Genomic DNA, 72,089 nt, shown 5'->3' on the forward strand with positions numbered 1-72,089 from the left:
ACTCCTGCAAAAATCCTCTTTCATGGGAAAAGAACAAGCGTTCCGGTGCAGAATAATTTTCTTAACTAAAAACTATAGAGATTTTTTTGCCGTATACTCTATATACTATAGAAATTATAGCAAAAAAACTATAGTATGCAATAAGAATGCCCAATGCTACTTTTTGAGTTGTGCTACCATCTTTAACAGATATAATTTGAATTTATTTTTAAATTACCCAAATTCGGTTTCAACAAAACGCAGCTTTACCGCAACAGGTATTTGGAATAAGGATGAGACAGGTTGTACAGCTGTACAAAAACCACAAAAGATTGTTGCCGGAAAGAGTGAAGCAAAATGGAACTTTCACCTGTTGAGAGAGGAAAATTAGTGGCAGTGTGTTGTGTGGTGAGCGCTTTTAGGAATACTATTCCATCAATGCTTATTTTTTCTAGAGTAAATTAGCGTGAGCATTTTGTTCGTGATGGTCAAATAGGATGCATCGAACTGCGAATTCATCTTAATGGATAAATGGACAGAGTTTTTTGCTGTTCATGATGCACTTTATGACTCACGTACGATGCACTTTACAGCAACCTGGTTTATTGCTGCGCGATAATCATGAACTGCACATTTAACCTAGAAAAATGAAGTTGTAATATTTTCCTTTCCACCTCACTGCTCACACTCTAGCCATTAGACAGATCTGTCTATTTTACTTTAAAAAACTCTTCAACGTTGCATGTAACTCATGGATGCCTGCAAATAAAGGCAAAACAAAGATTATTTATGACATATCAAACTGTGGACGCTATGCATTTTTTCTGGCAATTACAATGAAAAATATATCTGTAGGGACTAAAGTCTATCTGTCTATTCAATCATGAAATTGTTTCTGATGTTGCCTATATGCGTTCAAAAGGACCTGCCGTACTTTATACTTTCATTTTATGTTTTAACTTAACTCATTGTCTGTTCCAACTAGCCCCAATGGCGGAGTTTATTGGAACATGTTTTTGCAGGTCCTTAAGGTGGTACCCTACTAAAAAGCGCTTTTTTAGTGTAAAATTGAAATGAAACCAAATACTAACATTTTTCTGATAAGAAATTTATAAAAATTAATATTTGAAATGAATTTTTTTTTTAAAACTTTTTGACATCCATAATGGCAGATAAACTGCCTAAAAAATGCCTAAAATTGAATAACTTTGTGACGTAATATCTTTCGTTATATAAATTTTCTCTGGTTTAAACTTTGTAGAATGATGCATTATTATGTTTTATTCCGGTTGACAGATGGATTTTTAATTTAAGGACTTATTTTAAATTTTTTACAAATTATTGAAAACATGCTTGAAATTCTAAGTAGTTTCACTTAAAATGTGAACTAATTTTTTTATTTAAAGATATTGAACACGAATTTTAAAAATTCCATCTGTTAACCGAATTTATTAAGTATGCTGAGTATACCCAGAAAATTTCATGCAAAAATCATTAGCCAATACAAAGATATTACGTTTCAAAGTTACCATAGTGTTGCAAACATCAAAATCAAAAAACACATTTAAAGTTTTTTTCAAGTAAAATTTTGTTTAATGTCCACCAGAAATATATGACTGATTAGTTTCATTTGATTTTAGTTTATCACTGAACCCTTTGGCTACTGATCTTAACTTTTTTCTTTACTTTTTACACTCTTTTGTTGACTTTCGCTTCGTTTGGTTCAAACGAGAATTGTCAAACTGAATAGATGTCATCACTATTATATACCCAGTCAAATTGAACTCTTTTAAAACATCCAAAATACCTTTACTTCCATCATTAAAATGAATAACAGCAGAGTAAGTTCCTACTTCAATTGTTTCTCTACTGACAAAAGTGCTCTTTGGAACTCTGGACCATATAACGGCATTCAAGGACTCATTCAGATTTTGTGTCTTACCGTGAAGACATTTAGATAGCAGTTGATCGTCTTGTAAGCTTTTATAAATTGGTATTAGCAGGTTTTTAATCCATACTGGAATTGAATTTGATGGTATATACTGCTTTGTTTTACACCAATACCTGCACCAGTTTTCAGAATCACGAGGACAAAACTAATGTCGCTCATCTTGATTTGGAATATTGGTATAGTGGAAAAGAATGGCAAATATAGACTTCTTCATAGCATAAACATTATCAATGTTCCTTCTAATAGCAATGCCATAGTAGTTCAGCATCGAATTTATTATCTTATCTGTCAGTTTATTTCTACCAGACAAAGGTGTTTTAGTGCCACTGTACAATTTTACTAAACTTCGTTTTCAACAAAGTGCTTTAAAAATGTAGCTCAACTCTTTTATTTTTTATACAATTAATGTGCTTTTAAAGCACATTAACTGTATAAAAAATAAAAGAGTTGAGCTACGTTTTTTTGAGCTACAAACTTTACAACAAATGTGTTCTAAAGTATAGCTCAACAGTTTACGAATATAAAAAATAAGCCTAGCAAAGCTTAAGCATATATTTTAGGGCTTAAATAATGTTTTTTTTGTATTGCTAAGGCGTTGCTAAGGTCAATAATTTTTATGAACTCTGGTAAAATGCATTTTTAAATGTTTAATGTAACTAAAAAATACAAGATGGTTATATCAAATGAAAAAGGATAAAAATTGAAAAAAAATGAGTCCAAAAACTAAATTTTGACATTTTACTTCAAAATCAGTATTTTTTTAGTAGTCTACTACCTTAAGGGGTATGCCCCCTGTTAAACCTAAAATGACAATTTGGTGTTGCATGCAATGGAACGATATATTTTATAGTAGATCCTACAAAATTAGTGCAAAATTACTAAAAAAAAAATTTTTTAAATCATTGCAGTCGTCCATAATGGCTGCAATTCAAGAAAAAGTCAATTTTTTTAGCGATTGATAACTTAATAACTGTTTAATATATCTAAATGAAACTTAGACATAAGACTCTTTAAAGTAAGATGTACAACTTAAACTAGAAAAATATTATAATTTTTGCCTCGATTGCCCATAGTATTTGATCAAAATATTTTAAAATAGGGACAAAATAAAATATAAAATATTTTGATTTAAAAGGCCTAACTCAAATATTTTTAGTTTAAGTTGCAAGTACAAGTCATAAAAATATACCCTGAAAATTTCACCACTCTACCATATATAGCTTAGGTGATATGATTTGCTAAAGTTCGATTATCGAAAAAAACTCTTATTTTGCGAAAAAGAACTTTTAAGTTCAAAATTGTGTATAAACCACTTCAGCTTTAAATCTAACATAAAAAACACTAATATAAATATTTGTATTTAAAGAAACAATTACACAAAAGCTCCAGTTTCATAAGTAGTCATTTCTTTTTTTATATTCGCGGGAAGAAAAAGTCATCAGATGACTTTTTCTTCCCGCGAGTTATCTTTCTACGAAGTTTAACTTTTTCAGTATTTTTGTACTGCGCTTGACGTAGTCTGGAATTGTTAATAGTGATGCTTCCTTTTGTTGTATAATTGCCAGGGATCAAGTTCAGTACTCTATAATTTGCAAGGATGCTTTGCTACCAATATTAAAACTAGCCACAGCATCAAAAACTCCAAACTTTAGCTTTTCAAAACCAACAAAACGAATCTTAGGGACACGCTCCCAAATCATGGCATTGAAAGACTCATTGGCATTCTGTGTCAATCCATGGAGACACATCGATAATAGACTATCTTCACTTAAATCTTTGTAAATAGGTTTTACATGAGCAATTACAGACAAAGGCAATCTAACATCTGGTTTATACATTGTTGTTTTGTTTATTTTAACCCGCTGAAATAAGCACCAGCTATTTTTTACTTTAGGGCAATGATCGTGCCACTTGTTTTTTTTGGTCGATGCTACATGGAACAGGCTAGCAAAAATTGGTTTTTTTATGTCTACTAAGTCACCTATATTTTGCCTGATGGCAATGCCATAATAGTTTTGCAAACAATCTATCATATTCGAGGTTAATTTGCCTTTACCACTAATGCCTTTAACCATTTTGCGTAGTTTGCGAAGTTGGTTACCTACTCTTTTCTGAATGTGGCCAACACAGTGCAGACGCTCAACTTTCATATCCCCTCCATAAACGTTTTCAATTGATTCATGAGATTTGCTGTCTCCATCGCCATAAAATTTTGTGTATTTGAGACCATGCTTTGCTATTGATCTCTCAAATATATTCTTAGTACCTTCAGCCTCCATTGCTGGCGCTGAACCACAATAACTATTGATACAGACATGAGTGGCTTTCCAGGAATCATATTTAACATGATCAGTTCCTTTGATTTTCTCATAGAACTCACATGACCTGCATGTTTTAGAAATAACTTCAACATCTAATATTTTTTCAGTATCAACAGATATAGCAGTGATTACACCGTTGAGCGAAGAGTAGCCTCTACGTTGCCATGATCCATCATTTGATACCCAAATTTCCGTAACAACCTGTGACTTTACTTCTATAGCTGCAGCTGTCATTGACTTTTCAGCAACAGTTTCACATGCATGTCCACAAATTTTGGAAAGTTTACCATAATTATTTCTTTTCATTGGTTTAGGCATATTCATCCTTGTTGTAAATCGTTGCAGATTAGAATAGCCTGAACCAATAGTGCGCATTGCATATGTTAGGCGTAAGTTTACATCGTATCCATTCTTTCTACACACTGGGGATGTATAAAAAGATAAAATAGAACCACATTTACATAATACACTCATTGATGAAGCTAATCCTTTCTTTTTGGCAAAGTTTTCAATCAGCAACAATTTCCCATTTTGACATTCTGTACAAGGCAGTTTACTAAAAACTTCAGCTAAAATAGAGACATCAACAAGTCGGTATCCTTCAATTGTTTCACCTATAGTTTCTGTAAAGTCAATGTCTTCAACTTTTTTCCTTGAAACTTTTGATGCAGAGACAGAGCAAGAAGGAGCAGGATTTTCTTGATTAGTAGAACTAGAGTGAGAAGCTGCACTGGGGTTTTGTTGTTGGTCAGAGAGACTCTCAATGATTGTTTCATTTGAAATTGTAAAAACGTTTAGTATTTTGATAGTATTTTGCTTTGATTTCTTTCACATAATAATAACTTATTTATAATAGCCTTACAATAATTTTACAATAATCTTAAATCTTCTACAATCGACCAAACAATATGGTATTTTTTTGATAATAAACTCAAGTTTACCATTTTTATAAAGATTTTCAAGCAGTGAAGCAAATGAGGTTGATTATTATCGTAAAAATTCTTTAATTTAGGACTATATTGGAGTCTATAGAAAGATATTGGTTAGTAATTAATTTTTTTATATATATGGTTATTATTATGCAATGAACAAAATTCAATTTTTGAGACAATATTGCTAATATTTAAGTTTTAAATCATCTAAATTCGGATTCTACGTTAAATTTTGATTTAAAAACAATCCTATTATTTTTTTGAAATAATTTAAAAAAATGTCTTAAATTAATATATTTTTGATTAAGGGGTGGTTAACCCCTTAATCAAAAATATATTAAAAACTGCATAATTAAATTTAATCATCATTAGTGAGCATTGTGTGCTTTAGAAAGTAGTATTAAGACAGAAAAAAAATTTTCAAAAAATATTTGCGTTTTGACCACAAGTTCACAAATAAAAAAAAAAACGTTATAGCTAACACCGGTCTTCCCTATACGGAAATTGTGAAAAAGTTTTTTAACCAAGATTGGTGTATCCAAAGACAATGGCTTTGACAATTTTTGTCAAAGTAAAAAATCTTTTTTGTTTTGCTTACCGTTATGCAATACAAGCTTCTTACATCAAGAATGAACATGGATTTATTATTGATACGTGTAATGACCGAAAGAATTGCTCAACAACCAGTGGGCACGGGATGTAAAAAAAAACGTCTTTTGAAAGTTTTGAACGTTCAAAAGACAACTTTTTTTAGAGCCTGTACCCACTGGGCAGATCTTGATAAACAAGAGAAAACAATTTTAATAAAGAATGTTTTAAAAAAGTGCTTTATAAGTAAAAAACCAGTCATTTCTCTTCTTCTTCATGGAAAATTACAAGAGGAAAGCAGAATCTGCTTAATTACAGAAATAGGCTCTCAAAAATATCTAGCTGGACAGGGCTTAGCTATAAGAGATCATAATGAATTATAAGGCAATTTACAAAAGTTACTTGAACTTTTATCAAATAATGGCAGTAAAGATAGTGTACTCTGCAAAGAGATTCTTGATAAAAAGTATTTTTTCCATGACATAATCAATCAGCTCATTAAAAAAATCTTGAATGTCACAATGGTTTTGACCTCATTCGAAATGCTTCTGGACCAGAACAGTTAACTTTAACAGTTAGATGGATGTCAGATTAATATGAAATACATGAAGATTTTATAGGTATATATAAGTGTGAAAAGACTGATGCTAAGACCTTAACTAAAGTTATTTTAATAGAAAGATATTTTAATTAGGTGTAATTTTCCATTGAATAGTTTTTAGGGACAAACTTGTGATGGTGCTTCTGCACTGCAAGGTAAAATATCTGGTGTTGCTACTAAAATATTGCAAGAAAACCCGTAATTAACTGCTTAAACTATAATCTTAATCTAATACTTCAGGAAGTTGGTAGCAACTGTCAAATTAACTGTAAAATTAGTGCATTTCTAACAAGTTAGAAATGCACTAATTTTAGTACACGACATACATAATTTAGTTTATGTATCTCCAAAACGATTAGGCATTTTGAAAACATTCGATCTGCTTTTCTTGGAGAAAACATTAGCTCAAGACAGCGACTTATTCCCGTATGTCCCACAAGTTGGACAGCGCGTACAATAGAAATTGTCCTCGAGAAATACACTACAATCATTTATACACTAGAAGAGATAGTATTTGAAGAAAAATTAAATAAGGTTGTCAAAAAAGCTCCTGGTATACTTGCTCAAATGAAGCTGTTTCTGTGTCGAAAATGTCGGATATCCTGAACAGAAAGGTCGAACCCGACATACATATCTAGGTTAGCCGTTATTTAGAAATTCACTTCCGATTATTAAAAATCTGGTTAATAACTAATTTTTTTTATTTTTAAATATTGGTATTGTTAATTACTGGTAATTTTGCAATAAATTTTACTCTTAATTGCTTCATATTTCTAAATATTTTTTTAATAACAAAATATATCTTGCACCTATTACAAACAGCGCTTATTATGATATAAAAAATATATGAGTGGAATCAATACGATGAAATCAATACGTCTTCATTAAATATTACAGATTTCAAGCGTTAATATTTTGATAGTAGTTTATTTTGCTACAGTTTTTAAACTTTGAAATCTAATATTTTTTATATAATTTAATAGTATTAAATCTAATGTTGTTGTAAGAGAATAGCTTCCGTTAAGTTATTAGAATTGTGGCTCATGTACGGCGATGTTTTTAATACTTTTTGTCTTACGTTTTTTATACTCTGACTATATTATATATTTTGGGATGTGAAAACATTTTTGAATTATACAGTAGAGTATTTATAATTTAATGTATTAAATAAAATATCTTTAACCTTTTTGAAAAATAAAAAGTCGAAATTATTAAAAACTTAATCATATTTTTACTTTTCAAATAAAATTTTATCGCAATTTAATTTTCTTAATCATTATTAATAAAAGATTTTAAAATATTCCAATTTAATACTGCTATAGTGTACCTAAAATAACTCTGTTGTAAAAACTTTCCCATATCATAAAGTGAACAATTTTGTTGTAACTCTGTTCATTATTTTCTCAAAAAAATTGCAGTTTTTAGTAAAGTCAATTAGATTCAATTAGATTAGTGAAATCACAGGCAGGTTTTTAACTGTATCAAACTTTTTTTAATTGATTTTGTGGCTTTGACTTTTCCTCTAAAATAAAACTTCAATAAATCCTACCATTATATATATAAACCTACCATTATATTTTTACCAAAAATGCACTTATTATATATATATATATATATATATATATATATATATATATATATATATATATATATATATATATATATATATATATATATATATATATTTATATTGTTACACAAACTTGTAGATAATGTGAATTATATATATAATGCATACTATGTACAAGTTTTTTTAACAAATCATTTGAAAAAAGCATTCCAAATAAAATTAAGAGCTCGAAACCAGTTATCTTTATTTTTTTTTCTTTATGATCTTGCATCTTTTAGTTTAATATAATTGACCAAAGGTTTTCTATTGTGTAAAAATCAAGACATGCATAACTAATATCAACTTCTATATATTCTATATTAAATTGTCTTGTATGTTAAGGATCATTATTCTGTTGAAACATATAGTCACTATTGAAATGTTTTTTTATACATTGTCCAAGTTGATAAATAAAAATATTGTGATACAAATCTGGTCCATAGTGTCATTTACCCGGTATAGTTCAAAGTAAGTGTGCGCTAAAACTACCTCGCATATTAATCTTTAGTCAAATTTAATGGTTACATGTCCAGACATACAATGCAACCCTTGAATTTAGGTTGAACTTAAATTTAACATGAAAAGACTTATTGCTCCAGACTTTTGCCCATTGTTCACATCTTCAATACTTGTCCTTAATGCACCACTGTAATCTTTTTTTTGCAATTGATTTTACTAACAAAACAAGTTTTTTTAATTTTTTTTTTTAACAAAAAGTTTACTTTATGCTTATATTTGACTAGGTATTGACCACTTTCAAATATTTGTAAGGTTAAAATTTGCTTTGTAATTAAAATTTAAAAAAAAGTTCAAGGGTGTTTTTTTTTGCACCCTAGAGTACATTGATATATAATGAACTCTTTTTTTTATTTATTTTTTGTTTTGTTTAGTTAAATCATAAAGTATGAAACAAAGTTACAATTAAAAGTAATATTCTTCAATTATAAGTAATGAGAGTCAATATTCTTTATTTTTTCTTAAAAAAAAAAAAAGATTGTTTTCATTAAAACAAGTTAATAAAAATTAACAAAATCATACAATTCTAAAAAATTAACAACTTGAATTTAAGATGTTTTTAATGTATTTTTATTTTAAATAATGGTATTTTTTTCTCATTTTGTTTTTCTATTTGTTATATTAAATACTTATATTTTTTTATAAATATTTATTTTGCCCTATATTTTTTATTTCCATCAGGGTTAGGGTTATTGGTAACAGCACATTTTGCAAATTTTACAAATATTAGGTGAGTATGACATGCAAAAAAAAAACATAAAAAAATATCAAATACAAACAAATTTTTCTTAAATGTATTTTCACTTTTATTTATTTCATTCTTGTATCTTTTAATCTTTATAATAAGCTTGTGATTTTGAAAGAACATTAATACAGATTGTTATCTACTTTAAACAGAATGAATTCTTTATATGGTTAGATAATTTTAGAATAAAGAGTGCGAAAATAAAGTTTTCTTTATTCTAAAACTATATATATATATATATATATATATATATATATATATATATATATATATATATATATATATATATATATATATATATATATATATATATATATATATATATATATAAATTTATTGTTATTATTTTTATTTGGAAAATTTATATTATTTGATATTTTTATTACGCACACACACACGCACACACATATTCCTATAGTTTGTGGTAAAAGCCGACTCTTAATGACTCTTTGTGTTTATAAAAGACAAAATTAAGTACACTTTATACGAAAACCATTATCTTCAATTGAGGAAAGTACATTGATTTAAGTTAATTGTTTTTAAAAAAACCACAAAAATGCAACTCAATAGACAGGAATGTTTGTAATTTTTTAATAAAAAAAAGCATTCTGAATGTTTTTATTTATATTTTTTTACTGTTTACATACATCAACTGACAAATAGGTAAACACGCAGGAGTGCTGCTGTATTGACTGACAAATAAGTAGAACATGCAAGGAGTGCTGCTTCTTTAACTGAGGGTTTTAGTTTAGATGACTGGAAAAAGTTTTGTTTAAACTTTCCAGTCATCTATATTAATTTTTTTTTATATAAAGTTTACATATTATGGTAAAAATTAAAGATAACCAAGCAAGAGTGTATCTCTCTCTCTCTCTCTCTCTCTCTCTCTCTCTCTCTCTCTCTCTCTCTTCTCTCTCACTCTCTCTCTCTCTCTTCTCTCTCACTCTCTCTCTCTCTCTCTCTCTCTCTCTCTCTCTCTCTCTATATATATATATATATATATATATATATATATATATATATATATATATATATATATATATATATATATATATATATATATATATATATATATATATTAATATAATTTGTTTACAAAATAGTTCAGTATTAATATATATAGTGTTAGATTATTTGAAAATATTGTATTTTTTCAAATAATCTAACTTGTTTTAATTTCAATATTCTGTGATACCTACAACCCTTAATACCAGTGGATTACCTCCTATTGGTTGTATCATATAGTATTTGTTTTCTCATTACACCAGGACTTATTAGCATAGTTTTTTTTTTTTTTTTATATATATACATTATAAAAATATATATATGTATACATATATATTATTTTGTGTTTTTTTAAAAACCTAATAAGATAATACAAGTTCTTTTAAATAAATACTTTCTACACTGTTTAGCAAATATTAAAATGAATGTTGTTGAACAACAAGTAATACAAGCTGCTCATGTTGTTGAGAGCGTAGTAGATGCAGAACTGAATCGCTTGGAAAATCTAGATGATGATGATTTGAAAAGAATTCGACAGGATAGAGTAAATGCAATGAAAAAATTGGCTTTACGTAAAGAAGAATGGAAGCAAATAGGTCATGGAGAATACCAAGAATTAAAAGATGAAAAAGAATTCTTTGATGAACAAAAGAAAAGTGAGCGTTTCGTTTGTCATTTTTACAGAGAAAGTACATTTAGGTGTAAAATTATGGATAAGCACCTTGATATCATTGCAAGAAAGCATATCGAAACTCGTTTTGTTAAGATTGATGCTGAAAAATGTTTATGGTTGGCACAAAGACTTAAAATAAAAGTTCTTCCTACATTAGCATGTATAAAGGACAGCAAGACTAAAGATTATATTGTGGGTTTTGATGATTTAAGTGGAATAGATGATTTCCCTACTGAAATGCTTGAATGGAGATTGAGCTTATCAGAAATGATTGATTATAATGGCGACAAACCATCAGGAAAACCGAAGACTCAGTCTAGAATTTTAGGATACCCTGATGAAAAAAAAAATGTGCGAGGAAATAATGGTGAAAGCGATGATGATGATTATTAACTTTTGTTTTTAATCAATAGAATTGAAGTTGCTAGAGTAACAGAATTTGAAGTTTTTTCTTATTAATATTGATGTTTGTTTAAAGACAATGAAAGTTGCACGTCAGAGTTGCTCTATAATGAGACAATGAAAGTCAGAGTTGCTCTATAATTATAATAATTTTTTCATTTGCTGTATAATAGTTTTTTCTTATTTATTTTAAAAGAAGATGCTAATTGGAACTATTTATGTAATCTAAGTTTCCATACCCGAACAACGGATTAAATTGCTTTTACATTGATGTAATGAAGTGTTTTTATTATATGAGCCAGATAAGAAATTTTAATGTGGGTTATGTATGCCAGTTTTAAATTGACCATATATGCCAGTTTTAAATTGACCATATATGCATCATTCTTTTTTTAAATTTTTTTAAGAGGCAACAAAAACTAAATGTTTTTAGTTCAAATTTCCATTTCACTACTGAAATTATATTTTAATTTTTTTTAATTGTTTAATAGTTAATCTTTACTATAAAGTAGGAATTTCAGCTAATATTAAGTAAAAAGATAACTTTTGAAGCCCTATTGTTTCATATTTTTGTTAACGTTCAATTCAAACTTATTTGCTTCATCACTTCGAAAGGTATTTTCTATAAAACTTTTTATGAATAAGCATAAAGTGTTTTACATTTTTGAAATTCATATTTTTAATCATATGGTTTTGTTTACTAATAATTAATTGATTTATAAAATGAGCTAGAAAATTGAAAATCTTAAAGTTCACCGATATTTTTGGCAGTCACCCACGCTTCCCTACGCATCATTTTTATAATTGATTTGTAGCTTAGGTGTCTATAAAAGTGATCTATTAAAAATCAGGTGCGGATACGTGAGTTTTCCAAAATTATAGATAAAAAAAGTGATATAAGTAAGAAAACAGAAAACCGCTTTTTATCGTGGTTTCAGACTATATATGTTTTTAACAATGGTTTTGCGTCAGTTTTTTTGTCAATTTTTTATTGAAAATTAATTTTGATGGACATGCATTCTATTATTTTTGCATTTTGTGGTGAAAATGATATCTGCAATTTTTGAACACTGCATCATTTAAAAGATAATATATAAAGGGTTAAAAAATTTATATCACTACAACAAATTTACAGTGGAAATCAAATATTTCGGTTACCTTTTAAACTGACAACTTTTATGTGTTCGAAAAGTAAACTGTTCCTTTCTTATATTGATGGAGGAAGGTTAACTTGATAGTTTTCTTTTAAAATTATTATCAATAGTTTTAAAACAAAATTATCAAGTTTCTCAGGATAGCTTGTGTTTCATCGTTAGTGATATTCAAAAGCACATTACTCCGTTGTTTAATAAACAATGGACCAAGGCGTCATCGAAAGTGGAAGCATTTTTATCTAACAACAGTAATTGGTTAGATTCTGAATATAGTGCATTTTTACCGAAATCGAAAAACGCAATAACAGACCCCACGCCATCTACATCATTTGAAAAACGTGGAAGACCGTCCGTGCCTAATGAAGATTTGTCAGAGACCAGTATAAAAAGAAAAAATTCCTCATTAGTTAAGGAAATTCGATTCGAGCATATCTTTAAAGTATATCTTCAGCCATTACCTTTAGTAGGAGAAGAAACTGAAATGAACGATTTGACTACGGCCTGAAAATAGTGTTTACTAGTCCTGAAAATGAAAGTTCGTATCAATACGAACTGTCAACATTACATGCCTTGATTCGGTGTATGGAAATGATATTACATATTTCCTACAACCTGTCTTTCGAAACATGGTCAGCATATTTCGAAAGACAGATTGTGAAGAATAAAAACGACAAAAGAAAGAGAAAAAGACCTTGGTACAAAAGAAAGACCTTGGTACAAAAACATTTTCGTGAGCAGCTAGAGTTAATCGTCGAGAAACCAAAACAAGTAAGTGGTAATACCAATAGTAATACCAATGGTAATAATACTGCTAAGAGACTATTTTACAATGCGAGCTGCTCTTCTGAAATTGCTGGCAAAACCTTAATAGTAAGTAGTAAATAGCAATAGTAATAGTTGTAGAAAACCTTAGTAGTAGACGTGATATAATAGAATATTCTTGCAAATAGAATCACAATTTACTATTTTTATAATTTAAAATTTGAATAGAATTTTACAGTAAAGCAATAAGTTATTGAGTAAGTTATTACAGTAATGCAATGAGTTATTATGCAATGAGAATTTTGCAGTAATGCTATGCAGTAAGATCATGTGTTATTACCAGCATCCGTGGCACAGTGGTAGCACACTTACCTTAGAAGCAAAGGTCCCGGGTTCGAACACCACCTGGGCAAGTTTTGCGACATCGGTTAGGAAGGACGCGTGAACTTCCGATTAAATGCTCTTCTGCGGTACTCTGTGATAAGACCGTAAGGACTGGTGCACCTAAATAAAAAAATAAAATTTTTTTTTTATATATATATGGTCCATATGGTAGCCACGTCTAGTTTTAATTAAATATTATACCACATTAAAAAGCATAATTATATGTTCCGATTGTGTGCGGAATCTGATCATCAGGTAATATATCGGTCACAAACTAAATTAGAATTTCATTTTATAAATAAAAGTATATAAACTAATATATGATTCGTTAAAATAAACAGTTAAAAGTATAAAAGAAAGAATTAATAGCAAAACAAATACAAACTAGCATTATTTTGATATAATTATAATAAAAGCAGAAAAAAAGTTTAAACATGTTGTAGGTAAACTTTTTTGTTTGAAATCCTATTAACTCTATACTTCAAAAGTTGCACGACTACAAAAAGAAGTTGCGAAGTTCTTTTGTTTCTACTTTTTTTTTATAAGAATTTGTGAAACTTTGAAATACTCTAACTTCGGTCATTCACAGATAAACAACGAAGAAGACAATTAGCAGTAGTATTGTGAAATGTTGATAAGTGAATGTAAAATTTACCGGTGGAGCAGCTTAAAATAACTCCCTGTAAATAAATACTTCCAGAATACTTACTTCCTAGTCAAAAAATACTCCTCCAGTCATTTTAGGCTAGTAAATAAATACTCCCTTTAGTAAATAAGTACTCCCAATGAGAGTACTTTTTATCTTTTAAATTAAATTAGAAAAGCAATCTTTTAATGATAATTGATTTTACCTTTGAAAATTCTGTTTTATGGTAAACTGAGCAGTATTAAGTTACAGTTATGTTCTTAAACTTATTAAAAACCAAGTGAATTTAGTATATCAAATGCTGAAAAAACAGTTTAGGACATCGCGATGCATCGCTGTATCGTAAATTTGTTTTTTCAATATTGAAAGTAAATTTTCAACATTTTTAGAATAAAAAATGGCTCGACATATTGATTTTGTAGCAATTGAAAAATACCTTAAGGAAAAAGTTTATTCTCTAGAAATTAAGATGGTACATACCTCAAAAAATTATATCATAAAATGTTGGTTCTTAGTTATGTCATTTTGATTTATTTTGACAAAAATAAAATTACAAATAAAAAAAATTAAGAAAAAATAAAAATAAAAATTATTCTTCAAAATAATTATGCAAATACCCTAATTATGCAAATTTTTAGTTCCAATATATCTTTTTATTGCAAAAAGATATTTACATCAAACTTTGCTAACTAATTAATAATGCAATTCATGTTCTGAACTAAAAAAATGTTAATAAATCCAAAGTATAACTTTAACTTGCTCAATTACAATAATTTGGGTAAATTTCCCCAAAAAGAAGTACAAAAATGCATATAAAAATAAGTAAAAATAAAATGATATTTTTTTAGTTCAGAACATAGACTTCTATGTAAAGAATGAATCCTGAAAATTTAAATAAATTTGACAAAACAGAATATAAGTTATTTAGAATCAAAGTTAAAAAAATGTAAATCTGAGAAAAACTCATTAAAAGAATAAAAACTTATCTAAACAATTGCTATAAAGTCTAAAAAGTTCCATAAGCATACATTTCACCTTCTGTAGCAATATTTTAATCATCAAAACTCTTTTTTATTGCTCTGAGCTTTTTTCTTCGTTTTTTAACAATATCACTTGATTTTTTTTTAGAACTTTTTATGCACCCTATATCATATTTATGTAAACCGTATATACAAAAATGACAAGGTTGCAAACCAAAGCTATGATAAACACTTAACAAACCATAACCACCTTCAAAACATAGCACTGCAGATGTTACAGCTATATCAATTAATAAATTTCCTACAAAAACCTCTTTTGGGGCAGCATTTCTATATTAAACTCTGCAAAGCTTCATTAATGTTTTTTTAATGTTTTTTTGCAATATAAATTTATTAAAGTCGTAAAGCATAATATAAATACAAGTAGCAGGGACAAGAAGAAGACATAATTGGTCTTATCACAATGCCCCTTAGTCTATACCGTAAATATAAGACAACAAAAATTAAAAAACGTAGCACTATATAATATAAAACATTTTTCTTGTTATATTAGTTTTCGTGTTTCACCAGTAAGACAAGCTTCAAGTAAAGTATCATTGCCTAAATCTTTAAAAATATTTTTGATTTCATCTGCAATAGCAGCAGGAATATTGACTTTACTTTTATATTGATTATTTTTATTTTCAATGGCAGTCTTCTATTTACACCATGAATTGAATGGACAATACTTATGACGTTCTTAAGGCGAAGCATTTTCTGAACCGTGATAAATAATTACAGCTGTTGTCTTTTTCATGCTATATAAGTTTCCTTTATTATCTCTATTAGCACAACCATAGTAGTTTTCAAGTGTGTTTATGACTGGATTAGTAAGACAATTTTTTCCTGATATTATTTTTCTGTCAGAAAGTATTTTTCCTTTGATAGAAACTTTTATCGCACGTAAACATGTTCCCATTCTTTTCTGGACATGGCCAACACATTCTTGTTTTTTTATTGTTAATCCAGGATAAGGGTTATTTATAACAACTTCAAGAAATGATTTACTGTCGCCATCACCCAGATAAAATAAATATCTAAGTTCTCTTGTAGTAATGGATCTTTGAAAGATTTTAAGTATACCAGCAATTTCCATTGAACAAGAGCTTCCTTTATGATAAATAAAGCAGTTGTGTTCTGCTTTCCAACAGTAATATTCAGAAGTGCCTTTTTTGCATTTCCAATATTGGCACTGTTTACAAATTTTTGTTAATGTCTCAATACCTATTCATTTACCATTTGAAATAGCAGTAACGACTCCATTCATGGAGCTCAATCCACGATGCTACCATGATCCATCAAAACTTCCAGTAACATTTTTTATAAAGAACTATAATTTACTGAACATTCTTCTGCTGCCTTTTCATTGATTTTTCAGACTCTGAAACATAAGATCTGTGGATTTTTTCATTTGTAACGTTGTAACATTTTAAAGATATTGGTTGAGGCGTATTGGACATAAACCAACTTTATCGACAATGTCTTTAAAAATTTGAGTGTTAAAAAAAACATAGCATTTAATACCTTGACTGCAATTTGTATCTAGTTCATAATTGAATTCGTCATATTTTATTTTTTTAGCTGATGCAGATATACTTATTTCGGTTGTTTCTTTTGTTGTAGCATGGGACCTAAATTAATTTTGAGTGAATTTGTTACAATAAAATTTTATTATTCTTGCTTTTGATTTCAGTTTTCTGCTAGTTAAGCTCATTATAAGTAAAAAAAATTGGTTTTATTTAATAATGAGAACTAATTTTTTTTTTTTTCTTTATAATAAGTATTTACAATTTTATAAAGTTACATTATCTCAGGTAAGATTAATTTATGTTTTACAATATATAAGTTTTACAATTGTTTGAGTTTATATACATTTATAATTTTAAATATAATTTTTTGATAGTTTTCGGTTTTATTTTTTATCTTTTTTTTTTTTTTGATTTTATATTTTTTTGTGTTTTTCAGTTTTATAATTTTTTGTGTTTTTTCTTTTTTGTTTAGCCACTGTGCTGAAGGATGTCGTAAACTAAGGTTTTTTATTGAATTTTTATTTGAAAGAGAAAGATTTTGTTAAAAATATTAATTAAAGAAATTACAAGACACAAACACCACTTTACAAAAGCTGCATATAACACTTATATGTTGAAATCATATGCAATAAAATAATGGCTGGCAGTGATTGTCTAATCATAAATAATAATATTTTTGTTGCAAAAAAATAAAGCTTTGTAGGGAACAGGAGGTCTTTACTAAACATTTAAAACTGAATTTTGAGCCAGTGTTAAGATTTAGCTCATATATTTAGTTTTAGTTTCCCGTTCTCTACTCGGCAAAATCCATTAATAATACAAAAAAGTTGACAGAAAATGTCCATAGTGTTTCTATGGACATGGTAATTATATTTTAAACTAATAATATTTCTAATGCTCCTGATTACTACCCTGATCACAGCCATTGGATCAATTTTTATGTTACTAAACAAGTGGTGGCATTTACTGTTCCATATTGCACTCATTATTGTTTGAGTGAGTGTCAACAGCAGCTGCGAAGTGGTGATTTTTCTCTGATAAATTCGCAGTCTCGATTGAGAAAATCGAATTTATCGGAGAAAAATTGTTCTGGAATGAAAAGGAGTTATATGCATATTTAAAATACTCCTAAATTTTAACAGAGGGAGGACAGTAAGCAGAGATATGGATGTTGTCCTCGATTTTACCACAAGTTTTGCATTTGTTATTTTTGACTATCTATTGCCTTGTGCTTTTGGCTAGCAAGGCCGCAGAACGTAGACTGTTGTGTAAAAAACGAAAGTGGATATTTTGAGTCGGTTTGCATGCGTGGGAGGTGAAGTTTTTTTTTCCAAATTTGGGTCCACAGCATTGTTGTTTTTGTTGAACTGTTCCAGAAAAGTTCTATTGGCACGACTGTCTTTTTGTTTTTTTCCACTTCTACGTAAAAGTTTTTTTTTGTTTTTAGGGGAATGTTAAAAAGGACCCGTTTTTGCCTAATGTTTCTATTGTTGTTTTGTAGTACTGAGACGTTTTGTTGTCTCAGTGTTTTGGAAAATTGCTTTAAAATGTTCCAGCTTTGGTTTTGGTTCGTAAATTTTATAAGTGAACTAACCAACCAATACCTTGAAAAGTAGTAATAATTTTGTTCTCTTTGCATTCTTTCTGTTGAAAGTGTGTTTTGAGGCGAAGTGCAAGACTTTGCTCCTTTGGTGATAGAATTCCGAGACCCCCACTTTTGACAGGTAAAAAAAGTGTCTCTCTTTTGACCGGATTGAAATTGGTCTTTTGCCACAGATTTTCGAAAATAGCTCTGTGTAGAAGTTCTATCACCCATTCGGGAACGGACAGAACTTTTGCCAGAAACCACACTTTTGACATTGCTAACGAATTTATCAACATAGTCTTCCCCCTAAGTGACAAAGTACGTAGTCCCAGAAACTTGAGTTTTTTCTCTATTTTGTTTAGAGTTACAAGCCAGTTGAAATTGGTAGTATCGCTCAATCTGGTGTAAAAAGTAACACCTAATATTTTGAAACCGGTGTTATTGTTCCTTTCTATGTCGTCCAATTCTGGGTACATTTTAGGATCAAAACCCCCAAGAGCAAGACCCTTGGTTTTTGAGGCATTGATCACTGAACCACTTGCTTTTTCAAACAGTTTAGTTTTTTCGAAAAAAAAGTGGACTGATTTTACGTTCCTGGCAAAAAAGTTCGAATTGTCTGCGTACTGCCGTAATTTGAGGGGTTTCGGTTTACCTGGTAATGAGAAGCCCGATATTCTGCTGTTTTCTCTGACCACCAAAGCGAGAGCTTCGACAAAAACATACAGTAAGAGAGAGGGGGTTGCCCTGTCTAACTCCCTTTTCCGTAGGAAAGGAGACCGAAAGGAAACCACAATTCAGAACAGATGCTGAAACTTCTGAATAAAAGGTGTTAATAAAAGATACGAAATTTTCTCCGAGATTTAATTTTCGGAGAATCTGAAGCAGAAACGCACGATCGACTTTATTAAACGCCTTTTCTTGATCTATTGACAAAACAAAACTAGGTAGATTTTTAAATTCCGCGTAATCTATAAGATCACAGACTAAATGTAAATTTGAGAATATTGTTCTACCTGGGATTCCGCAAGTTTGATTTGGTTCTATAATTTTCCCCATCACTTTTGCAAGTCTTAGGGCCAACGCTTTTGTGATTATTTTGTAATCAGCGCCGATTAAGGATATGGGCCTCCAGTTTTTGCATTCGGTAAGATCTCCTTGTTTGGGAATCAGTGAAATAATTGATTTTTTTATGGAGTGGCTGGTATTTTTTTCTACGAAAGTATTTCGTAGACAAGTTCTTCAAAATCTTTTTCTAGAGTGTGCCAAAAAGTTTTAGAAAAACTCAGCTGGAAGTCCGTCATAGCTCGGAGGTTTTCCGTTTTCAAATTTAAAAAGGGCTTATTTCAGTTCCGCGTTGGTTAGGCGGGTATTTAAAATTTGATTTTCATCATCACTTAAACGTTTAATGATGTGTGACAAGACATAATTTTGGCTGTCTTTGCATAAACTAATTTTGGTGTAAATGTTTTTATAATATGAAACTAGGGAGCTTAGTACTTCACCAAGTTCACTCGTCAATGTGCCTCATTCTTGCGAATTTCGGTAATTAACTTGTTCCGCTGTTGAACTTTTTCCAAATTATACAAAAATTTTGAAGGTTTTTCTCCTTCGATTAGTTTTTGTTTTGTGCAATTAAACGCTCTGGGAAACTGGAGAAAGAAAAGAGCATCGCGTTATACTTCGATTATCTAAATTCGGGTTAGCGTTTTGTCGCTCCCGTTGGGTTTCGTTTTCAATCCTTTTGATGTTTTTTTGTTTTTTTTTGCATTTTCCTGTATCGATATATGTTGTAATTCAGCCCTAATAAAAAGTTTCCAGTAGACCCACCATTTTAAAATTGACTTATACGACCGTTTTTTAAATTGTTGACCGTTTTTTATTTTAATTACCGTTTTTTATTTTAATTACCGTTTTAAATTGTTGACCGTTTTTTAAATTGACTTATAGGACCGTTTTTTAAATTGCCAATCCTGAATTAAGAGCTTAATTTTCTGCCTATGCACCTCTATTTCCAAAAGGGAACAATTTAATTTCCAGTATCCTGGTCCTCTCCTAGCTTTACTAAAATTGACGGTTGTTGTTAGAAACTCGTGGTCGGAAAAAGGGTTGGTGAGAATTTAGGTGTATGTTGCTTTTTGACGATTTTATCAGGGCAGTAGGTTCTATCGAGTCTACATTTTACTTTCTGATTTCGCCATTATAGGTGTTTACTTGAGATTATAGGTGTTTACTTGAGATTATAGGTGTTTACTTGAGATTATAAGTGTTTACTTGAGATTATAGGTGTTTACTTGAGATTAGTATCATTACTATTTGTAAATATCCTTGATGTAAGATCTTTATTCAGAATAAATTTGATTTGATTTGATTTGATCGTCGTCAATACTGTCTTTTGTTATCTTATTGCTTTTTCGAGAGATTCCTCTTTGTTATCTTTATTTATTTCAGTTTCTCCTTCGCATGATACTTCATTTTTGGATTAAACGTATTATTTTTTCTCTTTTTTGGGTTAAACGTATTATTTGTCTTATTCTTGGCTCTTCGATATTTTTGTCTCCTTACTACATACTTTTGGCTGTTCGATTTCTATGGGATCTTTATTTTTCTTAATTTCAATGGTAGTATTCAGCATTTCTGTTTTTGGGCTTGACAGTGGTTATACCTCAGGTGTTGACTCGTTTGGTTCTAAAGACATTTTTTCTGAAGCATCATGGTTTATCGGTGCGGCTGGATTTTCAGGTTTTGAAAAGGATTGAGGTTGCCTGTTGTGTTTATACCTCAATGTATAGCCATCTACATTTTGATAACGAGGCAATGGGTTTATATGAGGATTTTTCCAATTATTTATTATAATTATTACATTGCCAGTAAATATAAACTCGCCGTGGACCTTACTTTTTGACAACTGTAAGACTCGAAAATTCCTCTTCCATTTGCTACGTGTTTTCCTAAAGCTGTGATCGCTGTGGATTCACCACTGACTAAGAGACCTATAGGTATATTTTGGACCAGAATGTGAACATAACGGATGAAATTTTGTGTTATTGATAGAGACACATTTTTGATTGTTAATTCGGTTTCAAGAAATTCGGAAACTTTGTTTGGAGTGTTGACTACAAACTCGAAGTATCGATTGCTCTAATGCCTGGTTATACCCCAGACGTAACATAAAAGGTTTTTCATCGCAATAGCATCCAAGAAATCTTCGACACTGCAATTCAAATCACCATATCTGCAAATCAGTACTGGGTAGTTGTCGTTAGAAGACGTGGGTTTAAAAATCTCAAGGTTAATTCTATCGCTTTCAACTCCAGTAACAGGTGCAACTACGCTGGCATAACTTTTAGCCATTACAAAAAATAAACTAAAACCCAAAACCACAACGCGAACAAAAGTGATTGAAGTTAGTATCACTTCAGTGCAATAAATTATTTTCCACTAATAAATCCAATAAAACAAAAACAAAAACCACAAGCAAGACTAAAAAGTTTCAGTATCTGTTTTTTTTCGTAGTCGTATGAGTACTTAACGTAGTATGAAATATATAACGTAGTATGAGATACGTAACTTAGATACATAATATGAAAAAAAAACTTCACCTCTCACGCATGCGGACCGACTCAAAACATCCTCTTTAGTTTTTTACACAACAATTTACCTTCTGCGGCTTTGCTAGCCAAAAGCACAAGGCAACAGATCGTCAAAAATAACAAATGCAAAACTTGTGGTAAAATCGAGGACAACATCCATATCTTTGCCTACTGTCCTCCTTCTGTTGAAATTTGGGAGTATTTTAAATATGTATATAACTCCTTGACATCCCGAAACAATTTTTCTCCGATAAATTCGATTTTCTCGATTGAAACAGCGAATTTATCGGAGAAAAACCCCGCTTTGCAGCTGCTGTTGACACTCACTCAAACCATCATGAGTGCAATATGGAACAGTAGATGCCACCGCATGTTTAGTAACATAAAAATTGATCCAATGGCAGTGATCAGGCTAATAATCAGGAATATTATTACCCTAAAATATAATTATCATGTCTGTAGAAACACCGCCGACATTTTCTGTGAGTATTTTTGTATTAAAAATGTTTTCTGTCAAGAAGAGAATGGAAATCTGAAACTAAACATATGAGCTAAAATAAAACAACGGCTCGTATATGTTTAGTAAAGATTTCATTCCCTCTGCAATTTTTTCTATGTTATACAACAAAATTATTATTATATATGATTAGAAAATCACTGCCAGCCCTTATTTTATGAAATATTATTTAATGCCAGCCCAACACTATAGATAAACACATAAGTGTTTATCTATAGTGTTCGTAATGTTTGTGTATAAGTCCTGTAATTCTTTTTAATTTGTTTTGATATAAATCTTTTTTTCCTTATGAACCTTTCTTCAACCTATTTTAGAATTAGTCCTTTTTATAACCTAATCTAAACTCTCGATTTCTTTCCGCACAAAGACAAGAAAATAAAAAACACAAAAAAACATAAAACCAAAAAACACAAAAAATATAAAATCAAAAAACACAAAAAAATATAAAATACAAAAAACATATAATAAAATAAATAAAAAATAGAAAATGTATATATTTACGAACATTTGTAGAAACTATAAATTGTAAAACTATAGAGAACCTGAGTTAATGTAATTTTAAAGAAAAAATTGTAAATATCTATTTTTTTGTAATAAAAGAAAAAAAAAAAAAGATACAAGGTATAACATTTTCTGTAGATACATAACATTTTCTGTCAACTTTTTTGCATTAATAATGTATTTTGCCAAGTAGAGAACGGGAAACTAAAACTAAATATATGAGCTAAATCTTAACAAGGGCTCAAAGTTCAGTTTTAAATGTTTAGTAAAGACCTCCTGTTCCCTACAAAGCTTTTTTTTACAACAAAATTATTGTTATTTATGATTAGACAATCTCTGCCAGCCATTATTTTATGATATATGATTTCAACATATAAGTGTTATATGTAGCTTTTGTAAAGTGGTGTTTGTAATTTGTAATTTGTAATTGCTTGTAATTTCTTTAATTATTATTTTTAACAAAACCTTTCTCTTTCAAAATACTCTTAACAAATGTTAACCAAATCTTCAAATAAAAATTTAATAAAAAACCTTAGTTACTTTACGACATCTTTGCGCACAGTGGCTAAACATAAAAGAAAAAACACAAAAAAATATAAAACCGAAAAACACAAAAAAATATAAAATCAAAAAAAAAAACACAAAAAAAATATAAAACTGAAAAACACAAAAAAAAAATTTTTTGTTTTTGTTTTTATATATGTATATATGAATATGTATACGTTATTATATATATAGATATTATAGTAGATCAGAAATATTAATTTAAAATAATAATTAAAATAGTTAACGCAGAGATGACTAAACCATAAAATACAGAAGAAAAAAATGTTTTATTTCCTAAAAATAAAGATTTCGATATAAAAGCGTAAACCTTTAACATTTTGTGAACATGATTTCCAACGAAGAAGCAACTATGACAAGCTTGATGTTGTAATCTACATGACTGCAAAACAGATTGGATTCCCTTCAATATCGGCCCCATTCCTTATGTTAATTTAAATTTAGAGCATTCCGCAATTTCTTCCTCCTTCAAAATTAGGTTCAAATATTGATGTATAAAAAATGTGGATAACAAAGTCATTTAAATATTAAAAAAAAAAAAAAAAAGTCCATAAAATGAAAATCTATGCCCTCAAAATTACTTCCAGTGCTATTTAATGTTGATACCTTTTCTACTCTCTTCGACTTTAACAGTGCAATTATCTCATAGTACATTAACTGCAAGTAATATGTGTTTTCAGGGTTGCAAAGTACTTCAATGATTATTGTATCTTGAATAAGAAGAATTTTCAAATTTACATTATAAATGGCATAATCTATCTGACAAATTTCTGCTTGGTTCTCAGCATATTTGTCAAACTCACATATATATATATATATATATATATATATATATATATATATATATATATATATATATATATATATATATATATATATATATATATATATATATATATATATATATATATATATATATATATATATATATATATATATATATATATATATATAGGAAACTCGCAGAAGACTAAGCAAAGTCTTTTCATCGAGAACTTTAAAATTCAAAATAAACTAAAAATTTAAAGAGTAAATACACACATTATTTTTTTGAGGTCTACTGTTCAGTAATATTTTACTTAGTATAGTTGCTAACAATTTTTTTTTTTTTTTTTTTAAATTTATGTTTTATTTCTATTTAATTTATTTTCATAGCTTAAATTGTTCTTTTTACATTTTATTATATTAATTGTTCTTTTATATTTAATACATATCGATAAAATTGGTATTGCTAATTATGAGATCTTTTAGTTTTTTCTTCAGGGCAATAAGATTATCCAATTTAGTAAGTTCTATATTTTGAGGTATTGTTTTGTTGTATAAATAAAGGCCACGGTATACAATTGAAAATCTCGAAAATTTTGTTTTTTTTATGGGCAATGTAAAGTTTTCGGTTCAATTTTTAGTAATGGTAGCATGCTTGGTATTTTGTTTTTTTGCTGGTTAGAATCACACAAGATGTATTTTGTTTTTTCTTGATTTAAAGATAATTTATTTACTTTAAACCAAATGTTTAGACTCTCAAGATCATCATTTGCAGATTTAAAAAGAGATTTTCAATTGATGCTGATGAACAAAATAAATTTGTGTCATCAGCAAACATTATTGCATCGAGTTTTTTTAGTGATTGTGGAAGATCGTTAATATAAATTAAAAATAAAAGAGGACCAAGAATGGAACCTTGGGGAACTCCGCATTTTATTTTTAGTAAATTAGAATATTTATTATCGTTCGAAATAACACACTGTTTTCTGTTGCACAGATAAACCAATCTAGGCTAGTATTTTTTATTCCGTATTTTTCCATTTTTTTTAGTAAGATATCATGAATTATTGTGTCAAATGCTTTGGATAGGTCTATAAAAGTTCCTAATACAAATTGCTTTTCATTAAAAGAATCACTTATGCTATTAACTAAATCTAAAATTGCTGTGTTGCTGTGTGCTTGAAAGCCGAATTGTTTTTTATTTATGAACTTGTTTTGAATTAGGTATTCATATAATCTATTGTAGATTATTCTTATTATTAGTATTTTAGAAAAGGTTGGAAGTATTGAGATTGGTCTGTAATTGTTTATTAGAAATGTTTCACCGGTTTTAAAAATAGGTACAATTTTAGCTACTTTTAATTTATCTGGTACAGTTCCTGTTATAATTGATGACTTAAATATTTCGAAAATAGGTTTGCGTATCTCCGAAAAGACATTGGCGACGATATTACTGCAAATGTCATCTATACCTGGAGACTTGTTTGTTTTAAGAGAGTTTATTGCATTTTCGAGTTCATCAATTTTTAGTTCTTTAAATATTAATTCGTTGTTGACACTAGTTAGATAAGTTTCAAATGAGTTGTTTGGACAATTGACTTTTGAAGCTAGATTTGGGCCTATGTTGACAAAAAAACTATTAAATTTTTCTGAAATTGCATTATTATTGTCATACTCTTTATTATCTATGACAATTTGAGCAGGTAAACTATTTATTTTGCAGGTTTTTATCCCAATTATTTCTTTCATGATATCCCAAGTTTTCTTAATATCACCATTTGTGTTTTTATTTTATTTGAATAATAGTTTTTCTTTGAATATTTTTTAATTTTTTCAAACAAGTTTTTATATTGTTTGTAAACATTTAGGTTTGCCTCATTTCTATTTTTTAAGTATTTAATATAAAGTTTTTATTGTTTTTTTGAGGATTTTTTAATACCTTTGGTGATCCATGGAGTCAAGTAACAAAGCTAAAATTTCATTATTTTCCTAAAGACTCTGAAAAAAGAAATCAGTGGGTAAATCAAGTTGGAAAAGGTTTATTAAATTTTACAGTTTATGATAATAAAGTGGTTTGCTCTAATCATTTTGAGTTTATATAACCTACTTTTGCTTCACCAATTCCAACTTTGTTTTGATTATTCGTAATACATATGAGGAATCTTCTACAAATAGAAGAAAACTTAAAAAATTGGATCTTATTGTGGAATCAGATTCAAACAGTTTCTCCGCAAATTTAACTATATAAAGTGAAAGTTATGATACATCTATTTGGTGTAATGAACCAATACGAGGATCAATGATTTTTGCTAATTTAACTAGAGATTCTGATGTTTAGTTTCTTACTGGCCTAGCAAATTCAAATATCTTTAAAATGCTGTTTTCTTATTTGCAGAGGAAAGGAAATGTAATGCACTACTGGAAGGGTAAGAAAAATACAACTAAAGACTTCACCAAGAGATTTAAAAACAGTATCATTAAAATCTCAAACATTGCAGCAAGGATTTCTTCTTGTAATGATGCATATACATATTTATGCTTTTAACTGAAGATCTTGCTCATTGTTTTATGGTTTCTACTTTTGTAGTCTGTTCAGTATTTGTAACATGGATAAAACTATTTTCTTGAGTTAAAATGGATTATACCTTTTCCAAACAGAAATATTATAAATAGAAATTTACCAACCATGTTCAGGAAGTGCTATTCAGAATTCTCTGTAATAATTTATTGTTCTGAACTCTTTATTGAAACACCGTTTAGTTTGGAGATAGCTGCAGCTTGTTTGTCAAATTATAAACACCATTATACTGTGAAAGATTTAGTTAGAATAATGTCCAATGGTGCAGTTTCTTTTTTGTCTAATTGCTGACAGAGCTAGTGATGTTTTCAAAGTTAAAAATTGCCGATTTTTGAAATACTTACAACCTGGTGATATAGTTATTGCAGATTCAAAAATAAAGATCTTCTAATGCAGTTTTCAAAATTAAAGATCCTCTAGCAAATTACCAGTGTAACATTTTACACTGGTAATTTGTACACAATTTTTCAGATGACATAATATGATGTACGGAAAACCTCAGAAATTGCAAATGTTAGAATTTATGTTGAGCAAGTTATAGGGCGTATGAAAAACTTTCGCATATTAAAAAATGAAATGCCAGTCACATTGTTGCCCTTACGTGATAGATTATTTCATACTGTAATAATATTATTTGATAAAAACAAAGCATAAGTTGTTTAAATAATTGAAAACATAAGCAATATCTTCTTTTTTTGTTAAATAAAAATTTTTACAGAAGTATGTACATGTAATATATGTATGTATATGTAAACATATATATATATGTTTGTGTTTTTGTTAATTCATTTATTATTGCTCATTTTTTTTAAAACATTGAGAATTTATAGAATACACATATCATAATATATATATATATATATATATATATATATATATATATATATATATATATATATATATATATATGTATATATATATATATATATATAAATATATATATATATATATATTTATATTTATATTTATATATATATATTTATATATATATATATATATATATATATGTATATATATATATATATATATATATATATATATATATATATATATATATATATATATATATATATATATATAAATATTGATTCTACAGCATTCCCAATGAAACCAGAGACTGCAAATATTGCATTCAATACTGTTATCTTTTCAGTATCAAATTCATTTTCATTTAAGCATGGCTTGTCACACAATGGACATGTATGTAAATGTATAAATCCAAGCAGGTAACGTTGCACATAAATTTTAAAAAGCAGAATTAAACATGGAAGCACTCTTTGTTGATGATCTTCATCAAACGTGATTTAGTTTACTAGAACATCTTTCTTTGTATAGACTACAAAATATTTTGAGTTATAACCAGTGATTGCCATTTGGCCAATTATTTGGGTGTAGTATTTGTGATTTTTTTTAACATGACTTTGTTGTCAACCATCTCCAAGACATCATTTTTCTTCCGTGAAATATTTATTTCTTCATCACAAATATTGAAGGGGCATTTATATTCTACACAAGCTCTCAGGCAACACTGACATTAAAAAATGTCCGGAAAAGCACCAAGATATGGGAGTGGTTTATGCAAGAAATTAATAACAAATTATTAACTTCGGATTTTGATATTTTACCTTCTCAGTTGGCATAAATGCTTTAGCTGCGTTTTTCTTAACTTCTTTACCCCATTTGATAGATGCTACATTTTTCAATTCAACAGTTTCGGCAATAGCCTTAAGAAGTGGCGTAACTCTGCATTTAACGTCTTTTTTGCGGTTTGCTAAAAAAGATGTAACCGTTTTGTGAACAGAATAAAAGCAGAATGATGTTTTTCGTCCTCTGCGTTGTTCCCACCATTGCTTTGAGTGTTATTGGTTTCTTGTAGCTATTTCTAATTCTTGTTGTTAAAGGGCATTAAACGTAAGCATATCAAGAAATCTATCAGTCACACTACGTCGATCCGTCGGCGAAAAACTTATTTATAGTTCCAAAGTATAAATACACTTTTTTCAGTTTGTAGTGACCAATATAAATAGTTTCAAAGGCTTTGCTTTCTAAGATAAAAGCAAATATTTGTAACAGGCTATTGTTTTATATCAATAAAGTCAATGGGCTTCAACGGATCAAAATCTCTTTTAAAAGATTTCAAAAGAATTGTGTAGTCAGTGTTAATTTTTTTGCAAATATTTTTTGGCACTTTTAACAACTTCAATTTTCTGCTCATATGCCATTAAAGCTTTGGCAGCAAGGGAGCTATGATTTCGAGAAGATGTTAAACCGCGCTATTGGAGATAAAACTGTTCTCCGCTTGACATTTCCATAAAGTTCTCAAGAGTTTCAACTTTTTCATCGCCAGTTTGCGTTGCATCCATATCTATTTGTTAGTTTGTTTTAAGAAATTTTAATTCAGTTTTATAACAATGAAACAGTTTTGAAATTAAGCTCATTAAATTTGGACGCAAAAGGACCATTTTCCTTCTTTTTAATAAGGTTAAAGATTATAAGTTTTTTGACAGAAATAAAAAGGAAGAAGTGTTATTTCGACATTAATTGAGTTTATTATATATAAAACACTTTGGTTTTATATATATAATAAACTCAATTAATGGTGTTATATATATGGCTTTATTTTTAAATAACAAATATTATTTGAAAAAACTACTTTTATTAAATAATAATTTGTTTTTGAAATAAAAATAAAAATGTTAAAAAATCGCAGTTACGGCATAAATTTAAAGTTTGTTTGATTACTGATTACCCAAGATGCATTTCGCAACCGCGATAAAGGTCTATTGTTAAGTTAGTCATTATTTAAAATCATTAAAATAGCGCTTCGCCTAATAAAACTTCGCGCGTTTACTTTCTAAAATCTCTACAATAAATTTTATCAAATTTAATAACAGCAAATTTACCTTCGTTTCGTAACCGTTTAACTTCTTCCCAAAGCTTCTTTCTTTCTAACATCGTTTCTTTTGCAAAATCTTCATTAATATAAATGCCGGTTCCTTTAAGTTTATTTACTGAGCTTAATATTTTATTTTTATCAAGATAATTCAAAAGCTTTAAAACGATTGATCTTGGTGTTTTATTATCTTTAACTGCACCGACTCGGTGCGCTCGTTCCACCACTACTTCACTTAATATATTTAGTTTTGTTTTAAAGATGTCTTTTACAGCCTTTTCACAATCACTCCAGTTTTCTTCAGGGTTATCTTTTATGCTATCGATACGTAAGTTATTACGTCTCAAACGATTCTCTAAGTCAATAGATTTTTTTTTCAACATCAAAATTTCATTATCATATTTTGTTTTTATATGAATAAATTCATCCCTAGCTTTTTCTTCTTGGAAATTTAAGCTGACTTTTATTTCGTCAACTTCATTTTCAACTCTTCTGATATTTAACTTGTTATTGTTTATTTCAGCGTCCATTTTGTCTAACCTTGCTGTTGTTATTTTGAAGTTCGAACTTTTTATTGTAGTGAAGTTTTTTTCATGATCTTTGAGTAATCTCTCCGTTTCTGCTAGTATACTTTTTTTTTTGTTCTTCTAGTTTGCTTGTGATAATTTTTTCTATATTTTTAATATTTATTTCCATTTTTATTGTAAATAAAGTTATTCTCAAAAAAAGAATGTCTTACACGTCTTGTGCCGCAAACGCAAAAAATATAAAATCAAAAAAAAAAAAAAAATTATAAAACCGAAAACTATCAAAAAATTATATTTAAAATTTTAAATGTATATAAACTCAAACAATTGTAAAACTTATATATTGTAAAACATAAATTAATCTTACCTGAGATAATGTAACTTTATAAAATTGTAAATACTTATTTGAAGACAAAAAAAAAAAAATATATATATATATATAGATATTAGAGCACTTGCTTTTTAAGCAGGAAATCTAGGTTCGAAACAAGCTCTTGACAAATTTTCGCGCCATGGCAAGGAATTAGGCGTGAACTTTCTGGTTAAATGTACTTTCGCGGTGTTCTGTGACAAGACCGTAAAGACTTCTTGGGGCACCTAAAATAAAAAATAAAATAAAAAGATACACTTAGTATATAAGTATATAAGTATAAGATATAAGTAGTATATAAGTATAAGATCTAATTTTGATCTTATTTTCAGAATCAGCAATGTCAAATTGACCAGAAAAATTGATAATTTAAATTTTGAACTTTTTGAGATATGTACCACCTTAAGGCTGATAATGGAAAAAAATCTAATTTTCAAAAAGCTTGCAAGAATTTTAGCATTTTATTTGGACAATTATTATACCGTAGCAAAAAGTTAGTCATTGGTTGTAAAGATCATCAGCAAAAGATAATATCTGACATTCATTTTGGTCTTAGCGAAAATTCTAAAGCAAAAGCAATGGCTTCGCACCGTGGAAAAGATGCAATTTATCACAAAATCTTTTGCAGGTTTTACTTTTCAAACTCAACTTTTGGGGAGTTTAATTTTCAGATTCAACTTTGGGGGAGTTTAATTTACAAGTTCAACTTTGGGGGAGTACTTATATCCTGGAGGAGTATTTATATCCTAGGAAACAAATACTCTCGTGAGTAATTATTTTCTAGGATATAAATACTCCTGGAGTACATATTTCCTAGAAAATAAACACTCCGGGAGTATTTATTGACGGGAGAAACTTTAGACTGCTACACCGGTATGTTATCAGTAAATTTATTAGCAAATTTTGACATTTTTATAATTGATACGCAACATGGTATTTTATTTGAATCAAAACTTGTTCATAATTTCAAAATTAACTGACGTTTCTTTGAGTTCTAAAAAATGTCAAGCTTGTGACATTTTTTTTTAGATAAAAATACAGCTCAACGACAATTATGGATGCGTTGCGAATTCTGTGACAAATGGTTGTGTGGATCTTGCTGTTCTACTATGGTCAACTATACGCGCAAGAATTGCCAATAAACATACGAAGCTCATTTAAAGCAAAGTAGTGTTTTTTTATTAATTGAAAAAACTCATTTAAATTAATTGATAAATATATTTTTGATTTTATTACCCATTAACGTAGCAAATATGATAAAGGCCGAAGTAATAAAATAGTTGACTAATTACAATAAAAGTAAAAAATACTACTACTTATATTTAAAAAGACCTTTTTTATGTGCATTTTCTTGTTTTCTTTGGTGCCCCAAAAATATTGAGTACTAGTTTTTATTTTTCATTTTTTTATTTTTACAATATCAGTTATCAATATAATTTTCTGTATTTTTCACGAAAAAAAATTGAAATTTTTTTATTTATGCGTGATAAATAAATGTTCAAAGCTTAAGTGACCAAACTTTACCGATTTTACAGTAGGGGAACACGGGGTAAGATGGCGAATGGGGAAAGATGACTTTTGATAAAACAACTCGTGGTGTTCCCCAGGGATCCATCCTTTCATCCATTTTTCATTTATCCATAGTTATCTATCCTATTGCAATATTGCATGGGGAAGTAGCAACTATGGAAAGCTTAAAAATATTTATAGTAAACAAAAAATTGCATGCAAAATTATTTTTGGCGTTAAGAGAACTGCTCATGGAGAGCCTTTTTTAATGGAACTTAATGCACTCATTGTTTATAAACTTAACATATATCAAGTTATGCTGTTCATGTTTAAATCTAAACATGGTTGTCGCCTAATATATTTTACTCTTACTTTACTAAAATTTCTATATAAAGATTCTATTTCAAACTCAGTTCATTCCAAATTCAATATCGTGGAGCATTTCTATGGAATGAATTTTTTCAAAAAATTAATAAAAATAACATTCTTTAAAACATATCTTTTGAACAATTCAAAATAGTATGTAAACGTTTCTTATTAGGAAAAAATTTTGATCTAAAATATTTATTTTAAAATTTGATTATAAAATAATAAAAAAATATATAAACTGAATAGGTTTTCATCTACTTTTTTTGTTTGTTTTTTTTTGTGAAAAAGTCATAACTTATTTTTTTTTGATCTTCTGACTTTTATTTTTCATTTAAATATGTTGTTAATGAAAACTTATGCTATTTTAATATCTTATTATAAGTTTTATAATATCTTTGTAGAAATATATATATATATATATATATATATATATATATATATATATATATATATATATATATATATATATATATATATATATATATATATATATATGTATATATATATACTTTTATGTTTAAAGTTTTTAAATTGTAATATTAACTGACGGCTTCAATGTTAACGGGGCTCGGTGATAAGACCGGTGTTAACGGGGGCTCGGTGATAAGTATGTCTTCTTCTTGCTCCGGCCATTTATTATATATGTAAACGATTTTTCTCATTGTAAATAGTATTATACGGCAAAATAAAATTAAAAAAAAAAAAAAAAAACTTAACAAAAAAACTTAAAAATGGGTGAAAACGAAACTATATTTCCATCTTGTATTTTAAAACGCCAATTGGTTTTTTAAAATTTTATTAACGCAATTTTATGCGCATAAGTTTACTTTTTGAGCTAAAAAAATACCTTGCTTCCGGTTATTCAAAATGAATGGTGTCGTTCAGGTGAAACTTTTTTAGAAATATTTTTTTGTGAAGCGTGTTTATTTTGTGTTACTTTAGTTAGAGTAGTAAGTATTTTTTAAATTTTTATAAAATTGGAGGCAGAATTTGCAAAATAAGTCATCTTGCCCCGGTCACGTGACCAGATAACAAATTTATGAACTTATTATTTTAAATTTTATTTTAATTTTTTCAACTTGCTAATTAAAAATCAACGCAGGCAATGAGTTATTATGGTATCATGAACACGCTGACAAAGCATTACTGTTTCATGACTGATAGTTTTACAATAACTCAGGCTTTTCAAAACGTTCGCCATCTTGCCCCGTGTTCCCCTATTTTTTTAAAAAAAGATATAAAAGCAATTAACTTGAAATTTTCAGGGTGTGCTCCTTAAAAATTACTTGAGGAGCTGTGCCAGTACAGTACAAGAGGACAAAAGTGGAACTACTCAGGATAATATCTTAAGCTTTAAATGCTTTTCCTTAAAGAAAAAAAAGTTTTCGTTCTTTGATTTTTTCTTTATCTGCTATTTTTGGTAGATAATTTTTTTTTTTTAATTTTATTTAGGTGTCCCAAGGAAGTCCTTACGGTCTTATCACAGAGCACCGCGTAAGTGTATTTAATAGGAAGTTCACGCCTTCTTCCTAACCGATGTCTCGAAACTTGCTCAGAAACTCACAGATCCTTTATTTATAAGGCAAGTGCGCTGCCACAGCGCCATGGCTAGTAAAAGATTCTGCTTATAGGTCTGTATTAGCATCATAAAGATATGAAACTTTTAAGTTCATTTGATGTGTATTTTAGGAGTAAGAACCTTTTATATTTTACTTAGTTTTCTTAAAGTTTTTACTTAGTTTGCTAAAGGCTTGATTTTTTAAAACTTTTTAATTTGAAAATTCAATGGAAACAACTATCAATCAAACGCATATATATTTTTTTTAACCTATGAGTCATCTTAAACGAGTCGATTTTTTTTTGACGGTTCGTTTACTTTTTTAGCGCCGGATTCAGTTTTAATTTATTAAAACTTTTTAATCTATTCAGCAAAAAAAGAGTGTGCTTATTGTTCCGACATCCCGTCGCCAAATGGCAATTCTTACAACACACGTGCGCAGTGTTTAAGCTATTTTTTAGACTTTTCGGATTCTTATTTCATATTCTAATTTTTTTAGAGGTTTAGGTTTGACTTAAATTGAATAAAAGTGATTAGGCAATAATATATACTCCGTCTATAATCATATACTCCATCAAATATATATACTCCGTCCGTCTACATAAACGAAACAACGACTATTTTTAAAGATTTCAGTAAACATTTTGTAACTTTTTATTTTAATTTAAAAAGGATTTAATGATTTTTGTTAGTCCAAAAATGAAGTATAATAAATCTCAGGATTTTTTATTGAGCTGTGAGATACATGCATTAGTTAGTATTCAAATACAAACATTAGTTTGTATTTAGATTCAAGCATATCGCGACGTTTGAACTACCTTGTTCTATCTCAACTTTTTGAAAAAAATTGAGTTATTGATAGTGTTATGTACCTCAGAATAATGTTTTTCTACTGTATTGAAACCTAAGTTATTAGTAAAGAAGTTGCGGAGAAAACATTAGTTATAAAAATGTTTTTATATGTTAAAAAAAGTTTTTATATTTTAAATCGTTTTGTCTAAAAAACTCAAAAATGTGGACAAAAATAAAATGATTCTAAGACACAGAATAGAATAATGAAGCTTCTCTTTGGAATAAAATTGTTTGAAAACATTTTAATTTTTCACTTGAATAATGTTAATTTTGAACAATGTTGAATAATCTCTCATTTAAGAATAAGCCTTAAGAAATCATTTTGTCTCTTGATGATATACTTTTGTATTTTTAACATTTAATAAGTTACTTTATTATTTCATGTACTTATGTATGTGTCGGAGCTTAATGAGGTTTTCTATTTAAGAGTGGTTCTCGATGACATGACCCGATTGATCTTATTGTGTAAACATTTTTGTTTTTAACTTTTTTTTATTGTAAAACAGTTTACTGAAATGTGTAAAAGTGAATGAAAAAAAAAAAAAAAAAGAAGAAAGAATCGACCTCTAAAATGTGTGAATCACACTTATTACTATAACTTACTATTAACTCTGAAATTACAGATATAGTCATGACCCTCTAAAATGTGAGAAAATAAGTTTTTTCAATATATAAATTGTAATAGCTTAAATTAAATAAAAATTTGTTCTCGAATTAAAAGTTTTGTTAAAAATATAATTATGTTTCGAAGTTGTATTTATGGAAAATATACACTCTCTTGTTTACAAAAGGTAGTAAAACTTATATTGTTATAAATTTTGATAGTAAGTTATTTTTTGATGAAATTATTATTATTTTTTTTTAATTTTTTTTTTTTGGTTTACATTTGTTAATCGTTGTACAGCTTTAAATAACCAATAATAAAAATAATGATATAAACTTACAATGATAGAAAATATGACAAATATAAACAAAGTATCTGAAAGAAGATCGCAAAGATCTTGTCGTCAGAACCTTAAATAAGCATTTAACAAAAATAAGATAAAAAAATAATAAACTTTTACAAAATTACAAGAAAAATAATCTGTGTCTGAAGAAAGATCAAGAGGATCTTCTCATCAGAGTTTTATACATGAGTAAACCAACATATAAATTAAAAAGTAAAAAGAATAAGAACAGTAAATAAAATAAGTAGGAATAAACTTCTGTAAACGTAAACATGTATAAAAACAATAAAAAAAAGTAGACCAAAATATATTTTTAACTTTTACTACTAATAATAACTCAATATATTATAGTAAAATTTAAGCTTCGGCGTCCCGGAACGTTATTCCCGAAATGAACCGGGAATCATGTTATCCCGGTAGGAATGTAACGGTAAAAATGAATAGGGACAAAAAATTTAAAGTGTGGTAACGTCTTGGTTCAATCGGGACGAGGTTGGTGCGGTAACGGTTGAAACTGCACGTCCCGGTTCACTGCACTGCACCAGTTCTTTTTGTTTAATACCGTGACATAACGTGACGTTCCGTTACGTTACCGCACTTTTCCAAAAATGTTATTTTATAAATTAAAGTAATAAAATATAAAATAAAAATAATAAAAAATCGGAATTTTTTAAATATTTTTGGAACTTTCGTTTTTTTTTATTACAAAGAAACTTAATCAACAGATGGCGTTATAGTTGTTTGAAAAAACAATCAATGGCGTTTTATTATTTTTTTAATGACCTGCTTTGCTAAAGTCAAAAAGTTTAGCTTCGGTCCTAAGAGTGGACTGAGGGGTTAACCTAAATTTTTTACCTTCTCTGATTTGGTGCATCATGTTCATCAATGGCCCATAAGATTTTAACTGAGTTTTCTTAGTTTTTGACCGGGCTTGTCGGTTTAGACGAGCCCCATTAACCTATAAAAGCTCTGAATAGTGACTTTAAGTCATAAAAGGCGCTTATAAATGTAGAAAACCAATAAGTAATGGTTTGTCCCGGAACATCACGGTTTGTCACGTTATTCTTAGTAAATTATAAACCGAGAATCACGTTAAGTCCCGAAATGTCACGGTTTGTCACGTTATTCTTGGTTCGTCTTTGTTCATGTCCGCATCAAATTTTAGAGTGCGGTGAACGTAACGTTTCAATAGAGACAATTTTTTTTTAAAGTGCGGTAACGTCTTGGTCAATCGGGACAAAAGTTGCTGTCACGTAATGTCACGTAACGTTACTTTTTTGCACCGGGACGCCGAAGCTTAATTTAAAGAGCTGTTAAAAGCATCCACTGCAACGTTTCCGCAACAAACAAAAAAAAAAAAAAATTTAACCAATTGTTCTTCATCAAATTCAGTTAACACATTTTTTGGACCAGTTTCCTTCCGACTTTCTCCGTTTTGTTGTTTTTTGAACTAATTATTTGTTCTAGTATATTACTTTTTGGAGGCAGCATAAACTGATAAAGTTTTTTCGGATTTTTTTGCAAGGCCTCCTGCGCAGAATTAGCTTCATTTTTTTTTATACTTTTGAGATAAAGCGGTAATTGCTGCTTCTTCTTCATCAAAAGTATTGCAATTACCCATGCTTACATTATAAATCACATAAATTACTTTATTTAATAAAAAATAACTTCTAAAAATTTTTAAACTTTTCTATTAAAATGCCGCAAAAAACAATTTTTTTTACCGCAAAACACGTATTCATTGTTTACATAATTTAAAAGTCGTTTATTAATTTGTTAAACATTATGTTCCCATTGACAAATCTTTATTATAATCCAATTGACAAATATTAAAGATAACTATGCATTTTCAAATATTATTCATCTTCATCATAGATAATATCCATTAAGTATGAAATAAAATGAAAAACCTGAATCACCTCAAATTTTGTTATACAGAGGAAAAATTCAATCCTTGAAATTTAATTATGTAGTTAAAGCTATGTAAACAATAAATGTTTAATTTTTGTTTAGAATGGTTGTTTACACACTTTTACAGGTTTTGTGAGCTAGTCAGAACATTTCAAATACTCTTTAGCTTTTTTTTTCATAAAAAAGTGTATAACGTAAAAACACATACCGCAAAAAAAAAAAAAAAAAAATCTTTTATCCTAGGAAATCAAAATGAAATTGCAAATGCTATTTTGAGATCAGTGGATTTCTCTAAAATATTTACTGAACTAGCTCCTCATGTTTGACTCAGCTATAATTGATAACCATTTGCTTTCCTTGGTTTAACTCATTTCAGAAAATATATAAATAAGTATATTTTTTTTAAATTTTATTTAGGTGCCCCAAGAAGTCCTTACGGTCTTATCACAGAGCGCCGCGGATGAGCATTTAATCGGAAGTTCACGTCTTCTTCCTTTGCGATATCAGACCCTTTGTTTCTGATATCGCAAATTTACAAATGCTGCATGAACTATTAGCTCATCTAATAGTTCATGCAGTATTTGTAAATTTGTGATATATATTTGAAAAACTAATTTCATAATTTTATTTTAAAAAGATATTCAGCTGCCTACCATGCAGTTGTGTTATTAACCTTCAAGCACACATCATTGGGTAGTTAAAAAAGCGTAGTAATAAATTTAATGGTTTTAGCAAATAAATATACTTTTAGATATAACTGTTGTTATAAAATTGTAATCCTTTAAATTTATTAGTAGGTTTAAAGAAGAAAAAAGCATCACATTTACTGCAGAAAGAACTGGGTATAGCTTTTTTGTTCAACATGCCATGTTTTAAATGTTTCTTTCAAAACATATTTTTTTTGATAGAATTATTTTTATTGTTTTATTAATATAATAAAGCTCAATAATATAATATGGATTAGATCCATGTATCTTAATTATACTGAGTGACTTTCATTTTGACTTTCACTATCATACATTATTATCTATATATATATATATATATGTATGATTTTTTATCATATATATATATATAAAACAATATGTTTAATCATTATTATATCACATATCCATTTTACATATTCTAATTAATATTATTTTAAGTTATAAACTAGTTCTTGCTATAACCTAGAAAACGTAAATACACTATACATGTAGAACTTCAGTTCTGTGACCTAGGGGTATAAGAAGCAGATCATTAATCAATCAATCAAACAATCAATCCCAGTGAGTAATTTGCATGAATTTTTGAACACTATGCTCCTGAAATAAACAAAAATAAAGTCTTTCACTTATAGGAATCTATAATTTTTAATGAATTATGTTGACGCTGTCATCATATTGTTTTTCATTATAAATCAGTGCAAAGCACATACAATCAGTTCTCACTTTATGTCAAAGAAGTGTTTCTGCTGGGAGAGTTGACGAGCAGTTGCACAACAATATGTTGGAGCAGCGCAATTACTGGAGAAATGTGCTGTCATGCTGTGTTGCAACTATTACTTTTCTTTGTGAGAGAGGTCTCCCTCTTCGAGGTAGCAATGAAGTTGTTGGCTCCAGAGAAAATGGGAATTATTTGGGCATCTTGGAGCTGATTGGTCAATTTGATCCATTTTTGTCCCAGCACATTTGTACTCATGGCAATCGCGGACGCGGTCACACATCATATTTATCAAAAACAATCTGTGAAGAATTAATTGCAATGATGGGTGAACAAGTTATGGGTTTCATAAAGGATGAGATTTCAAAGTCAAGGTAATATTCAGTTTCAGTAGATTCCACTCCTGATATTACCCATTGTGACCAGCTGACCATCATTCTTCGTTATATTAATATGGTGGATTACCAGCCTGTGGAGCGTTTTTTGACATTTATCAATATATCCAGTCACACACGGCAGAATCTTGCTGACACACTGCTTCAGTACTTGTCAGATCAAGACATCGACTACAAAAATTGCCGTGGTCAGACATATGATAATGCCAGAAATATGTCTGGTAAATATATTGGCATGCAACAAATTCTGAAAAACAAAAACAGTTCAGTGGACTACATTCCTTGTGCTGCCCACTCGTTGAACCTAGTTGGCCAGTCAGCTGTGGATTGTTGCGTTGAAGCAGTTTCATTTTTAACATATTGAATCGCCTGTATACTTTCTTTGTAGCATCAACACATCGTTGGGATGTCATGATGACCCATGTTAAAAACCAACCAAATGCCTTGTTCCAAAATACCCATCAGATACCCAGTGGTCTGCTCGAGCTGATGCTGCAAAAACAGTGTTCAAGGGATACCATCAATTACAAAGTGCTCTTCAGGAGATCTCAGGGAATTGTAATCAGAATGGTAGCACAAGGAATGAAGCGGGTTCATTGGCCAAACACATGGATACTATTGAAGTTGCTCTATTGTGTAAACTTTGGAAAGACATTCTGCAGAGGTTCAACATTAATAGCAAGTTATTGCAAAGTTCAACAATCGAATTAACTCCAGCTATTGGTCTGCTGAAGAGCTTGCACATATTTTTGGATGAATGCCGAGATAAGTTTGATGATTATAATCAGAAAGTAGGTGATGGCTGTGGCAACAGCACATATAAATCTGAAAGTTGAAGACAACCAAAGCGTAAGAGACAAATCAATGATGGAGATGCCGCAGATGCAATGGAAGGGATGTCAAGCCAGCAAAACTTTAAGATCAATACCTTGTATGTCATCATCAATCAGCTGAAAAATGCATTAAAGAACGCATTAAAGCTTACTCAATTGTGCTGCAGAGATTCGGAGTTCTGACTGAGTATGACTCCATGACCGATGAAGATATTGACATTGCTGTTAAGGAATGGTTACTGTGTACTCGAAAGACCTTTGTTCTGATTTTCCAACAGAATTTCGACAATTTATGTGCTGGTATAAAGAACAGAGAAACTATGAAGAAGGATCAAGTGCACAGAATCAAGTTGATTCAAGTGCTCAGAAGATGTTTAAAATGCTGCACAATTCTGGTGTATATCAAGCATTTCCAAATACTGAAATAGCACTCCGGATCTACTTATGTCTGATGTCAACCAATTGTTGGAGAACGTTCGTTTTCTCAATTGAAAAGAATTAAAGATGCAAAACGATCAACAATGGCTCAACGGCGTCTTTCTGTACTTTCACTTCTGTGCATTCTGTGAAAGTGATTTGCTCAACAAGGTCAACTTCAAAGGAACTAATTGACAAATTTGCAGTTATAAAAGCGCGAAAGTTTTAAATTATGTAGTTTTTGCCTAATAAATATTCTTTTTTAAATTTTACTTTTCTTCTTTTTGTGGGAAAGTCCGTATTATCTGTATTTTCAGGCCACTTATTAAAATGTGCTTTAAGGCCAACAAAGCCTTAATCCGACACTGAGTTTTATACTTAGTATTATACCTAGAACCTAGTAGTTATATATAACTATTTTAATATATTTGTTCTTTAATAATGTTAAATGAAATAACTCTTAATTAATTGAACTAAAAAATATTTATCTTATTTAATTACATCAAAAAACAAACAAACAAACAAAAAAAAAGATATTACTTATTGTTAAAGATAAACTTATTGGTAAAAGTATATTCTGTTAAACAAAATATTATATACTTTTCAGAAGTAAATTACGTAAATACTTAATATTGCATTTTTTTTCAGCAATTATTGTTATATAAAACCGAATATTGTATTTTTAATTGAAGCTCGTACATTAAATTATATTTAATGTACATTAAATAATTACTCGAACATTAAATAATATTTATATAAAAGATATAAAAATTCGTAACAAAAATTTCTTAATTTGTAATCATCCGAATCCATCGCCATTTTGGGAGGCCGAAACTGGCTTCAAAAAATTTGCCGTATATACTATCCAGTTATATTTTGGGATCAGTGGATTTGGATAATAAAAATTAATAAATAAACATCTCCGTTAAGCCTACTGACGTCAAAAATAAACGCCATTTAAACGTCTTTTTAAATTCAAGGTTTTTAAGAATTTAAATAGATGTTAAACATTTGTCAAGAAGACTTAAAACCTAATTTTACTCACTTTTTTTTAATACTATTTAATTAATAAAATTAATATTACAAAAAACGATCATGTTAAACTTAGCGTTTATGCTTAACTAAGCATTATTATTTTTAGAACTTATCTTTTAGTGGTGCTTTAGAAGCCAACTGTGGCTATTGACTTAAAAAGCGTCTTTGCAACTTTTTGAGTCTCTTCTCAGCAAATAATTTAAATTAAATCCAAACTAGGCATTTTATTTAACTTATTGTTTGAAAAAATGATAATAGTAACAAAAAAGATGTATTAAAAAAACTATTCTAAATTTGTTGATATTGGAGCTTAATTATAACTTCCACGGTAATATTTCTTATTAATTTATTTAGATTTTAAAAGTAGATAAGTCATCTTGCAAGAATTTCAATGGAAAATGACCGCTTTAAGCCACAAAGTTAAATTTAATGTCGAAGTAACTATAGATGTTATATGCCCTTGGTAAGATATTAGTCAAAAAATATTTTAATTTTTATACGGTTTATAAAATGTTCAATGTGTTAAGTTTACATAACACTTACAAAACGTTAGGTTTTATAATAAATTTATTACACTTCAATTTTGTTTGCAAATCGGAAAAATTACTAGAATATTTGTTACATTTTAAAAGAAAATCAGAAATTTTATTAAAACAATATGTTATTGTGAAAAGTTATAAATAATATGATACAATATACTACAATAAACTAACAGCAGAAATTTAATAATTTTAGTAGGTAGAAAAATTCAGATAAATTTTTTTTGTTATGCTGTACAGTATAAGCTGTGCCCCATATAAAATATCTTTTCATTTATTTCACTCTATCAAAGTATAGTTGATTTAGCAAAAATGTTAGTAAAATTTAATGTTTTGCAAATGTTTGAAAATTATCATATGACTCAGATTATATCTTTTAGGTTTAAAAATATTTTAAACCCAAAATCTTTTACTTAAAACACCTCACCGTTGCTTCTATCCTCCTTGAAAAAGACTTTATATGATAAAGTTTAGTGAAAATCATTCCATTAAATACTGCTACATATAGATATTTGATATAATTTACTGCAACAGATAAAATACACAACTTTCTGCTGGAAATCATAATAAATAAAACAGGTAACTTTCTGTTAAAAGTTACTTTAATAGATAAAACAACAACTTTCTGTTGAAAGTTGCTAATTGAGTGTAAAAAGTAGTAAATATCAAATTGAATGTAAAAAGTGTGACAAAACTGTGAAATTAAAAGAATAGTGAAGATGAATAATTTAAAAAAATTGATAAATTGTGAGCTCTTACATAAAAAATGAGTTTTCTGAATTTTTCCTTTTTTAAAATTAAATTACAAGGTGTCATATCCACATTACTTTTTCACTTTATTGTTAACTACTGATTGTTAAAATAAATCCTTAGGTAAACATCATTTTTGAAAATAAATTCTATTTATAAACAACAGAAAAGTATTGCTTAGTTTGGGTACTACCTATATTAGAGAGTCTAACTTTTGTTATTGGAAAGTCCATTACACATACTTTTAAGAAATTGAAAATTAGGATATTGATTTTTATAATTAGTTGCTTATGATAAACTATAATTAAATTCTTTTATTAAAAACACTTTCTAAATTGACCTGTACGGAAATTTCTATGTACTTATTAGATACTACATAATCTGTCAAACCAGATATACATAAACCAGTTAAAATGAAACTACTTTTCTTTTACAATGTATTTTTAATTTAACTTTATTCCAACAAGGCTGCAAGCAATCAATATTAAGTTGGGAGTTACTAAAAAACATAGAATCTAGTTAGAGAGCAAAGAAATAGTTGATACCAAATATACTTTAGATGTCAACTATTTTTGCAACTATATGTTATTAAATAATTAATAATCTAATCTACTAGCATATTTTTTTTGTTCATTACATTTTTTTTGTGTTTTTTTTTTTGTGTGGAATTTGTGTTAAAAAAAGGATAAAAGTATTAAAAAATTAACAAAAAAAAAAAAAAAGTTAAAAAAGAAGGGAACCCGAATAATTGAAATTTAAATAGTTAATTCACATAACAGACTATATGGTTAAATTAATGCAGCCAACAACAAGTATAACCCTTTATGTTATTATGTTTATTATCTGATTTTTTATATTTGTGTAAACTATATAAATAGTGAAAAATACTTGATACATATTTTTTCACTGTTTTTACAGACTCTTACAAAAGCAAATAAGATTTTTTTATATTAGAAGTAAATTAATAAAAAGTAACTTAAGCTTTTGTAAAGATTCCATTATTGATGTACTAATTAATTGGCATCAGTTCATTTTTGCACAATTGGCACTGGGATTAGCATCAGCCTTTTTTTATTGACTTGCTGATTTTTTAACTGTTTGCTTTTTTAGATTTTATACTTTATTATGTTAAAAAATCAAAATCTGTATATTACTGAGGATATTTTTGGTACCAGTTTCATATTTATGCTTTTAAACCTTGTTTAAAAAAGAAAGGTAGTGATTTGAAAAACCAGCCCAACTATAATAACAGTGTTCCATATAAGGATGAATAAGAGATTCATAGATTTAGAGAATAAAATCAGGAGTAAGAAAATGGCTAGCACACTAAAGAGAGGCAATCTTTGCAGATCCTAACTTTGCAATCGATTGGATATATGATTTGCATTAGAGGTTACGTTTCTTACAGTACCATGCAGCAATCTTATTTAGCAAATATCATGTTTCAGAGTTTAGAGTTATTAAGAGCTGCTAATAAAAACAAAACAAAAAAAAATTTAGTAACCTTCTGGACTGTAGTGGACCCTTAGTGAGGTGAAATGAAAAAAATTATGCTTAGACCAACAGTGCAGTATTCGTGACTACGACACCTTATAATTATGACTATGACAGCTACAACATGGTTGCTTATAAAAAACTTATAAAAAATGTGGAATAACAGATGCATATGTTTTTAAAATGATGTATGAAAATAGCTGCATATTTTTTTAAAATAACTTATACTTACAGTATTCTTGTTTGCATCTAAAGAAGTATATTTGACCATTACATTCTGTTAAGAGGCCTAACCTTATATGCAGTATCTTCTTTTCATTTTTACCAAGAAACACTTGGAGTTAGGTGTTATTTTTGTTTTCATGTAAACTCTATATCCACTAATTTCATCGATGTGGGTTTTAACACACAATTTTCAATATATTTCTATAAGATGCTTTTCATTTAAAAACTCAACCTTATGTACCTTTAGTATTATTAATAAGATATTTTCTTGATTTAATGTATCCATATAATTAGTTACATAAGATGAATAATTATAGGCTGTAGATTTATTTTACTCTAAGTAGTGGTGCTACAGAAAGTAAAAGTGAGTTCAAGAAAGTAGTAATCATTTCAATAATATGCTGTGTACATAACTGAACTAACACGAACCAGAAAATAGAAATAAAAATATGAAATATTTTAAATGTTAAGATGTAAGTTTACATTAATCCTAACTCCTTGATTCAAAATCATGCAATAATGCTTAATCAAATTAGTACTGTGGATGGCATAGCTCTGTTTTAGTTTTATAAAGCTCTAAAAAAAAAAAAAAATTGTTATAGAAAAAAAAAATGCTCATTGAAAATAACTTTTATACAGCCATTCAAGAGAAATAATTCAATAATTTTGAAAACATTTTCTGTCTTATTGAAATGACTACTTGTGAAAATCATAATGTCAGACATCAAATATCAAATATAGTATATAGAAATAATATAGAATAAAAAATAATATAGTAATAAAGTATCAAAAGTCTTTAACACTTAACATTCCTCTGACCATTTTTTTTGTGCTTCCACTTAGCACCACTTCATTAATTACCATTCTCTTTGTTCTTTATCATTCTCTTTCTTCTCATGACTGCACTCTTTTAGATGTAATTTTTTATCAAATTGACCATACTCTTTCTTTTTACCACTTTCCCAATATTAATATTATTAGTGACTTTAATGCTTATCACACTAAATGGCTTGGCTCTAACACCGCTGACCCTGCTGGCACTAAAGCCTTTAACTTTTGTATTTTCCAATCTCTTACTCAGGTAGTTAATTTTGCTACTCCTTTTCCAGACAACCCTTATAACTTACTTTCACTCTTTGATTTGTGTCTTGTATTTGACCCTTGATTGTGTTTAGGTTTTCCTTGTTCTCCTTTAGGTGGATCCGGTCATGCAATGATCTCATAAATCTTTTATCTTGTACTTCTTCTTCGGACTTACCCTATCTATGCACTACTTACTACCACCCTAAAGGTGACTGGGATTCTTTTCCTAATTTTCTTTGTGATTGTCTTTGGGCTGATCTCTTTTCTCTCTCCACTGGTAAATGCGCCTCCTGGATCCAGGCAGGTATGGAAGCTTTTATTCCTTCTTGTCAGTTCAAGTCAAGCCTCATTCTACCCCATGGTTTTCACTTTTCTTGTTTGGCTGCTATATTTAATTGTAATCCCTTTTTTCATCTATTTCAAAAGAACAACTCCTTTGAGAACTAATGTTTATTTGTTACTGTAAAAATGTAACAAATTGTTGTCTAGTGCTAAGCTCCATTATTTCCAGTTTACTAAATCTCATATCTTTTCTCAAAAGTTTGGCTCTAGAAACTTTTAAAAAGTCTTCAACAGTGTCATTAACAAAGCCTAGCATTCCTTCTCTAATTCATGTGACTGATCTTATTACCTCTCCCAAGAATAAGGCAGACCAATTTGCAAAGAAATTTTCTTTCAATTCGACTCTCGAATCTTATGACCATACTCTTCCTTCTATTCCAGTTAAACAGGTTTACTCATTGTTAGACATTCAAATCACTCCAGCTTCCGTTGCTAAAGTCATATCTCAATTAAACTCTTCTGTGGCTTGTGTTCCAGACAACTTTTTTGTTATAGTCTTACAAAAGTGTCCTTCAAAACTCTCTTCAATTCTCATTACTATTTAAGAAGAGTTTGACTAAATCTTGTTTTCCTGCCTGCTGGAAAATGGTATCTGCTAACTGCTTGGTATCTGCTAACTGGACTTGCTAACTGCTGTAACTGAAATTCTATTGTGCATTGTATGGAGGCAGAAAGACAAGGGCTATTGGTCTTGATATATCTAAAGCTTTATATCAGCAAAAAGAGCTACTTTAGTTGTAAGGTTGTCAGGAAGATCATTTATATAGAAAAGAAACAAAAGTACTATAAATAAAGAAGAAATGAAGTTAACCTTTTAGGATGACTTAGATAAAGTGGTTAGAAAGAAATGATTTGATAATCTCAAATGTTTTCCCAGATTTCATCATTCTTCTCCATGGTTTAGCTCACATTGTGCTGCTGCAATTTCCAATCGAAACCATTACTTCCATATATATTAGCAAAACAATTCTCCAGAAAACAGATGTCTGTTTACTATTGCTAAAAAACATTGTAAAACGGTTTTAACACCAAAGCTTGCTATTCTCAGGTCTTGAAATCTCGTATTTTATCTAAAAAATTAGGCTCTCATGACTTCTGGAGAATCTTTAACAGTATCAATAATAAGCAAATCTGTTATTCCACCTCTCTTGTACGTTTCTGATTTTGTCACCTCACCTAAAGATAAAGCTGAATTGTTTGCTTTTCATCAATATCATCTCTTGATTCCACTAGTTGCGTTCTACTTGCCGACAAACAGGTTGATCCATTGCTTGACATTGGTATTACTCCAGCTTCTGTCTCTAAAGTGATTTCCTGCTTGGACTCTTCTACAGCTTGTGGTCCGGACAACATACTTGTTGTAGTCTTGCAGAAGTGTTCTCCGGAGCTGTTGTCTATACTTTCAAAACTATTTAACAAATGCTTATTGGAGTCTTGTTTTCCGGCCTGCTGAAAAGTGGCACTTGTTATCCCTATTTTCAAAAATTCTAGAGAGCAATCTGACTTGTCTAACTACTGTCCCATTAGTCTTCTTCCTATGATAAGCAAGGTTTTTGAATCTTTAATTAACAAACACTTAATCTCTCATCTTGAATCTAATAACTTACTTTCTGATCATCAATATGGATTTTGATCTTCTTAGATTAGATAGAAGTGGAGAGGTTAAAGCTATCGCTTTTGACATTTCTAAAGCTTTTAATAAAGTTTAGCATGCAGGTCTTCTCCATAAGCTTTCATCTTACGGTGTATCAGGTAACATCTCTAAGATTATTGAATCCTTCTTTTCCAATCGTAGTATAAAAGTTGTCCTTGATGGATAGCACTCTTCTTTATATACTGTAACTTCAGGAGTTCCTCAAGGTTCAATCCTTGACCCTATTCTCTTTTTAATTTATATTAACGATCTTCCAGATATTCTCGTATCTAAAGTAGCATTGTTTGCTGATGATACTACCATTTATTTTTGTCTTGATAAGAAGCCAACACTCTCCGATTGCTTGGAGGAGGCATTTGAGCTTGAAAAGTATCTCACTTCTGCTACAACATAGGGTCCACAGTGGCTGGGGAACTTTAATTCAGATAAAACCCAATTTTTTTTGGCCAATTTTTATCGCATTAATTTAGATCTTCCTATATTTATGATCGGTAATGTCCTTGATGAGTCATTTACCTTATGTCTTCTAGGATTAACTCTTACTTCCGATCTTTCTTGGAAACCATATATCAAATCCATTTCACAATTAGCATCTGCTAAGGTTGCATCTCTTTATCGTCCTCACTACTTTCTTACTCAGGATTCTATTCTTTATCTCTATGAATCTCAAATCTGTCCTTGTATGGAATTCTGTTGCCATATCTAGGGCGGATCTTCCAATGATGTCTTTACTCTTTTAGATAAAGTGCAAAAATGCATTGCAAACATAGTTGGATCTGCTGTGAGAAATTTGTTGATTAAAGACTCAAAGACCTTGCTGATAACAAATTTATTTTGGATTAAGAAACAAGAAAATACACATTCATCCAATCGTAATCTATATTTTGTAATCCAAATGATGCCCTAATTATCCAAAATCTGTAGATTTCGGATGACCAGGGCATCATTTCATTATCAATTTGACATTATCTGTACTTATATGGTGGCATTTAAATTTAGCATACCAGTAAAAAAAAATTAATTATCTATATTTTTAGTAATGTTGGTATTTTATGTCAGACCAGGGAGTGAGTATATCCCTTTAGCATGTATCTCACATATATAATATGTATGGATTATAGATGTTATCAATGTTAAAAATGTATACAATCAAAATTATGGATACATAAAATATAAATGTAAGACTAGAATCTAAATCTTTAGTGATTAGTGATTTAGGTTTAAGTAGCAAATCAGTAATAGGACTTGTGTATTTTATTCTTTAAGTTTATGTTTGATTTAAAATTTAAGGAGGTTATTTTATTTCTTTATATCTTTATATCTTTATCCTTTCATAACTTTTCAATCCATAAGAGTAAAAGATCACTACAATACATCTTTTATAGTTACACCTTTGTTGCAAATTTCTTATAAATTTGAATAACCTATATCAATTTTTCAACGAGTTGATTTTTATTAATACTTAGGGGAGAGGGAGACTAGATGAGATGATTTTTTTAATACTTAGGGGAGAGCAAGACTAGATGCAGCAGGGGTAAGCTGCAACAGTGCCATTTAAAAGATGTTTTTCATGTTTCCAAATATTTTTACATTATATAACAATAAGGATAACACATCAGCTCAAAAAAAATTATAATAAAAAAAATTATAGTATTAACATAAAAAATGATAAAGTTATTAAAAAATTTTTTTTTCAAACTATAAAATTTTAACTTGCATTTTTAGTTTTTTTTTATTTTACTGAAAACAATAATGAAATAAAATAATGGGAGTTGAAATTTTTTTTTTTTAAACACAAAAAACCAAAAATAAAAAATAGAATTAAAGATTAAAGTAAATAGTTAAATTTGATCTAAGTAATCATGATGTCTACAAGGTAAGTTGCCTAAAATTCATAAGGGTAAGTTGAATTATAATATAGCATTGGGTTTAAGCACTTTTCTAAAATAATGGATTTTTTAATTATAATAACAGATGAGTTTGTTTACAAAAATTGTTTTTACCCAGCCAACAAAAACACGTGTTTTAAGAATCTAAAATGTTAACACCTTTAGACGTCGAAATTCAGATAAATATAAGACATCTAATTGTATTTATCTTTGAGACAACTAAAGATAGCTGTCTCAAGCCGTCTAAAAGATGACTACTAATACTTGTCTTATATTTATCTGAATTTAGACATCTAAAAGTGTTAACATTTTAGATGCGAAGAAAAACGTCTAAAAGACGTGTTTGTGCCGGCTGGGTAATGTCATGTAATTATAAGTTCAGCAAACATGTCAGACCACTTGAAGTTTTACATAATAAAGGTATTTAGCTCAAAGAAAATACTTCTGAGTGAGTCTATGGATATTTTCTGTATTTCACCTTTTCTTTATTATACGTATAAAATCTATGTGAAGTAATAATGTGAAATAACTAATAGTTTCTTTGAGTTCTCTGCAAGATTTTTCAAAGTATTGTAGTATTGTATTGCAACTTCCCCCTTTCACTGTTATAACTTGCCCCAGAGCAGGGTAAGTTGCAACATTTTTTTTTTTAATTTTATTTTCACCATTGCGAGATAATTAAGTTTTATACTATATCTATCAATGCTGGATTAATATGTCACTAAGACCTATTTTAAGTTTAGGAAGTTTTTTTAATCTATCTGCTAAAATGTTTTTATTTACATTTTTTTTTAAATCAACCTTATACAGGGTGCAGAGGAAATATATCTTAAGTTTTATGGGATTGAAAAATACAGTAATAAGTATAACTAAAAAAACATTTTAATTTCAAAATATAGATATAAAATTTATATCATCTATATGACACTTGGTATTTAGAGTTGTTCTTTGTTATTATAAAGTCATGTTCAGCAGTATATTGGACAAATCTTCTAATATTTTTTTTTAATAGTCTTTTTTAGCTGGTTCAAGGACCAAGGACAATATTTGAAAAATTTGGTGTTGAGGTAGCCCCTCAGAAAAAAGGTCTTACAAAGTTAAATCAGGCAAAGATGTTGGCCATGAAAATACCTGCATAAAGAGACCACCTGACCTGGTAATGTATCCAGCAAAACTTGACTCATTTTTGAAAATAGATGCTCCACATCCAAAGGAGGAGTTATTTCTGCCACACCTTGTTACTGCAAATTTTAAAATTTTATAAATAATAATTTGATAAATATTAAAAAAGTTTTATTGTAAATAAATTTATAATAATATTAATAAATTATTTTAAATAGTTACTTAGTATTTTTAAATTCATCTTTTTATTTTAATTTAATAATTTCTTTTTTTTAAGAATAATATTTATTTCCCTTTAATTTCTCCATTATTTATTCTCCTTTATATTTATTCCTTTGAAACCTTTCTAAAGGTGTTATATAGGAAAACGATACTTGGAAGCAGCTATCAATGCCCTTGAAAATGAAGCAACATTTGTTATTACGTGGAAGCCTTTTCTCATTGATGCACAGTGTCCTTCTGAGGGTATTCCTTACAATACGTACTTAATTAGTAAGTTTGGAGAAAAGATTGCCAAACAAGAAATGAAAGGACAAGGTCCACTTGGAAAAGCTGGAAAAAGTGTGGTATGATGTTATGTAATAGTTTTAAATTCAATATTATTTATGTATTTGTTAATGTCTTTGTTTATTTTAAGGGTATAAAATTTGATCCTGATCGGTATGTAGTAAATTCTATTAAAAGTAATCTATTACTACAGTTTGTTCTTGAGCAATATGGCCAAGAAAAGCAATCTAAAATGCATGAGCTTCTTTGCAAGCAATATTTTGAAGAGTCGGTGAACCTAAATTCAGACACAGTTTTAAAGCAACTTTCTGAAGAAGTTGGCATTGATTCTGTTTCTGCTGCTCAATATTTTACATCTCCATCAAACGTAAAAAGACTTTTTAATGATCTTAAAAAATTAAAAAAGCGTGGTATTGTTGGCGTGCCGTACTTTCAGTTTTCTATAGATGGAGCTACTGATATTCAACCAGTTGGTTTTTCGGGAGCTCAGTCCAAGGCAGGTTTTATTGATACTATTACAAAGTTATTAAAAGAGTATCAAAAAGGTACTAAACCAAAGCAATAGTGTTTTTCTATTCTTTTTTTAAAAATATATTGATACAAAGCTGTTGAAGACAAAAAATTGTTGAACATTTTGGGGCAACATTAAATGTCACGTTTAGCACCCAAAAAAATTAAAATTAATTATATTTGTTTTTTAATTTTTTTTTTATTTGTAGCATAAAAACTTTTAGAACTTGTAGGACTTTGAATAGAATGTATTATATATATATATATATATATATATATATATATATATATATATATATATATATATATATATATATATACATACATATATATATATATATAAATATATATATATATATATATATATATATATATATATATATATATATATATATATATATATATACAAATAATATGTGTGTATATATATATATATATATATATATATATATATATATATATATATATATATATATATATATATATATATATATATATATATATATATATATATATATATATATATATATATATATATATATATTTATATATATATATATATATATAGCACAATGTAGATAAATTTTTTGTGGGGTTATGTAGACTAAAAGAGTCTTATGAAACTGATGTTTTTTACTTTTGCTTAAAATAACAAACTATTTTTATTGTTAGTTACATTATCATGTACACTTTGTTTATATTGAGGATGTAATTTTTTTTTAATTAGAAATGTTTTAAAATTTATTTAAATAAATTTGAGGGTTTTTATTTAAGTCAATTTTTATTATTCTAAAGATTTAAATGATATTGTTGGTTCGGTTTTTTATACTATTATTTTAGCGATTTTTATCATGATTGTTAATTTAGATTTTTATATTATTCTGACAATTTTTAAGTTTTTAATGAGTTATTGTAATTTTTAAAAAAATATTTAAATAAGTATCTCTTTGTTTTTTAATGTTTTTAATTTCAAAATTTAAATTTCTTTTGATGAAGATGTATTTATCGCAGAGTTATGTTTTACATTTTTTATGTATTACAAATATATTTATCCAATAAATTATTTATAAAATTGTTTAGTTTTTCGTTATAAGTTGGAAAAAAAGTCTATATGAAAATTGAAATAACATAAGCTTGCACTATATAAATATCTATATAAATATCTTCGCCAACCTTTACTGGCATAGCGTCAAATAATTTGAGCAAAAAAATGTCTATGCCAATGAGTCACTCGGCCATATCATTTGTAAACGCAACTCAAAATTTTTTTATTTATTTTGGGGAGTATTAGAAACTGTTTATCTGTTAAAAATCTATCTGTTGAACTGAAGAAAGTTATCTGTTGAACTGAAGAAATTTTTCTGTTGAACTTAATGAAGAAAGTCTTTATTAATTTCAATAGCAATGAAAAAAAGTTTCTTTTTTTGAATTAAACAAATTTTCACTATCAGGATGTTTATGGAACTTAATGAATAAAAAAGTGCAGCTGTAAAACGCTCTCTTTGTATTCCCTCTGACCGTGTCAAAAAATGCAACTGTAAAACGTTCTCTTTGTATTCCCTCTGACCGTGTCAAAAACATAATAAAACGGCAAAAATTTTCAAAAAGGGCTTTTCAAACATAAAAGATAAAGGAAATAGCCCAAAATATATTTTTGGAGAGTTCTGATTTCTTAAATTTACGTTTGTTTTGTAAATTAAATTTATGTTTTAAATAATTTGACAAATGAACATCATTTGTAAATGGTTTTGGTCTTGTTACTTTTTTGATAACTTTTATTTGTCTTTTGTTTAGAATAAAACTTTTTTCAACTTAAAACTTTTTAAAATAGTAACTTTGAATTTCTTTATGCTTTTCATCTCGTTTTTTGTAAATTCTTTACAAAATTATAAAAGATTCCAATAAAAAAAGGTAAAGTAAAGTAAAAAAAACATTGACACATCTTAAGAAAATAATAATTTTTTTTAGTTGTGACAAAGTAAATTTAGTATGCAATATTTCTACACGTTTACCAATGATATTGCTGCCATAAACTGATGAAGAATTTATTTAGTTATCTAATATTATTGATAGATAATTTATTTTGCTGATTTGGTTCAACTGTCAATGCTACCCCTATATGGGGTGCATTTTTTCTTAAGATTAACTTTTTTAATTTAGGGATCGCTTTGCTTGATTCCACTTCATGTAACCGTGAATGATGGAAGATGGAAGCATGCCACCAACTTTTGCTTGGTTCTTGACCTATGGATGACTTAAGCATTCCTGTCAATGTTATCCCAAAACTGAAATATGCGTTTAAAAAAAAATACTAAAAAAAATCTTACATGCTTAGTATTTAAAAACAACATCATAAAAACACATGTAAAATGATATTGAGTATGTTTTTTATTTATCTTTTAATTAAAGTTATTTTTGCAACAAAAAACTAGAAATTAGTTTAATTTATGCCCGCCATATTGCGTTGTTATTTATACTTATTATAATGCGGTTTAAAATAGTTATTTTTGTTCGCTCAACATCTGGCTTCAGCATCTGTTAAAATAATTTAAACAATAGTCAACGGGTAAAAACATTTAATCAAACACATTTCAATGTTACCCAAACGTCAAAGTATTACGTGTTACCTTATGCACAATCAAATAAGAAATCACTATTTTCTGGAATTCGCGTTAGACCATTAATATTTTGGTGTTTATTTTAAATATAATAACTTCATAACTATACAGTTTATTCAAGCACAAAAAAAAATTTCTATGTTATAGTATTAAATAATTTTATTGAACTTTTATCCAGTAAAACTCGTCAATCGTTTAAATTTTTTAACTTATAAGGGCGGGTGAACGAAAAAAAGCAAATGCTTTTACTCAGTAATTGGTCAGCTTTACATTAATAAAAACTTCGACAATTTTGGTCAAACTTTTATTCGCGTAAAGCTAAGCAATTACTTAGTGTTCTTGAAGTAAATTGCTTAGCTTTACATGAATAAAAATTTAAGGGAGTTTATTAAAAATTTTATTTACGTAAAGCTGAACAATTACTCCAAAAACGCTGAGTACAAGCAATTGCTTTTTTTTTAATTCACCTGGCCTATTGGTTAAGAGTTTAGTAAGTGGACTTCATAAAGTCCGTAATCAAAGCCCATTATTGCCTAACAATGGCGTGAAAGGTGACTGGAAACTTTAGCCGCCGTGGTGCAGTGGTTAGAGTTTTGGCTTCAGAACTGGAGATGCTTCGTTCAAAGCCGGCTCTGGTCATATTAGCATCATTAATAATGAAGGAGGCATAAACTTCCCGTTTAAGTTCTATTCCGCTGTGGTCTGTGACAAGACTACTTAGTTGTCTTGAAGTACCTTAAAAAACTGCACAAAAAGTTATAAGAGATTCCAAAAATAACTTGTTTTCTGATAATATTTCTTATAAATAATCGCATATTTTGTAATAAGTTAATTGATGCAATAGTAATTAATGAAAGTTAATATTATCAGGTAGTATCATTGATTATTTTTATTATTTACTCATAATTACTATTATTAACTAATAGCTTTAGTAAATTATAATATAAGTTAATAAAGTTAGTAAAGCTTAAGGGAGCCTTATAACTTAAACACATCTTTATTTTTCATTTATTATTGGGAGGACACGGAAAAATCCAAGCTAAAAATTATGACTCCTCTAAACCCATTAATGCTTTTTATTTATGTTTGCCATGTACAAACGCATCCGTTTTACATTGCAAACATAAATAAAAAGCATTAATGTTTTTATATTTTTTATTAGATTACACTTTTTTTTAGATACAAATGTATTAAATTTTACGGTCATCGATATTATTAATAAGTTTATGACTAAATCTAAAACATCGAAAGAAAGCTGTGAAGTGGAAAAAAGAAAACTTTCCATAAATCTAAAGGTGAAATTTATTCATAATTCACTAGCAGGAAAACCAAATTCAAGATATTACTTATGTCCAAAAAGAATAAATTCACCTAAAAGAAGCCTATTATAAGAAATAAAGAAATAAAGAAATTCGACTCTCAAAGAAGTTCATAAAAATAATATTTAGTTTAAAACACATTTAATTTAAAAGTAATTTAAATAAAAACTTTTAGATTTGAGATTAGTTTAACTGATTTTTCCGCGTCCACCTAATATTACTAAAATATTCTTATTACACATTTAAAAAGCAATTTATCGATATCTAAATTCGTTCTTATAACTTTAATTTCTATTCATTTTAGTTTAAAAAAGAAAGTTTAATATAAGTGTTTAATATTTTAAATTTGTTCTAATTGATATTTATTTTATAAAAGTTAAACCTGTTACATATCCACTTTTTTTTCAGAGAATACAATTTTCTATGCATAAGCTACGTATTGTTGAGTACTACGTAATGTTTGCATAGTTGATGATGAAATGAGTTAAGCCATATCATATTGATTTATGAAGTAACTTAACACGTCATACCAAAGTTATTCCATTTAGGCCCGAGATAAAATTTCTGAAACTATTGCGTCAATCAGAAATACTAATCGTTAAAATTTTGTTGCATAACGATATCCAATTCAGAAAAAACTTTTGTACTGCAATATCATTTGATTAAGACTAGTCCATCTAAATTCTAGTATTAGTCAATTCTATTGACAACTTATTCTCTAATTAAATCAAAATGTGTCAGATATTTAATATATATATATATATATATATATATATATATATATATATATATATATATATATATATATATATATATATATATATATATATATATATATATATATATATATACATATATATATATATAATATATAGCATATATATTATATATGGATAATTTATATTTTACAAAAAGGTGAAGAGATGGTATCCTGCCGCCTCAAGCTTCACTTTGAGCACTGTATATATATATATATATATATATATATATATATATATATATATATATATATATATATATATATATATATATATATATATATATATATATACATATATATATGCATATATATATAATATATAGCATATATACTATATATGGATAATTTATATTTTACAAAAAGGTGAAGAGATGGTATCCTGCCGCCTCAAGCTTCACTTTGAGCACTGTATATATATATATATATATATATATATATATATATATATATATATATATATATATATATATGTAAATATATATATATATATATATGTTTGTTAGTTTAGTAGACTAAAAAGTTTAGCAATTTGAATTTCATGTTCTAAAAAATATTTATTAGTATATCCTAAATTGCGTAATAAATCTTTAGATTTATTACTTTACTAAAATATTTCTAACTCTGAAGTGTTTCACACTTAATACTTAAAATTTTCTCTGTTCGTTGCTGGGAGGCGCAAAAGATGTTTGTATTTAGTTTAACATTTTTCTTAATAAACATTTATTACTATTTTTAACTCAAGTAAATTCATGGAGAATAATGACGTCTTCGTTTAAATGTAACTGTTGTTTGCTTTTGCTTTAATGAAAAAAAAATTTCAAAAATATGGGAATGTTTTAACATTTTTTTTACTGCGTCGGGTAAGGAAAGTTAAAGTTATAATTTCTTTTTTAAAAATTTATTTTCTGAAAAATTGATCTGTTATGCAGAACTAACATTTTTTACTCAGGCAGCTCTAGAGTATAAATACACAGAAATATTGTTAAACTTATCGTTTTTTTATTTGTTTCTATGGTGAAAAACGCGTACAATACATCGAAGTAAAAAGCCTATATTTAAAAAACGTATGGATTTCAAATTTTAGTTCTTGCAAATAATAGGGATTGATACGAAACCTTTTAAATTGGCTTTACGATAAGAAGATAACCTCGATGGTAAGGTTGTACCGTCAAATAATTTAAGTTTATTAATTTAAAGTTACATAAGGTTACCTAAAATATAAATAAGGCTGCACAATAAGTAAAGAACCAAATTAAACATTTAAATTGCTTGATTTATAACGTAACTTATAAATACTTTAAAGTGAAATTGTGAAAAAATTAGTCTTGTTATGTTTTGTTTGTTGATGTTTAATTGTTATTGTATGCATTTAGCCTATGTATTGTATATTTTATATACCATATATCTGCTTACTTAATAGATAATATTATAACAACGAATACTTTTAATGAAAGCTTTAAAAAGCTATAATTAAAAGTCTCGGACATTTAGTTTTACTTTTTCTCAGTAAATACGGGCACGGAATTAACACCTAAGCATGAACAAGTTCTCATAAAACGCTGTTTCAACGAAGTATATGTGACACTATTTAAAGGACAATTATTTCCACTTCACAGGAAACATATAAACAATTTATCTAAACCAAAAAAAGCTTTTAAAACGTCTTGTGAAGCTTTCTTTAAAATAAATCATGTAAGCTTTCCACATTGGGGAATAAAATTAACAAAAGTATAAAATCACCGTTGATCACTAAATCAGAAAATTTTAATAAACAAAATCTTAATAGAAGCTATTTATTAATTTCGTCATAAACTTTACAATGTTTTTTTCAAAAGTATAAAGAAAGAAAAATTTCGACTGGAGCTGGCTGGCAGAAGACAAAAGTCTTATCATCCAGCCCCGTTGATATAAATTGTTGATATCAGTATATATTTTCTCAGGGGCGGATCCAGTATTTTTTTTGGTGTTTGTTGGTGTTTTATCTTAAGTAACAAAAAAATCTGGATCCGCTTCTGGTTTCCACATTTCATAATCAAGAAAGAATATAGCTAGATCCGCCCCTGGTTTCTACACAATCAAGTAAGAAGACAAGAGTTATATTTACAATTTTAAATTAATTTTTTTTTAGTTTAAACTTAAAAATTTTTGAAAAAAAAAGGTTTTTGAATTAGAGCAGTATTATTTTGCGTCTAAGTTCAATAAGTGTTGTTTTATGGCACGTTTAAATAATTGGATCAAATCTTTTTGTTTTTAAATTCACATCCTTAAAGCAAGTTAATAAAAAATAAGCTTGTTTTGATAATTTTTTGGGTATGACAAAGTTGTCCATTGAGTGCTTGGTTTGGTATTTTTGGTTTATAGAAATAATGCTATTTTAAAAAAGTGTTGGTATTGACTAACATTTAAGTTAAAAAACAAATATTTAAAATATCTACTTTATAGACAATAAGCACTTCAAATTCTTTTAATAGCGATTTAGCACTAGTATTTGTATTTAACATTAATTTTTCGAGATGACATTTAACATTAAAGGATATATACTTAAAGTATCTAAAATCAAAAATTAATATAAATAGATTCATAAAGGTTATTTAAAAACCATTTAAATTTCAACAACAACAAAAAAAATATTTAAAAAAAGACTACACAAAAATATTCTAAAAATTTCATATAAAACAAATTTAAAGAAAACTAAATAGAATAATATGTTTATTTAATGCTATCTATCTAAAGTTACTTAAATTTATGACGATTTTTTTTTTATACTTTTAAAAATATTCAATTTAGCGAAATTAACAGTAAATAAAAAGTTTCTAAAAAGAATAAGTGAAAGCTCTAATAAAATGCTAAAATTCAATAAGGTTCACATGATAAAATTTAAGGTGACCATATTTGAAAAATACCAGACGCGTACAAGGAATAAATTTGGTATGTATAAATACAAATGGTATTTAAATCAGGCCCGTAGCCTGATTTAAATATCATTTCTTTAAAGGGGAGCACTTTTTCAAGAGGCGCCAAAAATATAATAAAAATAAAGGCTAAAATAAAATTTTTTTAGCGTCTATGTTCATCCATTTTTTGATAAGGTTTTGCATAAATTTAATAAAACGATTAATTATATTTTTATATTTTTAAGACGGTTTTGCCCTTGCTCTTTTTTTGTGTAGTACTAATAATTTTTGAACATAAATTTATTTTCAATTTTTTAGTGACAAAACAGGTCAAAGCGCAGGGGAGTACGTACCCCCCTCGCTCCCGCTCTGCCTACAGGCCTGGTTTAAATGAGTTTTACTAATAAACTCGTTTATTTATTTTAAAATAGCATGTGAAGAAACTAAATTATGGAAAAGATATTAAACTATATTTTCATTTTTAAATCGCAAATATTTTTCATAAGAATGAATTGTTTTCAGCAACATGTCATCTTTTTCAATTTGTTCTGCAAATTCTGAGCAGCTATATTTTCTTAAATTAAATTTAACGAACAAAATAGCTGCCAAAGTTTTCATTGTAAGTTGGGATTTCCCTTCCGTCCAAATATTATTGGCAATCGAAAACAATCGCTCTACAAAAGCGTTTGTATATGGCAAACATAAAGCGACTTATTTTCGTGAACGTGGTTATTTTCGAAATAAGAAAAAATTTCAACCCATCGCTTGTCACATTCAACAGACTGTGAGTTCCAAGATGAAAACTCTTCCTTTGTGAAATATAAATCAGTTCTCCGAATTTCGTCGAACAATTCATTGTCATCGAATATGATTTCTATCGATTTTTTCGAAAAAGTTGTAGTTTTAATAATTTCAATCCATTCAACTTAACAGTTAAGTAAAGACCATTTAAAAACTTCAACCTGATTAAAGTGACGCGTCCACTCATCTATATACTCTAAACAGACACTGTAAAAAATGTCTACTTCTTTCAGAAATTGGTTTTTCAAATAATGACTACTTTCTTAAGTAACTTGCAAATGCTGTCTTACCATGAAAGGTAGAAATTTTTCTTCTTTTCCAGATTTTATCTGGTCTTACATATCCTTTAATACTACGGCAGCTTCATTAGCAGAAATATCACCTTTTTCAATTTTTTTTACCGTGTTATAAAAAACATTGGCCTGACTGTGAACAAAAAACAATACTGTTTCACCCATTTCGTTACTTAAAAAGTCAAATAAAAGTTTCGGACAACTTTCTAAGCTTAAAAAGTATGATCTTAGTGGCTTATATAACTTAAGCACTCTTTTGATAGCCGGAAGTAATGCTAACCAACGAACTTTTGAGAATCCTAGCAATTTTTGATATTCCACACCAGCCTCATCGCAGAAATTTTCTAAACCAGAAACTCGAACAGTAAGACGGTAAAAGAAAAAATAAGTTTTAGGAATAATTATTTCCACATCAATAGATAAACAACCAGATGCAGTGTTTATTGCGTTTGATAAAATATGAGCATTGCAACCGGTACGAACGATTTCACGGTTTAGCTTGATGAATATTGTGAATATTGTTATTACCGTTTCGTTTTAAACCTCCATTTTGGTATTGGTGTTGTCTGCAGAAATAGCCAAAACTTTTGAAGAAATTTGTTAGCACTAATGCATTTAAAGATAACTTCTGATAAAATATCTGATGTTTCTCTATTTACACAATCCATGTTAATCAGCTAAACTTGCACTCCTTTTTTACCATCAAAATAACGAGCCAAAATTGAATACATTTTAACGTCCTTGTGGTTTGATGGATCAGAAAGAATTGACACATATGATGCTTTTAACAAAGTATTTTCTGAGTTAGTTTCGCAATATTTCTTGAACACGTTTACAATTATTGCTTCACATTTTGTACGCGCACAAGCAAATCTTGGATTATAAAATTTCTTAATTAGCTTTAATGTACAATCAGCACTTCTAAAACTATGACTGTGTTTGATTGAGTGAAATGCAATTGTTCGCTTTTGAATGGCTAATATTTTTTCATTTTGAACAAAGCTCTGACTCTTCATCAAGTTTGTGATTTTTTTTGACGATATAAAAGCATCCAATGTCATTTTGTGGTTGATAGATTTGCAATGATCTTCAATTGCAGACCGTCCACGACTACTAATTTCAATTAGGCTTTGACAAATAGTACATTTGAGGAGCTCAAACATTTGAGGAGCTCAAACATTTGAGGAGCTCAAACATTTGAGGAGCTCAAACATTTGAGGAGCTCAAACATTTGAGGAGCTCAAACATTTGAGGAGCTCAAACATTTGAGGAGCTCAAACATTTGAGGAGGTCATCTTTGATCTGCTGTTCTTTCATTTTTTGAATTTGAAAAATAGTAATAAAAATCTGAAATTACTTTTTTATGAACACTTATTTTTATGAACTTTTTATTAAAATAAATCGCTAAGCGTTATTTACATTAATTTGGGAAAAAAAACATTACAAGGCAAACATAATTTGCGTAAAACGAGCGCATTTTCTTTATTGTAGTTGAAAAATCTTTCGAAGTAATTTTCTTTCTTCTCTAACGGGAGTTTTAAAAACTTTTTTTTTTTAATGTTTACGGGAATTCAATTCATTTAGTTTCGTGTTTAATAGTTAAGTTTATTGGAATTTTATTCATTTAGTCTTTTAACTATAATTTAGAAAATTCATTTATTAAAAGTCTTTCAATTAATATTTTTTGAAAGAATTTTATTTGCTTTTGTTAAATATAAAAACGCGTACGCAAACGCGTACAAACCTTAAACGCGCAAAACTACCGTCAAACGCTTACTGTACGCGCCAAACGAGTACGTATGGTCACCTTATGTAAATGGTAACAATATATACAGTAGCGTTCTAAAGTTTAAAGACGGTCACTTATTTCCCAATAAATTTTGAACGACGCATTCAATGTTTTTGAAGTTTTCACTGAATATACCTAATAATATTATTTATCTGAAAATAAAAATTTTTTTTCAAAATAATATTTAACTTTTAATTAAAAAAAGATAACGGTTTTTCTGCAGTTTAAGAGATTAAAGACACTAATAGTTTTATTAATTAAAATTAACAAGTATGTTTTAAAAAAAAGGTTTGATTTCAAAACGTCAGTATTCCGTTGGATAACCTTTAAAGTCAATTGCAACGACGCAACATTGAGTCTACTAGCTTGACTATAACATCTAATGGAATCTTCGACCATTCTGATTCAATTAAAGCAAGTAAATCAATCTTATTTTTTGGTTTTAACCCTTTTATTTGGCGATTTTTTAGCAGGCAAAGAAATTCTTAACAAAGTCTGCAATATGCTTTGGGTCATTGTCTTTTCAAATATCCATCCTCTTGGTATTTTATCCTTAATATGAACAAATTTTATTATTGGTGATCTCCTTATACATATGCTGAAACATAATTCCTTCAAAGAATATTCAGCCGGTATTTGGTCCTAAAAAGACATTTTTTGAACGTTCAAAAGACGTTTTTTGGACCAAATGCCGGCTGGGAAGGTACAATACAATCACGGCTGAGACAACCCAAAACCATAATATTTCCACCACCATGCTTAACAGTTGGAAGTTAGTACTTACGATTGAATCTCTTATCTGCAGGAAGTTAAGTATATTTAATTCTCCAGTGGGAACGGGACCTTAAAGAGACAACTTTTAAACGTTCAAACGACGTCTTAAGCGTTCAAAAGACCTCCGAAACATTCAAAAAATGGCTCAAAAGACATCTTTTTACATCCTGTGTCCTCTGGATCTATCCCAATAGCATGAAATTTATCACTTCAAAGAACTTTTGTCCACTGATTCGGTATCTAATCTAAGTGTTGTTTTTGCAAACTAAATTCGAGCTTTACGGTTCTTTACAGAAACAAGTGGTTTTTTACTGTCTTCTGCTAAACAATGAAACCTTACAAAGAAAACCTTGGGCTGTCAACACAGAGCATTTTATTTGATAAAACTTCATCATTTCAGCATTTAAGGTCACAGCAAAATTTCTTTTTTTAAGATTTTTCTTAAACATTCAAAAAAACCAAAAAAACCGTTATCTTTTTATAATCACATATTTAAATGTTATTTTGAAAAATTTTTTTCATTTTTAGATAAATAATATTATTAGCATATTCAGTGAAGATTTGAAAAGTCTTAAATGCGTCGTTCAAAATTTATAGCGAAATAAGTGACAGTCCTTAAACTTTTAGGACGCTACTGTATGGTTCATATGAAATCCTTACTATTTGGGATCGTCCACAAAACACGCAACGTTAAATTTCACTAAAACAAAAAAGATCAAAAGTTTTCCCTTGCAGAGCCTTAGGTTAAAAAAAAATTCAAAATAGCTAAGTTTACTGAAAATCACGGTGTAAAAGAGCTTTAGATCTCATACGCCTTTTTTTAAAATAAATTTAACGTTGCGTAATTTATGGACGATCCTATTTCAGATTTTCAGTTGTTGTGTGAAACATGGAATATTTTCTGACCAACTCAAAACTTCCTCAATATCAACCCAAACACAGAAAAGTTATATTGAAACTTTATGCAGTACAAAACTGTTATGAGGTAGTCCATAAATTGGAAAGGGGGTCAAAAATGGTTGAAAATTGCGTGACGTAATTTATGGACAAACCCTATAATATTCTACACAAAAAGAAACTTAAAAAAATTAATACAACAATATTGCTCATTTAATCCATTGCAATATTCACCACTCAAATAATGCTGGAAGTAAAGCAAATGATAATCCATCAACCGTATTACGAAACTAATCTTGGCAGATCTTATATATCGTAGCGCTTCCCTTTGGAGTTAAATTAATAAACTACGGTTTTTCTTCAAAATAGAATTAACAAACTAAAAAAAATTGTATATGTTTGTATTCTATTGAGTTTGAACTTTGTTTTTACTTTCAGCAATACGTTGCGTATTGCAATGGATAAATGAATAATTATAATTATTAGATAATTATCTAATTATTTTAACTAATTATTTTAATAAATGTTTTTTCACAAAAGTTCTTGTTTCGTATAACTTTTTAAATTTCTATCATTACATTTTTAATAAAGATGCATTTTAGTCTTTATAAAGCAAATAAATTAAGGTTGTAGAAAACATACCAAACAACATTTTTTTGAAAACGTGTCAGAGTCTGATTAGAAATTAAATAAGAAAAAAACTTAAAAATGACATCACCAACAACAAAAAAAACAAAGTTTTATGGTGTAATTAAACATTTTAAGTCTTTGATATAATTAAAAAAAAATAAAGCAAACTATAAATTTATCCATGTCTAAAATGAACGAAAGAAATGTAAATAAATTATTCAATACCTGTTGTATTAATGAGCTTATCGCATAAAGAAATGTGTGTCTAAAATTACTTTGAAAATTGCATTTGTATTACGAATATTTTTCTTTCAATACCATGTTTTGATTTGATTTTGATTGGCTATGTTTTTAAGTATTGTCAAAACTTTGTTTTATATCGTTTGAAAATCTAAATCAGGTGAATTAAAAAATCTCACTATCTTTTTTGAAAAATTATTTCTATGACTTGAATTTTGTTCATTTTAGAGAAATTTTGTAATAACCCTTCTTTTTCAGTTTTTGTTTTCAAAATAATTTAGCTTCTATTTTAAAATTTCAAATTTTGTAAATAATCTTTTAGAAAATCAAGTTTCCGTGAGTCAAATTTTTCTAAATATTTGCATTCATCAAGACAAATTCTTTCAGTTAAAAAATTGAAAATCACCCATGGCTTACTTTATACAATAAGCGACCATTATTTAACACCCATAATAAAATTAAAGCTACAACTATATTTTAAAACATTTTTACTCATTTTTGGGGTTATATAAGTAACAATTACACTAACGCAAGTTCGCTCTACGAAGAGATGATCAACTTTATCTTTAAAATACTTACCGAATATATTATTTCTATGCTTAACATAGAAACAACTACAAATTGATATAAAAACTAATCCAAAGTAGCGCTCGTTGTTGACCAACATTTTTGCGTACCAAACTATTCAAGCGCTGAGTTGGGGGTGACTGGATCACATAACGGTCCGGATTTTGTTGTAGCAACATAGTTTTTAATGAAATACCGCGTAATAATCATTATTTAAAGTTAACAAACCACATTAAAACTGGTCAATAACGGAAGTTACTTTGAATTAATCATTATGACTATTGGTGGCTGCTCCTAAGCTTATTCGACGATATCTTTGTATATAAGAGCGTTGTATAGAAAAATGTTGTATGAAATCCAAATAAGAAAAAATTTAACCCTGTCTGGTAAATCACTTAAAAAAACACTCAATGCTTATAAAATATCTGTTTTAATCTATTTTAAACGACGGTTGTCACGCATCAACATTGAACAATCAGTTCTAAGAGCTTACAAAAGTTTAAATTTTTGCAAATTTACTCTTTCAATTTAGTAACTTTGTGGGTATTAAAATTACATTAGATTTAGGGTTTGGATTTGCGTTGCATCTAACGTTATATAAATCTTCGCTCGTTTACAGCTATTAAAACACATCTGTTAACACAATAAAGTCATATTTGCTAAAAACTATGTTTGTATCTTAGTAACGTGTCGGAAAACAAAATATGCAAAATCAAGTAACATCAAAAATAAATTAAAAAAAATATATTTAATTAAAGTTGTTCAGTTATTGATATTTTTAAATAAATGACTTTATAACAATTTATTCAAAAATGAACACCGCTATTCTGAGAAGCAAAAAACATAACAGCAACTTCACATGCATGCACTTAACTAAGAAACAGACACTAAAAATATTAATTTGTTTATGACAGTTCTCGTTCTTACTTATGATTGAAAAATAGCCCCTTTTGCTCTTGCAAAAAAACTGCTTAGCAAAACAATTAAAATTTAATAACGTTTTAAAAGGGTAGAGTAGGAAAGTTTGTAGAAACGCTAATAAGAATACGTTACACGGGTGGGTAGATATCAAAAAGATGAAATAATATAAACTTTGCATTTCTTTGTTTATATTTTTTTGCGAAAGAAAAAACATCTATAATTAGAAGTAGTATTCGATAATCAAAACAGATCATACCTAGTTATTTAAAGGCAATCGACTTCTTAAATTAATATTTATATATTTTCTATGTTTTGAAATAAATTTATTTGAAGCAAACTAAAAAACAAACAAACAAACAAAGCAAAAAAAACAACAAGAAAAAACAAGAAAAAGGTTGTTTAATCGAAAAAGCATTTAACTATTTAATTATCACGTGATAGTTTTATATGTAAATCTGGCGTCGTCAGTAAATTATATTGAAATTTAGTTTTTTTTTCTAATTTTAATAAATAATAAGTTTATAGCTAAAAGTTATTATCAATATAGTAATGCGCTGTTAAATTTAACTATGTTTATATAAACACAGATAGTTGTCTGCTAAAGTTAATGGTTTTGTTTTTTAGTTTTTATTAGAAAAAAGGTACATCTGGTATGGTATAGTTTTTTTATGACTAAGAATTGGAACTGCTATAACGGGTTCAACTGCATTCACCTACCTGTATTATGCTTAATGGTCATGTCAAAAATTCGCCGACTGAGGCTAATAACACTTTAAATGTGTCAATGCAATTAAATAAAAATCTTAGCAATAAAAAACATGAAACGTTTAATTCTATAGTTGATACCAGAGATCGAAAAGGTTTCTTACCACTATTTTTCGAACGAGCTTCTGGAAACATATTTAATCCTTGTTTTGATTCTGAAATTTTAGAATCAGAGTTCCAGCGACTTTGTGTTACAATCGACAAACGATGTTTTCAAATCGCCTTACTTTACATGTCAGTTGTATCAGTTATACTTTCTGTATATATTGCTACAAGCCACAAAGATGCCAGTTCTCATATAAAATTAGCTGTAGGTTGTGCTGTTGCCTGTGTAATTGCTATTATAGTATTTTTTTTTACAAGACTTAATAAATTTTATAGTAGAATATATATTGCAAGATCATTATCTGTCATATTAACATTAGTATATTGTGGTGCAGAAGTTGCAGCTTTTTTTGTAGTTAATGATACAGACTTTTCATATAGTGCACGATTTGGACTAGCAACATGTATGATTACAGTCATATATACTATGATACCAGCATTGCCTCTTTATGGGATTTTTATACTTGCATTAGCTTATTCAGTTGCAAGAGAGTTAGCAGCTTCGTTTAAAAGTACGACTAAAAGAACTGGTTATGAACTTGGAGGTATAATCATTCTGCATTTATGCATTCATGCTTTAGGTTTAACAGCAGTGTTTATGGCACAAGTTCGTAAAAGAAGTACATTTTGGCGTGTTGGACAAAGTGTTGTTGCAAAACAAGATTTAGACATTGAACAGCGTGTTAAAAATCGAATGATAAAATCAGTTATGCCCAAAAAAGTTGCAGATTTCTTAATTGAAAATGGATTAAAGCATAAAAGAGTTAAATCATTTCGACCTTTTTCTATGTACAAAATGGAAAATGTTAGTATTTTATTTGCTGATATTGTAGGGTTTACAAATATGTCTGCTAATAAAGAAGCAGATGATCTAGTTCATCTTTTAAACTTGCTCTTTGGTAAATTTGATGAGCTAACAGAAATTAACAACTGTGAAAAAATCAGCACACTTGGTGATTGCTATTATTGTGTTGCTGGTTGTCCAGAAGAATCAGAGTATCATGCTATCTCTTGTATTGAAATGGGTTTAGATATTGTCGAAGAAATAAAAAATTTTAGAAAAAAAACTGGGGAAGAAGTTGACATGCGTGTAGGTATTCATACTGGAAATATACTGTGTGGTGTTGTTGGTAATAGAAGAAGAAGGTTTGATGTTTGGTCAAATGATGTTAATCTAGCTAACAAAATGGAGTCTAAAGGTTATACTTTTTATAGTAATAAAGTTTTTTACAAATAATTTTTTTCATAAAATTAAATTCATAAATTTTATGACGCAATATTTGATATAAATTGATATCATTTTTTCAAAATACTTTATAGCTGAAACTAAATAATTTAATTAATTGATTTAAATATAAATACTTATTTAAGTGAATTAAACTAATACTTTAAAAAAGTAAAATACTTTTTTAAAGTTAACAAGCTTTTTCTCAATAACCACTTTTCCATTTAACCTGATTTTTTTTTCCACAAGGTGATTTTTATAAGTTTCTAAGTTTTAGTTTAATTATTTTTAGTTTTAATTAGTTTATTCAATTATCAATAATGAGTAAATTTGTAAAAACCAAAATTTAATAAAATTTTTTGAAAATAATTTAGGAAAACCTGGAATGGTTCATATAACAGAAGTTACTCGAAAATATTTCAAAGACCAATATGTGCTTTTAGATGGAGATGGAATTGAATATTCTGGTGGAAAGTTGAGTTCTTATTTTATTTCATGTCGAAAAAATGGCTTAAGTGCATATAAACCTTGGCAAAAAACCAGTGATGTACCTATTAACAAAAGAAATGGAAGTGTTTCAAATATTATTGATCATTTAGATGTCGAGTCAAAAAGTATTAATTTCCAAGTAGCCACATCTAAATCTTCTTTATCTATAAATAAAGTTGATGTTTCTTTTAGTATGAATAATCATATTACTCCACAATCAGATTCAGATGACAGTATTGAAAACGAGTTTTTGTCAAAAAGTATTTCAACCCTATCTTCACCTAGTCATTTCCAGGAAAATTTGCCTAAAAAAAATACAAATTTTGGTAAGCCTAGTGCGACATTTAATTTCTCGTATGGTTTAGCATTAAATGAAGCTCTAATGAGGGATGCAATGAAAGCATCAAACGATAATCAACTTGTAAAACTTATGCATGGAAAAAAAATTCAAAGAGAATATTTTTTTAATCCTCCTTTACGTTGGTGGTCACTGACATTTATTGATGAAGTTAAGGCAGATAAAAAGGAAAATGATGAAAATGAGGATGATGTAAATATTTCGCAAAAAACTAAAATAGTAAAGAACATTACTGAAGCAAAATATAGAGATGAGGGCTTTAAAGGTTTGAAATTAAACCCAAAAGTAACAACTTTTGCATCACCAAAAGTTCACTTTTTATTTGATGTTGTAACAAGCGCAATAATTTTGATAGGTGTTATCATTGTATGTATTCTATTCTCCAACAATTTTCCAATGACTTTAGTTATTTTAATTGCTTGCAGTGTGCTTATAATGTTATCTTTACTTGTACTTAAATGTTATAAATTGTCGCCATCAAAGTTTCAAGGAAAAATGAGTACATGTGCAACTAACCCGGAAAACAGTAAGTTAGTTTTACATTTAAAAATATTTTTATCAGACCTACAGAAAACTGACTTATTATAAGTATATATTTTAGGTAGTACAGATGATATAACTTCGAACAACATGGAAAGTATCACAACTGAAAGTCTTCACGACTTGACAGAAAATTCCAACTTACATCAATCATTTAAAAGTAAGCTTTTTTCGGCTTGGGTGACATCGCACTTGTATGGAGGGATTATTATGTGTCTTCCTATAATAGTTGTTTTTTCAACATACAAAGACTGTAAGACAAACAATTGGAAAAAGCCTCAAATAGAATATTTTGCAATGTTAATGTTTGTTAGCCTTCTCCATTTTTGCAATTTTACACAATTATCCTCACTGATGAAGACTAGTTTTGCCTATATTTGGGCTCTTGCTTTTATTCTAATGCTTGTTGTTTTACCTTCTTCAAACTGTATGCTTCGCAGTGACAAGTCTGATAATGTTATGATAATGGATATTGTTTTGGTAGTGATTCTTCAAATCATTCTAATAACAATTCTAAATCGCATTCATGAGCAAGGCGTCAGAGCAAACTTTTATGGCGATAAAGAAGCAGCTGAACAAAAGAATATTGCATTAGAACAGAAACAAGTTGCAGATTGGCTTATTAGTGATATGTTTCCTCGATATGTTTCTGAAGAGTTAAAGTTTACTAATAACTGTTCTAAGAATTATGAGATGGTAGGTGTCCTCTTTGCTACTATTGTTAATTTTAGTGGATTTTATGAAGAGAACTATGCAGGTGGTCTCGAATGCATAAGAATACTTCATGAGTTAGTTGCTGATTTTGATAATGAACTTGTGAAGTTTCAAGATATTGAGAAAATAAAAACTGTCTATGGCACAACATTTATGGCAGCCTCTGGATTAAATCAAACTAGTAAAGTTGTTCAATTATCAGATGAAAAAGATAAACAATATTTACATTTAAAATCTTTAATGGACTTTGCCCTAGTAATGCAAAGATCTTTAGATGATTTTAATGAAAACATGTTAGGTTTTAAATTTCATCTTCGCTGTGGTTTTAATGCAGGTCCAGTTACTGCTGGAGTTATTGGTACTATGAAGCCTCAATACGATATATGGGGTGACACAGTCAATGTTGCTAGTCGTATGGACTCAACTGGTGTTGTTGATAAAATTCAGGTATCTGAGGAATGTATGAAAAAGCTAGAAAATTTTTACACTTTTACTGAACGCGGAGCAATACCTGTTAAAGGTAAAGGTATGGTAACGGCTTACCTACTAGTTAGCAAGAAATAAAAACGAATATGTATTTTGAATTGTCTATTTGTTTAAAAAAAAGTTTGTTTTTATCTTCAGTTTTTAAATTATTAAAAATATAATAATTATTTTATGACTTTATTTTAATGCATAAAAATAGTTTTGTAATCCTTTGTATGGTACAAGGTAATTTAGTGGCAACTAACATATAATTTAGTGGCAACATATGGAAATCATGATTGTTTAGCATGTGGAAAGTATATAGTTTTGATATTTTTGAAACTGTGACTTACTTGAACATTTTGTCGACTTTTAATTGGTATTAAATTTTTTTAACTAATTAAACCACTTTATTGCGTAAAAACCCATAAACAATAAGTAATAAGCGGTGCTTATTTTATTAGGAAGCTGTGTTTTTTTTCAAGTAGTAATGCGTGTGTTCACTTGCGGGCGCGCGTGTATCAATTTAACCTTAATTTATTGAATCACTGTAAATAAATCATTTCTGCTTTTTTTTTAACTTTGCTTGTTTTTAAGCTTTAAAGTACGAGTTTAAAGTTTGAATATTGAATGATATTTTGTGTTATAGTGTTGCAAATTATTTATTATATTTCTTTGAATATTTGAACTTTTTTATTGTTTTTATGAATTTTTTAGATAAGTTTTTGTTACGAAAATAATAACTTTATTGACTTATTAAATGTTTTTTAGAATTTCTTTATTTTAAGTTGAAAACATATTAAGAACGTTTGTCTTGATATATTTCAAAGATGGACGCGCATAATAAATTGCACTG

General features: G+C 28.2%; 3 protein-coding genes across 5 annotated transcripts; all 3 read left to right on the forward strand.

The window, feature by feature from the left end:
* Positions 1–10,624: 10,624 nt before the first annotated feature.
* LOC100201189 (thioredoxin domain-containing protein 9) lies at positions 10,625–11,537 on the forward strand. Its single transcript, XM_065812665.1, has one exon. It carries the CDS (start codon positions 10,669–10,671, stop codon positions 11,311–11,313), a length of 645 nt encoding a protein of 214 aa, XP_065668737.1. The 5' UTR covers positions 10,625–10,668; the 3' UTR covers positions 11,314–11,537.
* Positions 11,538–42,259: 30,722 nt separating this feature from the next.
* Positions 42,260–52,243, forward strand: LOC100211789 (uncharacterized protein YwbO). 2 transcript variants are annotated; one of them, XM_065812666.1, is made up of 3 exons: positions 42,260–42,417; positions 51,405–51,618; positions 51,690–52,243. In XM_065812666.1, exons 1-3 carry the CDS (start codon positions 42,353–42,355, stop codon positions 52,122–52,124), a joined length of 714 nt encoding a protein of 237 aa, XP_065668738.1. In that variant the 5' UTR covers positions 42,260–42,352; the 3' UTR covers positions 52,125–52,243. The 2 variants fall into 2 exon arrangements, with proteins under 2 accessions (XP_065668738.1, XP_065668739.1); XM_065812667.1 differs by having other exon boundaries at positions 51,753–52,243.
* A 5,243-nt stretch (positions 52,244–57,486) lies between these two features.
* On the forward strand, positions 57,487–71,994 carry LOC100204733 (adenylate cyclase type 9). Of its 2 annotated transcripts, none has more exons than XM_065812668.1 (4): positions 57,487–57,626; positions 67,197–68,641; positions 69,042–70,040; positions 70,116–71,994. In XM_065812668.1, the coding sequence occupies exons 2-4, from the start codon at positions 67,297–67,299 to the stop codon at positions 71,330–71,332; spliced, it is 3,561 nt and encodes a 1,186-aa protein (XP_065668740.1). In that variant the 5' UTR covers positions 57,487–57,626; positions 67,197–67,296; the 3' UTR covers positions 71,333–71,994. The 2 variants fall into 2 exon arrangements, with proteins under 2 accessions (XP_065668740.1, XP_065668741.1); XM_065812669.1 differs by having other exon boundaries at positions 57,609–57,920.
* The last annotated feature ends 95 nt before the right edge of the window (positions 71,995–72,089 follow it).

Source organism: Hydra vulgaris, chromosome 12 (assembly GCF_038396675.1).
Source record: "Hydra vulgaris chromosome 12, alternate assembly HydraT2T_AEP".
Lineage (NCBI taxonomy): Eukaryota > Metazoa > Cnidaria > Hydrozoa > Anthoathecata > Hydridae > Hydra > Hydra vulgaris.

Coding starts and splice junctions, on each gene's coding strand:
- LOC100204733 (XM_065812668.1), top strand. CDS start 67,297: ATGCTTAATGGTCATGTCAAAAATTCGCCGACTGAGGCTAATAACACT. Junction 68,642..69,041: donor TAACAAAATGGAGTCTAAAG/GTTATACTTTTT, acceptor AAAATAATTTAG/GAAAACCTGGAATGGTTCAT. Junction 70,041..70,115: donor TGCAACTAACCCGGAAAACA/GTAAGTTAGTTT, acceptor TATATATTTTAG/GTAGTACAGATGATATAACT.
- LOC100201189 (XM_065812665.1), top strand. CDS start 10,669: ATGAATGTTGTTGAACAACAAGTAATACAAGCTGCTCATGTTGTTGAG.
- LOC100211789 (XM_065812666.1), top strand. CDS start 42,353: ATGACCGCTTTAAGCCACAAAGTTAAATTTAATGTCGAAGTAACTATA. Junction 42,418..51,404: donor ATAGATGTTATATGCCCTTG/GTAAGATATTAG, acceptor ACCTTTCTAAAG/GTGTTATATAGGAAAACGAT. Junction 51,619..51,689: donor GAAAAGCTGGAAAAAGTGTG/GTATGATGTTAT, acceptor GTTTATTTTAAG/GGTATAAAATTTGATCCTGA.